This window comes from Streptopelia decaocto (genome assembly GCF_964273445.1).
Source record: "Streptopelia decaocto genome assembly, chromosome: 2".
NCBI classification, from domain to species: Eukaryota; Metazoa; Chordata; class Aves; order Columbiformes; family Columbidae; genus Streptopelia; species Streptopelia decaocto.
The window spans coordinates 42,206,420-42,278,508 of record NC_138655.1 but is presented as its reverse complement, the minus strand read 5'-3'; the positions used below and the strand labels follow the sequence as shown (position 1 = coordinate 42,278,508).

Genomic DNA, 72,089 nt, shown 5'->3' with positions numbered 1-72,089 from the left:
GTTGGTTTTGCTTCCCTCCTGCAGTAATTCCCCTACCCCATACATTTAATTTCCTTAGACCGTGGTGTCGTCTGGCAGTAGTTACACCTTTAGCAGCTGTTGCTGGATGTGCCAAACACAGATCCAGCCAGCACACTGTAGACTCATACCCTCTCAGAGGTCCGGTCATGTTGCTTGGATAATGCACATTCCCAAATGCTTGTTACTTCTCTCCTCTTTCCCTATCTCCCAACACTCCTCTGCTACATGTGATACAATGTACCACTAGAAAGCATTCTGTGAACTCAGTAATCTCTTCAGGGAAAATCATCCAGGTACATTTCTGCCTATTTTCTTCACCAAATTGGTGATTTTGTCAACATTACTACATAAAAGTTCTTCAAAGAAATGGGAGCACAATCTACTCCACCTAGCACACACATTAAAAAAAAATGAACAGCTACAACTCCAGTTTCTGTTTGAATTATTTTATCACTTAATTTATCTGCTCTTCAAATTATTAAATGAAAATGAACTAAAAATAATGTATATGGTCAATGTTAAATTACACATTGAATAATATTTTTATCTCAGAAATCTTAATAACTCCTTGTGATTAGAAAAATATTATTAACTTCAATTTTTATCACCTTTTCTATTGGATCTTCCAGAATTTTCTCTTTATTTCCTTGTAAGATCAGTTTTGATCAAACTTATTTTCTGATGATGACAAAGTATATTTTTTTCTCAATTTTTTAACCTAAGAACCTCTAGAACTCATTTAAGTGAAAATCATGTTTCAGCAGTTAGCTGAAAGTGAAAACATTTTATTCTTCTAGCAGGTATATTTCTGTATTCCATAAATTGTTCTCAATAGTTGGCAAATAGGAATTAGGAGGGGTATTCCCACAAAAACTCAAACAAATACAAACCGCTATGACTCAGTTTCCTTATGTGTCATTTGTAGTCTCAGTATGTCATCTTCTCTCATATAAAGTGCCTTTTTTAAAACAAATTCCTGCATCTTCTGCCTTGAAAAATCAAACTCTTTTGATAACAATTTAATAAATGTGAAAGAAATAAAAGGACAAATCCTGCAGTAATTTTTCGTATATCCATTTGTGGTATTCATTTTGACTCTTCCCTCTCTGCTAGCACACATCCACAACCACCTAGGAAAGAAAAAAGAAAAAAAGCTTCCAAGATTTAGTCTCCTTGGCTTTGTATGTGGATGAAAAAGATTACTTTGTTGGGAAAAGTAGTTTTAAACCTTCAGAAGAGGTCACATGGAGACAGTTGACTACAATATGTTTCAGGTATGTGTGTTAAGTGGCTTGTCTTGGGAGACTACTTGATGTAGTACTGCCAAGGAAGGAATGCTCAAACCAGTCTCCTGACAGAGTCCCTTGGGAGGCAGTCGTGAATGGCAAAGGTGTCTAGGAAGGCTGGACATTCTTCAAGAAGGAAATCTTAAAATTGCAGAACAGGCTGTGACAAAAGACAAGCTAGTGAGGAAGAAGACCGGCCTGGATGAACAGAGAGCTTTGGTTGGAACTCAAGAAGAACAGGAGAGTTTATGATCTTTGGAAGAAGGGGCAGACAACTCAGGAGGACTACAAGGATGTCATGAGGTAATGCAGGGAGAATATTAAAATGACCAAAGCCCAACTAGAACTTAATCTGGCTACTGCTGTAAAAGACAACGAAATACATTTCTATAGATACATTAACACTAGCAGGAAAGCTAATGAGAATCTCTACCCTTTATTGGTTGAAGAAGGAAACACAGTGACAAAGGATGAGGAAAAAGCTGAGGTACTTAATGCCTTCTTTGCCTCAGTTTTTAATAGTAATACCAGCTGGGGGATTTTAGCATGTAGAAAAGGAGGCTGATGTGACACCTTTTTGCTCTCTACAACTACCTGAAAGGAGGTTGTAGCAAGGTGGGTGCTGGTCTCTTCTTCCAAGTAGCAAGCCACAGGACAACAGGAAAAGGCCTCAAGTTGCACCAGGGGAGGTTTAGATTGGATATTAGGAACAATTTCTTCATGGAAAGGGTTGTCAGACATTGGAACAGGCTGCCCAAGGAAGTGGCTGAGCCACCATCCGTGGTGGTGTTTAAAAGACATGTAGATTTGATGCTTAGCGACATGGTTTAGCGGTGGACTTGGTAGCGTTCAGTTAATTGTTAGACCTGATTATTTTAAAGGTCTTTTCCAACAAAAATGGTTCTATGATTCTATGAATGAATCACTGAGTAAGATTTGAAATCTGGAAAACTCTGAATGCAACTCAGTGGAGTTAGAAAAGGTAGATAGAAGGTGACTTTGTTTTTAAAGTGATTCTAAATCACAGAATCACAGAATCACAGAATGGTTAGGGTTGGAAGGGACCTCTGGAGATCATCTAGTCCAACCCACCTGCTCAAGCAAGCTCACCTAGAGCAGATCACACAGGAATGTGTTCAGACAGGTCTTGAATGTCTCCAGAGAAGGAGACTCCACAACCTCTCTGGGCAGCCTGTTCCAGTGTTCTCCTCACATTCAGATGGAACCTCCTATGCTTCAGTCTGTGCCCATTGCCCCTCATCCTGTCATTGCGCACCACTGAAAGGACTCTGGTTCCATCCTCTTGACACCCACCCTTGAGATATTTATAAACACTGATGAGATCCCCTCTCAGCCTTCTCTTCTCCAGGCTGAACAGATCCAGCTCTCTCAGTCTCTCCTGATAAGAAAGATGCTCCAGATCCCTAATCATCTTCATAGTCCACTGCTGGACTCCCTCCTGTAATTTCTTATCCTTCTTAAACTGGGGAACCCAGAACTGAATGCTGTACTCCAGATGTGGCTTCACCAGGCCAGAGTAGAGGGGCAGGATAACCTCCCTCCACCTGCTGGTCACACTCTTCTTAATGCACCCCAGGATACCGTTGCCCTTCTTGGCCACAAGGGCACATTGTTGACTCATGGTCAACTTGTTGTCGACCAGAACTCCCAAGTCCTTCTCTGCAGTGCTGCTTTCAAGCAGGTTCACCCCTAGTCTGTACTGGTGCCTTGGGTTGCTCCTCCCCAGATGCAGGACCCTACACTTGCCCATGTTAACCTCCATCAGGTTCTTCTCTGCCCAGTCCTCCAGCCTGTCCAGGTCTCACTGAATGGAGAGGGTGCACTCGGTCTCTTCATCCAGGTCACTGATGAACAGGTTGAACAGTACTGGACTTAACAATGACCCCTGGGGAACACCACTAACTACAGGCCTCCAAACAGACTCTGCACTGTTGATCACAACTCTCTGAGCTCTGTCATCCAACCAGTTCATGACCCATCTCATCTTTCATTCATCCAGCCCACACTTCTTGAGCTTGCCTATGAGGAAGTTGTGAGGGACAGTGTCAAAAGCCTTGCTAAAGTCAAGGTAGAAAATGTTCACTGCTCTTCCCTCGTCTACCCAGACAGTCATACGATCATAGATGGCTATCAGGTTGGTTAAACACAATTTCCCTTTGGTGAAACCATATTGACTATTCCTGACATTCTTCTTTCCCTCCATTTGCTTGGAGATGACATCCAGAATGAGCTGTTCCATCATCTTTCCAGGGATGGAGGTGAGGCTGACTGGCCTGTAGTTTCCTGGGTTGTTCTTCTTGCCCTTTTTGAAGACTGAAGTGACGTTGGCTTTCCTCCAGTCCTCAGGCACCTCTCCTGTTCTCCAAGACAGTGAAGAGTGAAAAATACATAGCCTATGTAAAAATGTGAGGTGACTTTGATAAAAAATTAGGTTAGCTAGAGAAAAGAAGTCTCTCACATTTGCGAACTACACATATTTTTAATAAAATTGTATTTATTTAGAAACCATATCAAGACATGACATTCAAAAGCTTTTAAAACCTTTAACAAATACAAAAAAATATCAAATTCAGAATACAATTTCAGTGGAATTAACAGTATTAAGGGAGAGTTAGATATGTCTGAGAAACCAGAATACTTGTTAAGTGCATCTGATGAGGCTAATTATTGAAACCAAAGCCATAGAAATAAGCATAGAAAAATGCATGCACTAACAGTCAACAGAAGGCAAGCATATGGATAGTATACTTAAGACATGCAAAACCTCTAAACAATGCAATGTATCATGCCACATTGGAAGAATCTGCAAATATCAACAATGAACGTACAGATTCAAGAAAATATGATAATAAAGGCATTATTTTGGAGATGTTTCTCAGAGCAACAGGAAAAAGCTGTCTTTTTCCTGGTTTTATTTGTTTGGTTTTGATTTTGGTTTTGATTTTGGTTTTGTTTGTTTTGTTTGTTTGTTTGTTTAATCATATTGTCCAGTATCAGATACCCAAGTTTACAAACACCCTTCTCTTCCTGAAAGGTAACAGTTCCACAAGTACTGAACGATGCATAAAAAATTTGAAAAGAGACAGTCCTCCTGCCCTTACCCTCAAAAATCACTTTGTTTTCCTCTAACTTAGCAGTCCTTTTGACTAAGGAGAATCTTCTCGCCACAACACTGGCAGAACCAAACCAAGAGCTTAAAAGCAGATTGCAACAGTTTAGCGGAGAAGGGGTTGTTGGGTTATTGATTCTCCCAGATGTGGGTTGCCTGTCATTCAGGAATAATCGATACAACCTAATTAAGTTTACTCTGCTGCTTTTGAAATAGCACTGCATGTTGTCAGCTTACCAAGTTTTCTTTACTGTTCATCAATATATACAATAAAACAGTTTAGCCCTGCTGAATTTTGGACTTTGTTTCCAGTAATGGAAACAATTACAAAAGAAGAACACAAGGGAAGAAAAAACAATTCTCAACTATATTTATCAATTTGCAGCTATGGGAAGAGCCCAAGACAAGTTCATTTTGTACTCCCAAACTTAACTAATATTCCTATTGAGTTTACTTATCTTAGACCATTTTCCCTGCTTGTCTGCTGTCTCTATAACCAGTTAGTGAAGAACCATGGACTAGATGACCCCAAGGGTCCCTTCCAACTTAAGCTGTCCTGAAAACAACTATAAATTTCATGCCTTGAAAAACAGTCCTTATAATCATCTTATTAAACTCTAAGATATGGAAAAATGACATGGTTAATAAGTGCCTGTGTTACTTCTATGACACAGAAGTAGTTGAAATTAAAACTCTAAATAAAACAAGTATGGTAAGTGTATTGTTTGAATAATTACTGAACCTGCAAAGGGCTGTCTTACTATGCCAAATTTCACCTGTCCCCATGGACAACTACCTCTCCTCTCTAGTTTGTCTGAGGAAACAGAAAATAAAAGGTGGATTATGACTGAATCAAACCAGCTTACTCTTCTAGTTTGTCTGAGGAAACAGAAAATAAAAGGTGGATTATGACTGAATCAAACCAGCTTACTCTTCTATCCTTAGGAAAATACAGTCACACATTTCCTCTTTATATATGAACTTTGCAGCCAAGCAACACTTGACCCTTTGACAAAAAATTTCCCCTGTGTGAAGCATGGTGCTCCTGTTATCCTAGATTTTAGTAATACTATCTTTCCTGTATAACAATCGTGCAGCCAAATCGTATGCTCATAAAAAAAAATGTCCAAAAATACATGCAACTTCACACTTCGAGTAAATAGTAAAAGAATATTTTTCCTTCAGTATAGTTTATATTCTGGGTTTTTTTCACCATTAAAATCCATTTATTAACTGTTTATTCTCTCTAAACTTGCATATTCAGCTAAAGCTTTAATTTGTAGGTTCATAGTCTGATTGCACTATCTAGGACTACTGTGTTCATTTCACCTGTATGTGCATCCATTTCCCCTGGACTACAGCCTCAGAGTTTATAAAATTCACTTATAAATTGCAGCACTGAAACATGGTGTTTACTTGTACCTCACATCAAGAAGACACAGCTCAAGTTTACGTAAAGAAACATGGAAGCCTTCTTTCTATGGGTGGCTGGAATGTACCTAATACTATTTGTGTTGCTGAGGGTTGCAGACATGGAGCTTGAGCCAGATAACTTCTACTAACTACTAACTACTTTTCCTCTACTATTGATCAAACTTGCCAGGCAGACTTCATTCCAGCTCTTGCTTTACAACACAAATTTTAGAATGTAGCTTTTTGTGGTTCCAAAAATCAATATATTTTTCAAAAATCTGTTTTAATGAAATGTGCTGGCTGGAGCTCCTTGATCCTTCAAGAGCATGCAGCCACTACACACTATGAAAGAAAAGAAAAACTCACTTTCTTCTAACCAGTACTCTTCAAGTTCCTCTTGCAGATTTCCCGCTTTAACAGATGCTTAATTCACAATATATTTTATAAACACTGTGTGGTGGTCTTGCAGAGTCATGTCTGTTCAGCATAAATAGATGGCTGCCTCATGTCTAAAAAGCTATAAATGCATGTCACAGGAGAAAAGGGTTGCATAGATTTATGCCAGTGGAAAAAGAATTTTTAGATGAGCTGCCTAATGTGAAGCTATACCATTCTTTTTTAATAGCACTTCTCCTTCCTTCAGGTGGAAGTGTGCAACTAGGGGCAGATAAATACTTTTGTCTGAAATACATCTACATCACTTTGCAACAGTTCCTTAGACCTGTGGTCAAATGCACCTGAGAGCATTTCTCCTGTGAAACTATAGTTCTTTTTTTTTTTCTTTTTCCACACAAAAACAAATGGAAATATTTCTCAAATGGAAATATTTCTTTTACTCTGAGTACATTCAACGTTCACTGTTCTATTTAGGTCCAACCTGTTGTGTGTTTCAAAGGTGCATTTGAATCTTGTGAGTTAACCACACTGACATGTGAAGGACAGTTTCCTGATGGTGGGAAAGAGATTAAAAGAATTACAACTCTCAAGATTTAAGTGGTGCTTTGAGGTATTAAGTTCCTTGCAAGAGTCTGAACATGTCAGAAGTGTCAGGTACTTTATATTTATGGACATTTTCACAAAGGAGTTGATTGTGCTGCCCTTATATTGCAAAAGCCAATAGGAATGGCATGGTTACCAGTTTAAAGACTTTGTAGAATTGGGCCTGTCATGTTGGCTGCTAGGGAGCATTTTGTATTGAAGTGGTTTAAGGCAAACATTCTTGCAAGTATTTGCTATTAAATTGTTTAAAAAAGACCTCATCGAGCTTTTCGTCAAGCCCTTTAATGTTCTCAAAATACTGAAAATTTGCATGAAAGCCTTGGGGCAAAATGGTAAGCTGATATAAGTTAAAACATCTATTGCAGGATTTAACCCTGGGTAATTAACTAGAGTTGGCATAATGGAAAGAAACAGATTAACCACTCAGCTATATAAACCCGTGGCAGGGAAATAACTGCTGAAATTCTCTTCCTCTTAATATTTTTCCTAAAATCACATGCAGTATTTTGTTTCATTAAAATGAAAAGAAAGCTGGGTATCCTGTATAATAACAGACAAAATTACAGGTGAGTTTCTGGCATATTTTTCTTTTAAATTCCTGTTTGCAGCTCTTGCATGTCACATGAAGGCATGTGTGATTATTAAAAACTACAGATTTTTCCAGATTGGGGATTATTCCCTCTCTCTAAGTGAAGCTGCCCCACTTCGTGTGAAATACCTAACACAGAGCACCAGCAACTCTAGTTGCTACATTACTTAATAAGTCTGGATTTTCTCTGTGCAATTAGCCCACTCCTAAATGGGACACTTTCAAGCAAAAGAGCTGAGAGACCCTGTCAACATACAACTTTGCCCTCTAACTTGGCAATGAGGAGTATGAATCACTGCAAGAAATTAATGGATTTCAAACTGGGGCTTAGAATGATCAGAACTGACCTAAGACATTTTATTTTTTCCCCTGATGTGTTTTATTTGGAGAGAAGCATAATATATGTATCTAACAGAATGTGTCTCTTCTCCGCAAGGTCTGGAGAAACATGCATACATCTACCCCATCTATTTGTCTGAGACATCTGAGAATTCCTCTGCCAGCTCCCTGAGCTCACAGACACAAGCCAGCTGTGGTCTGGAAGCTATAGATCCATTTTAGCATGGCACAGTGCCCAAACTAAAACATCTTGCCTCAGCAGACCTGTGTTTATGCCCAGATTGCTTCTGGACTGCAGCTGGTAAACATGACCAGTTGCAGTATGGGCAGGACAAGATCACTTACCTGTGTTTTTTCTTTGAGACATACCTCTGTTTGCAAGTCCCTCAGCAATTTAGGCTAACAGAGTTTCCCAGTTCTGTCAAGATTTCAGCAGTGCTGTACATGCCAAGCAACAAATGAGTAGGCATCCCTGTGAATCACCTCTAACACCTAGAGAAATTTAATCTTCTCCAGGCATAGTAAAGATTTTGGGTTCCAGGTAACTGCTTAGGACAACAGGATCTTTGCATCCTTTGTGTGGCTAGTCCACAGTCTTATGAAGCAGCTGAACAAACTTAGATTTAAGGCACATTAATACATTATAACCTCCAATAGCATTTAGACTAAATATTTTGTTTATACAGTGTATAAGCTAGTGTATTCTGCTCAACGTAATTAGGTTATTAATGATGCAATTTTAGAGAAAATGTCAAATAGTTAGACAAAACTTTTATGTCCACCCAGTTTGTACAAAACTACTGCATATACTTCAGAGACTACATATGGTAGAAATGCTCTTGGTTTTCAGGATCTTCCCAGACAAGACAAGCTGGCATTTTCATTACACAGTCTGAAAAATTCTGATCAGTCAGTTTTGGGGGCAATTTATTTGCTTTTAATTTAAAGAAAAAATGTATGAAGACAGCACACTATCCTAGTCACATCACTGACCAGAATTAAGTTTAATTTTTCTGACTGGAACAATTATCCTGAGTATTTTGAGATTTTAATATCAGATTTAAATTTGTCAGTGACCAGATTAAGCAGCAGTTCATTTGTTCACAATTGGAGTAATGAAAACAAATATACCTGAATGACAGTGTAATTTCTTAGTGGATCACAAGCATTTAATATAGGCCTTAGATGGAATGGTATTTGCTTATATGGAGGTGTTGCAGCCCTGATATGTATTATGCATGTGATCAAACACTCTCATTTGGTATGTTATATTAACCAGATAGTAATGAAATAAATCACAGAAGTATATTATTTTATTTAGTAGCAACAGTGTAGCATGACTGAAGTTTGGATAGGTATCAGAAAATCTCATATGTCTGAGTAGACAGCACTACTAATCTAAGTTGTGCACATGCCATTCTTAGTGCTGTGCTTGAGGAAAATACCAAAACTAATTGCTATTACACCATGATTGATACATTAGATATTGCTGTCATTATCACTTTTCTATTTTGAATAACCTCTAAGGATGTCATTGCAAAGAATTCAGATGCTTGATATTTCATGTATGATGAGGCATGCAGATCAAACAGGTCAGAATGGTAATACTAATAATTTTAAAATGTCTACGCATACTCAAGCGCCACTTGAATAATACCATAAATGTCAGAAAATTCACTGATTAGGTTACTCAGTGGAGTTCACTGATCTTTTTTCATCATTTTTTATATTCCTATATCTAATAAATAGTCATATACACATAAGCATCATATCTGCACATACTACCTGGAAAAGGTACAACGTAAGTTTTCAACAGATGTTTATCTTTGATTTAGTCTGTTCTGTAAATGAAGATAGCTTTTTTCCTTCTAAGTCAGAAGAAAATGTTGCCCTTCATCCCTGAGGACAAAATGATTAAAAATACAAATCTAATGTAAACTTAAATGGAGAAACATGACTGGGCTGACAATGGCATTGACAATGGCCAAACATTTTGTGCAAAGGAATTTTTTTAGATTTTCAAACATACATATTTATTTTGCTGCTACTGAAAATCTATTATTTAATACTACAAAGGATCTTTCAGCCATAGCAATAAATGTAGATACCTGAGATTACAGTTCTTTATACAGAAAAAAATAATAAAAACATGAAACTCAGTACTACTCTACTAGTAACTGCCTAAAATATTAAATATTATTTCTGTTTATAAAATAATTTTTAGCAACTGTAAAATAAATTTTTTTTAGCTATGCAACATCATTTCATTAGAACTTGCCAAACTGCAATCAACATAGTGGACCAAAAGTGATTGTGGTTATGTGAAGAAAAATTCAAGTCATATCGCTAAACTAAATCTATATCAATGACTCAGATTTTGATCCAAACTTGGTACCACTAACTGTTTCAGCAATAGGAGTAGTAGCACTGTCTTAGTACTCTTTAGTGATATGCATTGGACTAGCAACTATGAGAGAGGACCTCTAAGTAACCTCATATTTCTTGATTTGGGACCAGGGAGCATAACAAAGCACATCTAGAATGATGTGAGATTCCTATCTCTAAGTCACCTTCTTCATGGTCTGGAAGAGGAATCATGTTTAAATACATGACTGTAGAAACCACTGTATCTCAGTATTGAAGAGATTGCTCCAAATACTTCAACTACATTGATTAAAAAAAAAAAAAAAAAAGAGCTAGTTAGAACAAGCCAGTTGCTTTTAAGTTACAACTGTAGGTTTGGTAAGATATGATTTGAAAAAAAAAAAAAAAGGACGAAATACAGACAAAATCTGTAGGAATTCTTCTTTACTTCAGCAGAGAAAAAAATTCACATAATCCCTCCAAGAGCTCTTTTTAAGCATTGTTATTTTCTTATTTCTTCATACATGGAAGTGCCCCTGATCATATGCATGAAAACACACTTCAATCAGGGACCTTCGGATCAGTTTGCAATTTAACGGAGTCTCTGTCACAAGCTCAACCCAGCTGTTAATTCTTATTTGGTTTTAATAATCCTTCATTACAGGTATGCTGCAAGTAATAAAAACCACATTATTCTGTGATTTTATCTGCTGCCAGCCTTCTAACCAACTGGTGTCCTTCCATCAGCATATACCCAAACATAATAATATACCTTAATTTCCACTGGCATTTTACCCACTGCTACTATACTGTCAAATTTCTCTCATACTAGTGGTCAGGTTTCTGGACTACAGATTTCTTTATTCTAGCCAAATAAGCTTAATACAATATAAACATTTGTGGATAGAAATAGAGTTCCAACATTTTATTAAGCTGGCCAAAAGCTACTCGCATATCTGTTTCCAGATATGTGACTTCTGGACTTTGAAATACTAAAATGATTGAGTTGATTGGCAGTCTAATAAGGTAAATATGACAATGACTTTGTAGGAGATCTATAGAAGTGAGATACAGCTGAAAATAAACTGCTACTCAGATACAGGAACATAGCCCTACATGAGGTGGTTTAGAGAGGAAAACAGACTATTGAGCAATTAATATCTTTAGGAAGAGTTTCCTACTGAACCACAGAAAACATTGCTCTCCTACTGTTTCTTATGTTGCCATGCTATTATGAGCTTTAAAAGACACATTTTGAAAGGTATAGAGATATTTTGTTTGTTCTACTGTTGAGCATTGTAGAGATGATGGTTGCGAGTCTGGAACAAAATCACTGATTACAACAATGGGCAAAACACAGGCCTTATTACAGAACAGAAGCCAAACACAGTGCTCCAAGGACTGAAACAAGATCCTGGAGCAGCCACCAGCAGTTTCTCCTTCCTGCCATTATTTTCTGAAATGCTTTTCTGGGTTTGAAGTTTGGACAGGGAAGAAAGCATGGCCAGGAAAACTTGGGAAAGTCCTGTGATCCTATCAGTCTGATCTGAGGTAAGGAAAGGCAAGTCCAATCACTCTTTATCTCAAATTTCTGCTGCAGATTGGGAAGAAGGACTGGAGGGGACAGGAGGAGGAACTGGGAAGAGGAATTGGGCCAGGAAAGAGAGTGGGGCACCTATCTCCAGACCTTTGTGGAGACAGCTGAGGAATGAATCCAGCATGCACAAAAACTTAACCTGATCCATCTTCGACAGGTCTTACATAATCAAACTGAGTTCTACAGTAGCATGTGCAATCCCGAATATCTTATTAACCAAAGTAAAGAGAAGCATTGCTTGTCAACTGTGTTTTTGCAATCTCCCTCCACTCAGCTCTACACCATCTGTCTATAAATCACAAATATACTAATAACATTTATCCTTTCAACTTCTAATCACCTAGGCTTGCAGATCTCTGTGTTATCTTTGAGTACTTTTTGATATCACATGTCACCCAACCATCAGCTGCTGTTGGACTATTGCACAGAAAATAAAGACATTTACATGAAGTTAATGCATAGTTCATCGGACCCCCTATAAACTCACATACAGACCTTTTTCTATATAACACATTGTGTTGATACCCCACTATTTTTAATAACCCTCAGACCACAGACTCATACCCAGCTCAAGTCAACTGCATAGATGAGGTGCAGCAAACAGACAAAAACTTTGCAGGCTTTTGTTGGTTATGAGAGCTTCTGAAAGCAGAATCTAATTTAGAAGCACTGACTTTTATGTCATGGTATCCATTTCTGAGAGCAAGGGTGTTCCCTACAATATATTTTTCTAACATTTCAATTAACATTTAAATATTTGAGCAGTAGACCTTCCACTGTATTTCCTGGGACAATATTCTGCAGAAATCTCTACAAAATTAAAATTTCAATGAACTCAGTTAATTATTTTCCTTTCGTTTTCCTGTTTTTCTTCATTCTCCAATTTGAAACAAAAGATGCTTGTACAAATGCTAAAAAATTCAGGAGGCAGCTGTACCACTCAATGGTTTTAACAACATATTGTTTTTAAAACACTTCACCCTCTATCATAGCTCCAAACCAGCTCTGAAGAGAGAAACAAAGCATGAAAAACAAGAGACTGAAGAATGCCAAACAGAGAAAATCCTCTTGTCCTCTTTATACCTTCCTGTCAATAGTTCTAGGGCCAGATTTAGCATGAGTCTTCCTAGAAAGTCTGCTTTCAACATGGTAATATTTCCTGTGCAGATACATCTGTAGGGATATACACATCTACAATTAGATGGTATTAATAGATATCCTAAAGCAGAAAGGATAAAGAACAAGCAGAGAAGCTGGGAAGCTGAAAAAATACTGAAATAAAAGGCCAGAAGAACGGTTGGCTTTAGCAGAATGTACTCTAGTATTGCTATTCACTCCGTATGGAAAAACAGACATGTTGTATCCTTCTTATTCACAGTGAAGCAAGTGTGTCTTGTTTTGAGTCCAGGTGCCCATGCACATGCAAAAATATAGCTACACAGGAACAGAAAAGGAAGAGTAAACTCAGTGTAATTTTCTCCCCACTCTTCAAACAATGCTCCTTTCACCTAGAAAGGCTGCAATTTCAGCTCTCTTCCCCAGTCCCTAAGCAAAACCAGCTTATTCTGCAAAGAGCACTACCAAAGCTGCTGACATGTATTCTTCCACTGTTCTTCATAGTTAGTATTTTCAAATTGTTTTAGAAATTCTCATAAGCAAAACCCACAGCAACCACATACAAAATGCCTATTTAGAAAATCCCGTTATATGAAATGGTGACACAATATTAAGTAAAACAAATGAAGAAAAACACTGATGGGTAAATATCCATAGAAGAGATTGCCTTGTATGTGTGATGATTTGCTCAGATTTACTGCATTTATTTTGAAATATATTTTAGGCCTTTTGAATGTTTTAAAAGGAGTACCTTTTATATGAAAGAAAATTCAAAAGTTTTTTTTTATTAGATTTTAAAATATTACTATTATCCTATTTTCACCTTAATAACTTATTCCATGCTCAAATGTTTATTGTGGTATAATTAATCCTCTGAGAAACAAGTAAAGCCTACAGTACTTAGGCAAATTTCAGATTTATATCCTTATCAAAATATTTATAACAATATTAATTCAAATCCTGGTTTCCATGCCTGAATTAGAAGATAACCAATGACTTGTGGTTCAAATCAGTTTTGTGATATCCACACTTTATTTTGTGTGAAAGTCTATATTGTTTTCCTCTGTTGAAAATTTTAAAATGTGTATTGATTTATTATTTTTTATGCTTAAATTTCCTTCTGAAAGCTATGGACCTGGATTCAAAATCAATTATCCTCAAAGTTAAAAACAAACAAGCAAAACCCCTCAATTTTAAACGTCCTTTCAGTATTGAAATTTTAACTGCTATTTTACAAACCTAAACTGCTTTTCAGTTTCAGCTTTTCCTGCTTTTAACAACTAATTAGGGCCTGGCTGATCAGGGACTCCCTGACCTGTCCAGAATAGACTTTCACATGGCTTTCAGGAAGGGTTTGTTTTAACACAGTCCTACACAAGGTCTGTGAAACTGCTGACCAAACACAATACTTTTTCCCTCACCAGAGATTATGCCAAACTTGACATTTGACATTCAGGTTTACACTGTCAGAGAAAACAGTCCTTCCACCAAAAATTAACCCTCTTTTAAAAGTTCATGGAAGACAAGAGTGCTTTGCAAACAAAGCTGTCATTACCAGCTCTGCAAATCTCTTTCCGTTACATAAAATGTTTATGACAATAGCACAATGTGTTTTCCTTCTATATAATACAGTTTGAATTTTTGACCTCTAAAGATTTCTCTTGAGATTTACCATATTGTCCACAACATTGAAAACAAATTCTATGTCAGTTCTAAAATATAAGGTAAATGGAGATGTTAAAGTTATGCAATTTCTTCTGCCTAGTGATGGAAACAAAGCCCAGATACCAGAAGCTCAAATAAAGCTCAAGTACCTGAAGTGGTAAACCAACATTTTTAGATAAGAATAGGGATTTCTAGTTCAGTGTAGAGATAAAAAATCACAGCCAATGGGAAAAAAAAAAAAAAAAAAAAAAAAAAGAAAAGAGAAAGGGCAGAAAAAAAAGGGGGGGTTGGGGAGGAGGCTTTCCTCGTGAAACAAAAAGTAGTACGTGTCCAAAACCAAACACATCAAAAAGCCTGAAGTGGACATGTTGTCAAGGGCAGTGTTTACCAATAATAGCTATGTTGTCTCTTCTTCCTCCTTTTCCTCCCTTGTGTCATGTGACATGGGGGATGGCTCAGTCATGTTAAATGAGCAATTCCATGGCTACCCAGCCACAAAGTGGCATCCTGTTCTGCAGGAAATCAGAACTTCAGACAGTCTCTGTCCTAGGAGCTGGAGTTCAAGTGTTTCATACCTCTATCTGAGCAGCATTCAGTCTCCATTCACTGTGAAGCATCATGATTTTCCTCCTCATTGACCCACTGAAATTCATAATAGAAAGACATATTTGCTTTAATAAATGTGTTTGGTTTATCCCTGAATTATTTAATCTACTTTTTTTTAAAATATATTTTTACAATAGGAGTTTCTAAACTCTCCCCAATATATATATTTTCAAAATGTTAGCCAAGTAAAAATAATTCAAGTAGTATGATTCATCCCTGCTCTGTAACAAATGTCCTGATGCTTCTCTAGTGAAGTCATTGAGACTCACAAGCATTTTATTTCATAACTTCAGGCAGAGAATGTAATAAGTCAGTCTTTACAGCAAATGGAGAGAAACTGTACTCTAAAACAACATTCAGTGGAACTTGTCTTTCTCACTGTACAACTAAGAGAACCTAAGGTAGGTATCAAAGGTTAGGAAGTAAAACAACTCCTCATAGACTTCCTACAAAACAGTGGTAAGGCTAAGGGCTGAAAACTGGATTATATTAAAAAACAAGCAAAAGCAAAAAAAAAAAAAAAAAACCAAACAGAAACTGCACACACACACATGCACACTGACAAGGGTGACTTAGGCACAATCCTGCAATTGCAGCTCAAAGCCACAAGCCCTTTCCTGGAATGAGATTTTTCTACCAGCCTATTCTTTTCCATTACAAAGCACAAGGTGGTAAGAAAAGGATGCAATTTTATCAAGGTAGATCAAAATAGATAAAAGTGCTTTACCTTTCCCCTCCCCGTCCCCCTCTGCCCCCCATCCCCCCCCAAATATATGTATTACAGCTTCACTTTTTTCACTTTTTCTTACTAGATTTGAATATATACCTATTGCTCACAGGGATCCTTCAGCATGGGTATCTTTCTCTCTATTTAAAGTTATTTTGCTACACAAGAAGCTAAAATAGATCATCACAATACAGAAAGGCAACTATGAGAATAAGTAATTGTCCAGACACTTACATTGGGTAGATATCAGAAGTTAGTCCTCCCATTAATGATAATATCATATATAAGGTACAGCAGAGCCTAGAGACAAAATCATGCTCCAGGGAGATGGAAGAAGTTGCTTCAAGTCTTTTTTCCAGATTAGCAACATGTTTGAACTACAGACATACAGAATTAATGGAGCAGTAGTATCATTGTAAGCCACAGGTATCATATTAGGATTTTGGCTTTTTCCAGGCTTAGCAGATTCATTATAAATGCTATGTGGTTTAGTTAACAGAACAAATGCTATAGGATCTTGGTGGAAATAATGTTAGGTGAGATTTTTTGTATCTCAGAAATATACTCATTTCCAGGGCTGGCAGCAGCAAAAAAAGTGACTTTGAGGAACGAAGGATCAGATATAGTCCACATTATATCTGCATTTCTATTTCTTAGAGGTGTAATACAGTTAACAAAGATTTTCTACCTCCAAAATTTAATTATGAGGATGAATAAATTAAAAACTGAGAAGTACTCTGACACCACAGTAAAAAATAAATGTTTCAATGTATTGCAAATAGATTAATTTTTGTTTTCTCCACCAAAATTGATTTGTAATGAGTAAGCTCCTTGAGTAAGAAATCTGGATTGTTCACATGAAAAATATTAACTGTGTTTCTGTGTGAGCAACTGAACTTTCTGCCAGGACAGCACAAAGTGATACCTGCAAGACAAAAACTGATATAGTGATGTACATATGAAAACATAAAAATCACAGAAATATTAGCTGGCAGGAACTTTTGTAGGTCTAGTCTAGTCTCTCTGATCTGGGCTATTGCCAACACTAGATCAGATTTGTAAATGTAGACATCATATCTAGACCACAGAGATATATATACATACATACATATTTTTACATTTATCTACAAGATTACCAATGGAGGAGTATGCAGAAAGCAAGTAAAGGAGAAAGGAGTATGATATGAGGGATGCTGAGGACACAAAGAAAATCTGCAGGCCTAGGTGATCTGAGAGGGCTGTTGCTGCAGTGAGATAGTATGATTATTTTTTCAGCTATTACCCGTGCACCTCCCATGCAGACAACGTGCTGGCCTGGCAAGGGTGAACATCCCTTGGTGTCATGCAGGAATGTTTCTGCAGCCCCTCATTTAGCTGAGACAGAATGGGCTGATGGGGCAGGACAGGTTGCTGGTGACCTTGACAGCTGTTGTCACCAACAGGTGCGCAGCACTGCCCTTGCTTTATCTGTAGGTTCAGCTAGCTCTGACATCACCCTACCACCACCACCTGTGAAAACCAGCCCTCCATCATGGCACCATGGGCAGCTTGTCCTGGTTTCTCACCTTGTTTGTCATGGCCAGTAGTTTCTCACGTCCTGTTCAACTGTCTTTGCTTCTAGCAATCTAGCCACTGCCCTGCAGCCCCAATACAGCAATTTGAAAAAAGTTGTAGTGATGTTCTGCTGGTTGAAAGAGATTCCAGAAACCAGCTACAGCAGTTTGCCATGATTTGAATAAAACCAAATGTGACTGAGGTGGTCTGCAGTGTTCTTATTTCAGACTCAAGAAAACTGGAAGGCCTTGCCTTCAAGAGACAGCAAATTCAATTTTATGGTTGAGGAAACCAAAACCAAACATCTCATTATATATATATTTAAATTAAGTTATAAAAAAAAGATGGAGACTAATGAATACTATGGCATAAAGAAATATTAAATTTCAGACAGCCACAAGAATAAAATTTGAGTCTTCTGATGGTAAAAATATGAATAAAAACCCCACAAACTGTATTTATTTCTAACCTACTCCATCCTTAAGGAAAAATTAACTTTCTGGCTTGGGCAGACTTACCCAGACCAGCTGGGCTTGGATATTCCAGGCTAAAATGGCATCAAGACATACCATGCAACATTTCCTGGCTGCTAGAAACAACAAATTCTGTGTAATTCTTTGAGCTTTACTTACCCACTTAGCCCTAGCAGACATCCGCTGTCATTTATTTCAGTTTTATCAGTTGATGTAGAACACATTGATTCTGTTAGTGCCAACTGTAATCTAGCAAAATGTTGTCTTTTGCCAATAACATTATGTGTCAGCAATGGATTTTTCACTTAGTAGTTAACAGTTTTCCCTGGCCACAGCTAGTGATTCCTTTCCTGAATTGTTCACCCAAAAGTATACATTGAGAGTGCCTCTTTGCCATTAATAAATAATATTTTGTCTTACAGGCTGGCCTCCCAGGTAGGTTCAGCAAGTTCTGAGGTCATGGTCCTCTGCTCCTCTTCTCCTCTCCTCCCCTAGTTTCATTCCTGTCCCAGTTTCCGCTTGCTCCATCTCCCATCCCACCGGCAATGCACTCTTTTGACACAGTCACACAGAATCACAGAATCACACAATGTAAAGGACTGGAAGGGACCCCAGAAGATCATCTAGTCCAATCCCACTGCTGGAGCAGGAACACCTAGATGAGGTTACACAGGAGTGTGTCCAGGTGGGTTTTGAGTATCTCCAGAGAAGGAGACTCCACAACCACCCTGGGCAGCCTGTTCCAGTGTTTTATCACCCTCACTGCAAAGAAGTTTCTTCTCATGTTTAAGTAGAACCTCCTTGTGTTCCAATTTGTACCCATTGTCCCTTGTGCTATCATTGGTTGTCACCGAGAAGAGCCTGGCTCCATCCTCGTGACACCCACCCTTTACATATTTATAAACATTAATGAGGTCACCCCTCAGTCTCCTCCAAGCTAAAGAGACCCAGCTCCCTCATCCTTTTCTTGTATGGGAAATGCTCCACTCCCTTCATCATCTTTGTGGCTCTGTGCTGGAATCTCTCCAGAAGTTCCTTGTCCTTGAACTGAGGGGCCCAGAACTGGACACAATATTCCAGGTGTGATCTCACCAGGGCAGAGTATAGGGGAAGGAGAACCTCTCTCAACCTACTAACCACCCCCCTTCCAATACACCCCAGGATGCCATTGGCCTTCCTGGCCACAAGGGCACAGTGCTGACTCATGGTCATCCTGCTGTCCACCAGGACGCCCAGGTCCCTTTCCCCTACACCGCTCTCCAACAGGTAGTTCCCCAACATATACTGGAACCTGGGGTTGTTCTTGCCCAGATGCAAGACTCTACACTTGCCCTTGTTATATTTCATTACATTTTTCTCCACCCAACTCTCCAGCCTGCCCAGGTCTCGATGGATGGCAGCACAGCCTTCTGGTGTGTCAGCCACTCCTCCCAGCTTGGTGTCATCAGCAAACTTCCTGATAGTACACTCTATTCCCTCATCCAAGTCATTGATGAATACATTGAATAGTACTGGTCCCAGTACTGACCCTTGAGGCACTCCACTAGATACAGGCCTCCAACTGGACTCTACCTCACTGACTGTGACTCGCTGGCTTCTTTCCTTCAGCCAGTTCACATTCAACCTTACTACCCAATCGTCCAGACCTCACTTCCTCAGTTTAGCTGCAAGGATGCTGTAGGAGACTGTGTCAAATGCTTTACTGAAATCAAGATAGACCACATCCACAGCTTTGCCATCATCTATCCACCACACTTCCTCACCTGCTTTTCTGTGCAAGACGCCCCTCAAAAAAAGAAGAAAATCAAACCAAAAACCCTCAAACAAACAACCAAACCGAACCAACAAAAAAAAAAAAAACAAACACCAAAACAAACAAAAAAACCCCAAACAAAACAACCAACCAACCAAAAATTCCCCAGCAACAACCGTGAATACTGAAATGGTGGAACATACCTTACAATCTCACATACACATCCACTGTATCAAATGGCACCGTGAATGTAACATTCTCCTTACAAATGGAAACAATTTGCTCCATTGTTCCATATTTTACAACTTTTGATGTTGTCCCCTACTTCCTTCACTTCAAAAGGAACAATTTCACATCAACCCACAAAATCCTTTATCCTCCTTCCTCCTCCTTTTTTGTATTCCTCATGATATCAGTAATTTTGCATCTCTTTTTCACACATCAACACCAGGATTAATCTATCCAGCTTAATCACTGAGAGAATACTGTTTTCATTGCAAACTTCTTACTTATCAATGGAAAGAGAAAGCTTTTCCAGTTTGATTGTAGATTTGGGGTTTAGACGCACTCATGGAATGTCTCCACTTCTTCCTCTTTTTTTCTTTCAACTATGTATCTCATGTTTTAGATGGGTTACATTCAATCCTAAACACATTACTAAATCCAATGAGTAAACTCAACATTATCCAGCAATGCTGCTACTTAGAGAATCAACATCTCAGTGTATAGTATTCGAAGCATTGTTTTTGAGGATAGAAATATAAACAAAAGAAGCATTGCTCAAATTATTTTACCAGCCTTGCTAACTGATTTTAGGCAAAACAGTAAGTCACAAAAGTAACTAAGTGCTATCAGAATTTACAACTTTCTCAAGAAGAGCAACAATTTGGGTGACACTACTGAAAGTTTAACCTAAACTATTTAGGGACTTTGGAAAAAGTAATTTTACTGCCTTACAAATAATAATGAATTATTCAACAAGTAACACAAATGAGAATAAGAAAATAAGAATAAGGAAAAGCACAGCAAAAATAAGTTGTGATTTCAAAGATTATCTATAGCCAGAGAACTATCAAACAGATAAAATAAAGTATACAGAGTAGTATAAATACAAGAAACAAATGTTATTACTTCTTTTTCACAAGAACACAAAGGATTTTCCAGAAAATCAGTTACAAAATAACTGGCTTCCTTTTGAGGACCCACAACATGGGCTACACTGGCAATAATTTCTAGGTACACCGGTAAGTTGAAGAAATTTTTGGACCATGTTCAGGTAGCTTTTGATACTGAATAGTACCTCTCCTATACAGACATAAGACTCAGCTCTCCTATGTTTAATTAGGGTTATCTGGAGATAAAGTATCAGGCTGTTAAGATCTGTCTATTGTACAAATTAATTTCCTAAACTTCCTTATCATTTTCAAATTAGACTCTAATTTTTCCATCTCTGCTAAAGACATAACAGGAATGTGCTCCAAGCTGCCCAGATAAATCCATATTACTTTGAAGGGCAATTGGTGCCTAACGACAGAATTTTGTTTGGAAATAACAGCTAGAACATTTAACATTGCCTGGTCATACTTGAACAAGGAAATCCTTCCTGCAATAGGCAATAGCTAAGCAAACACAGGACTTCAATTTAGGTACTATATATTCTTTCTAGCAGCTTACTAGCACTTCAGTGATCTATTCCAAGGAAGTAAATTTGCATCACATGAACTGTCAGTGGGAACAGGCCAGTGGTGATCCTTATATGAGAGTATCACTGTGCAGTGTGCTCAGATAGTTCTGGTTGACAATAGCACATAACAAGACAGAAGTACAACAGAAAGCACTAATTCTGCACAGCTTACCAGAAGACTTGTATGGAACTAGCCATATATCACACAAAAGGTTGTTTAATTATATGTTTAAATCCACACTATTCTATTGTTTTCTATTGTTTTCTACCTGTTCTTGTGGTTTCCTGACATGTCAGAATATAGAATCATAGAATCATAGAATCATATCGGTTGGAAGAGACCCTCAGGATCATCGGGTCCAACCATAACCCTACTCTAGCACTAACCCATGTCCCTAAGAACCTCGTCTAAATGCCTTTTAAACCCCTCCGGGGATGGTGACTCCAGCACTGCCCTGGGCAGCCTGTTCCAATGCCCGACAGCTCTTTGGGGAAGAAATTGTTCCCCAGATCCAACCTCAATCTCCCCTGGCGCAACTCAAGGCCATATAAGGCAACACAGTCAACCCTGATGATCCAGAGCACTGGAGTAATCTGTGTAACTGCAGTGATTGGTTTTGAAATCACATCAATGGCACAGAAGAGAACATTTACCTAAGCAATGATCTAATTCTGCATAAGATCAAAGGGTCAAGATACATGTGTTGCTGTTGCAGAATAGGTCTGGCACTGTGAACATTGTGGACAAGTGCTGCTGAGTCCCAGATGGCATAAACATAATGCTAATGTGATATGCTTGTTCTTCACAGAACCATAGCTTCACATTCTTTGAAGACACACACCACTGACATGAATTAGTGCAAATCTGCCCCCTGCAGTCACCAGGCTCTTGTGAACATATCCTTCATGTCTTCTCATGTTTTATATCAGCTGATCCTTGTTGTGATTCAGATATACAAAGGATATATGGCACAGATCTTTGGCATTCAAGGATTCAGATTTGGCAGGGAAGCAGGTCATGCAGGACACAGAGAGAAGGTTACTTTCATCACAAGCCAAGACTGTGGGAACTGTTCTAGACATTAGCAGACTTTTATGTAGAGTAAGTTCAGCATGGAATATGCATAGCCTATTCCATGACAGCCAAAGTAAATAGTGCTAGCATGACTCCCTTATTTCTCTATTTTTGTGCTAGACATCAGAAACATTTGCCCATGTGATGGTGACATTTATAAATTCAGTGCATAAAATATCACCTTGCTATTCATTGGCAATACTTACTGTTGCCAGTGATGCTCTTTGATAGTGACCAGTTAGGTCAAAAACTGTTATATTTCTTTTTAGGTATGTCATATTAGGGGAAGGCAGACAGAGAAAAGAAAACAAGACAGAACAAATCCATAAAACTCTTTTAAATATCAGGAGACTTCATTTGTTACAAAGTTATTGGATTGGCATTTTAAATCATAGCCTAGTTTTCATCCTCAGGCAACCAGATGTCATAGTACAGCAAGAATTCCTGGGTATTTTGTAGTTTGGATCACCGCAGAGAGCCTTTTCCATTTCTCTCTCCATAACAATTGTACAGGGCTCACATAGCTGCTCATAAACAGTCACAAAAGACACACAAGTATGGTATTAGAATAATGTTGGAAAAGTATGGAAATGTTTTAAATAAGAAAGAAACTTTCACTGTGTTCTGTCAACTTCTAGAAAAATTTAAGTCACATAGAACAGTTTTTCCTCTATCTGATGTCCCATCACATATACAGCCCCTAAAAGGGAAAGCCAAAACTTTATGATGTGTCATTATATATTAACTCAGTCATGTAAGAGGGATAATTGGCTTGTTGGTGTCTGTTCTGTGCCCAGAACAAAGTTGTCAGGAAACATCTTTAATTTTAATAGTCTAGGGAATAGGGGAGGAGGAATGTCAATCAAAATAGTTTTCATTCTTTACTGTGGAATAACATAGTGGTTCTCAATAGAAGTGTCTTTGGATATGAAATATCAGACACATCAAGGTTATTTGGATGGTAAAAGTACAGTATCAATAAAACTACGTTTTCTTGAAGAAAAGGGCAGGGCGATCATGTTGCACAGGAAGGACTACATAATTATAGAATAAATCTATTGCCAGTCTCCTCCTGGACCCCTATTTGGAAAGAAAAAAGCAGAGTGAAATGCACAGTGTTTAAGGCCAGAAAGGATTGCTAGATTATTTTACGTGTTGTAAGCCAAGACATCTTAATATGTTTAGCTACTTACTAAACCTAATAATTTATGAATTGACTCAGTACATTTTAAAAAAATCTCCATCTTTAATTCTTTTCAATGTTTTTAGAGATTCCAATGTACTTCAATACATTAATTTTTTGAACAGATGATTAGTGGTTTAGGGCCATTCCAAATTTTAATCTGCAGAACACCATCTTCCAGCTTTTCATCTTTATTGTACCTCTCCACAGAAATTTATGAAGTCCTTTTGTGCCTTTCCCTTGGGAAAGTAATTAAACATGGAAATCTATTCATTACTTGGTAGCTTTTAAAAATCAGACTGAACCCCTTGATTCTGTCATTCTAATATATACTTTCCAACTCCCAGACATTTGTATTCCTTCCCTGCTCTTTCTCTACTTATGCAACAAATTGACGTATGTTGGAGCGGGATGGTTAAGATACAGATACAGCTATAAAGGTAAGATAAACACTGTGATGCAAAATATTACAAAGGCAGTGCCAGTTTTATACCTCAGTAAAAAGCTTATTAACATACCTAATATGAACCTAGAACCTTCACAGAGTTTTCAGGATGTAATCCTTTATTCTGTATATATGGTCTGTATTCCATATTTCTAGATGTGTAGCCTTAGTTTTCCTATTAAAGTGATATTAAAGCAGGCCTGTCTTATAAATCAGCCTGGGCATCAAATAATTCATGTGATTACCACATGTTTGTGATTACTTAACATAGTTGTTACCATCAATAACTTCATACTTCCAAATCATAAATAAAAAATATCTAATAGGCTTAAAAACATTAATTTGTGTGTAGCCCCTTTTCAAAAACTCTCTTAATTAATAATGAGTTGTCATTGACAATTCTTTTAAAATGAGTCTGTTAGCTATTTGTAATCTGTCTAAATGTGCCTTTGCATTCTACACGGACAAAATATAGAATATATAGAACATAGAAGACAAAATATAAGCAACATTGTGGAAATGATATACTTTATTAGAATGAGAAAAGTGCACATACTGTCTCTTCAAGAACAGCTGCTTGAATTCACTCAGTCTAGCACATACAACTCATATGGATAAATATGTCTGGACTTTGGAGGGGAAAAACAGTCCTTACTGGATGTTGTGCCCCTAATACAGTTGTTGTCAGTTAGGATCTCATAAACTATGAGGCAATGAAGTGAATAAGCATGCTCTCCTCCCACTTCTAATCCTCTGTTTTTCTGGACTGGCAGCCTATTAAAAGAAACTACACTTTTTTCTTTATTCACATACCTGAGTTTGCATTGGGAGGCTGCAAAAAGGTAGAGAGCATATCTCTTTTAGCAAAGACAACAGCCACAGAAACACAGTGCAGGCCTATACCAGAATGCATTTTCCAAAACATGTAATGGGATTGGAATATCTTGGTTAAAAGCTGTGATGTTACTGATTTTGTTGTGCCTAGGCAAGTCTCATCTGAAAGACCCTCTTTTCTCCCCATTCTCCAAGTCCCTTCTTTCCTACAATTAGATGCCAGAAAATAATATAAAATAATCTAACTTTTATCAGTGAGGAAGAGTGTTAAATCTTGAAGAGGGTAAGTCAAGGCTCAAGGTCACCTCCAAGTCTTTTTGTTACCGTTGTCTTTTCTTTAGTTAACAGGTGTCAGGAATTCTATTTAGGAATGACAGATTTAGCACACAAACAGCTTCTTCTAGTGGAAGTTTTGACGAGGTCTCATCTTCCTTGAGATATTTTGCAAATATCATGTTGCAAGTTATTATTAGACCTTATGTTGATTTAAAAATAAAAATTCCACATGACAAAAATATTATCGTACGTGTGCCTCCTCTGGCTCAAAGCTAGCAATCATCATGATGGAGTAGACGTAAGTTATGAGATTTCCATGGAGGAAAGAACACTGGTCCAGTGAGAGAATGTTATAATCCAGCTGTAGCAATAATTCCAAGTAGCTTTCAGACGGCAAAGTCTTAATAAACTTAAACACTCGTGTGAGCCAGATTTATTGAAGCAACTTCACATATTGTGGCTCCGGTTTAGGGTTTTTTATTCTGGGCAGAACCCCAGCTGGAAAGATGCCTTCAAATATGCACTCCCTAGTCCACCAGAGAGTCATCATGTACAGAGAAAACATCACATACCTTTTCCTCTGCTCTTCCCTGTCACCCCACTGCATGTATTACCAATGTTAAATAATAATATAGTTCACTATTTTGTGCTGGAAAAGTTAAAACAAACCGAAAGGACTGTGTTTTATTCACTGAAAGAGTACTCATGTTACTGAGCCTACATCTGAGACAGCAGGTTTCCTTCAGCTCCCATTTGGGCTTGCCTTGAATATCCAGAAATATTTTACAGTCCTGTTTATTTCCTTTTTATTTTTTTTTTAATTAGGAAAAATATATATATGCTTTAAATTTTGTATCTGCATACTTCATGATAATTTTTTTCACTAATTAATGCCATCTTGGACTCACCTCTTTTTGGTCTAATGTATTTTTCCCTATATTTCTCCCTCCGTAGCTCTAGCATGTATTTTATTTAGGTTTTACATTTCAGCCATCTGCAGGAGCTTTTGTCATTTCCATGATCATTTGTTTTGTCAAGAATATAGGTTTCTTTCCTCATCCCTGACTTATTCAGAGAAGTTTTTCCATTGGTATCTGCATTTCATTTCTGTTTACAAATTTAAAGGCATATAATTTAATTTTGGGAGTTCCAAGCACCATTCCCTCCTTTCAAACATAAACCAGTCTGGAGTTCATCTCTATTCTTTCCAGTAATAATTTACACATATGAAAACAAAGCTTACTTCTCTTTCAAAGCACATTAGTCTTCACCGTACTGTGAGGTCCCCAGGATCTCTGGAGTCTAGGGAGATTCTAGCTCAGTTCTAGTCTAATAAGCTAGAAGCCATGTGTGAAATACATAGCTTTGTCTTATGCTAATAAGACCCCATGTTCCTTGCTTCTCCAAAAACCGCTATTGCGATGAAAAGATAAAGAGTGTGACTCAGTGCTTCCTGTTATTATTCAAAGTGGATGATAATTGAAATTGAAAACTGAAAAGAAAGTTCTCTCAGATAGTTATTATTAGTGCTGCCTTCAAGTCATAATGAAAAATGACTGGAAAAATCTTTCAATCCAAAGCCTCTTTAAGCAGGGCAGTGACATTTACTTTGCCACTGTCCATTAAATTTGCATTAGGCCTGAAGAACGTTATTCATCCTGGCCCGACGATATCAAACAGTGGGGAACAAGCTAGTTCCCTCAGAAGACTGGCACTCAGTTTGGTGTCACACTTCAGCCCTGAGCCTGTGTATGGATTAACTGCAAGAATTCAAGCAATATCATGGTTACACTTATTTTGTTTGGGAAAATACCATACAACTCTGTAAACTGATGAAATCCAGTCCCATTCAGAACAGTTTGGCACCATATAAAATTAAAAACACATTCTTGTTATTCAGATGGTGACTAAATATAAGCTGGTGACTTATGAGCTGTGCCAGTCTGTTATGTACCCTGGGTCTGTGCATGACTGGGCATGTTTAAACTTCAGTGATAAGAAAGAGTGTTCTTATCTTTTGTGACTGGTTATCACTTGTAAATACACTATGACTGCTTAATGTGCCCTGGCATCTGCACGATTCATGTAAGAGAGGTAAAAGTTAATCTCAGGATGTGTAAACATGAAGGAACTCTTCAAGAGCAGGTGAAATATAAGATCTTTTCCTCCCATCTTGCAAGCCTCAGTCTCTGATGTCTGTACTTTCATTTTTTGCCTTTTTTTCCGGCATAGGAATGGGAGAGACTTCTTGAGACATAGAATTTAGGTATTATAGGAAGGCATCTTGTAATATTTTAATTCATAATCTTATTGAGACCCGTCATAAAAATGTTAAAAACTACCATTAGAAGGCTTTTTTAGAATCTGACAGTTAATTTCATTAGGGCCTTAGACTTTCTAAACATCATCCTGAAGTTTCTCCATAGCCAAAATAATGATAAGTAGGTCACTGACAGAGAAATAAAGTTATCCATCTCACTGTTCAGCCACAAGGATTTCCCATATGCTACTCTACCTTCAGTATGGATACTGCCTCCAACATGGACTAGAATGAGGCTTGAAAACTTTGCTCTTACCGAAAGAACATGATGGCAAAAAGTTTGAAAAGCAATCATGTTAAGAATAAATACAAATGGCCCAGGACAGCAACCTTCTAGACAGGAGAAAAGAGGGAGCAACTACTTCAACACCTGTGACTAAGGAGCTCGTTACAAACAGCTGCTGTGATATATTGTTGCCCAGACATAACATGATAGTACCTGCAGAAGCTGTGGGCCCGATTGACTGCTGCAGCATGAGAAACTGCACAATTTTGGTGCTGAAACACACTGAACAATGTAGAAAGAAGAAACAAAACATATAGCTGTTAGCTATTTGACAACGAATCCCAGGGCAGACTTGGCCTGCTATTCTGTAGAGGGAAAAGCACTGGCCATGGAAGTTAAAGGGCTCATGAAGCTGACACTGAGGGAAAGGATAGAGCAACATCTAATTTGAGGAGTTTAGTTTGAACAGTCAGTTAATCACGAGAATTGCAATTTGGGCACAGTAATCAATGTGTGTTCTCAATTGCTCTAGGCCTGACCATAAAAGCCTCATTTCATACTAGGTTCTTTGTAAAGCAATCATATAAGCTTGCAATAAAAGACCTGAGACAAATGGGTAGCAAATGTTATCATCTCAATTTGATTTTAAATAAGAAAGATGAAGTAATTGTGCTTTGGGTTCTTGCCAAATAGTTAAACTTGATGTGTCACCAGCCAAATTCATTCATTATACCCCTTGGTTTTATGATATGCTTTAAAGTATTTTCTTTTCTACTGGGCTATGTTATTACTTTCTCTTCATCCTCACAGAAGGTTTCTGTTGTTCTCAGTGGGTGGGTGATGCATTTTTGCACCTGAAAAAAAAATTTACCACTTGAAAATGAAATACTCTAAAAAGCTAAATGCACAAGTTTCAAGTTCCCAATAGAAAATTATTTCAAGTTCAACAGGAAAATTAAATGTATATGTTAAATAAGTAACCTCTTCATAAATTTAAATAACTCCTCCTGAAAAATAGTTTATTTTTTATGTTCTTTATTCCACCAAAACTGCATTGCAGTTTTCCAGTCTTTATATTTACATTATTTGCAATTCTTTCCATAAGTGCCAGTACAAATGTAACTGATGAAAATCCAGAATAGTCATACAAATGTTCCTGAAAGCAAGGTGCATTTCTGAGCAATTTTTTCTGATGTGCAATAATATATATGCATATATTAACAAAGCTTCATAATATAAAATATCTTCCATGGCAAGTAAAACTTCCTCACTTACAGCTTATTCAGGTTTCAGTTACACAGACTTCTGCATTTCAAGTTAGTGCAAATAATGAAAGTAAGAGCCTGAGCAGAATGATGTAAATACAATGGAACAAGAGAAACAGCATAATTTCACCAACTCCCTGCATATGGTTATTACATTTAATCAGTACATCATTAGTATTCTGTATATACAATGTCTTTAAATAATTGGCTTGTCTGAACTATAGGCAACAAATTTACAAATTAAAATAAAATAATGTTTCACACAAATATGGAATGTCTGACAAATATATGAAAATAAAATGCATCTAGTAACAAAATGTTGTAAATCAAAAAGGTAAAAGATGTCTTCTCTGTCTTGGAAGATTTCAAGGCACTTTCTTGGCAAATCAGAATTCTCTCCTTAATAGAAAGTCTGCAAGAGAAAAGGACATGCCATTTTATAACTAGTTTCAAAACACAGAGGCAGACCACTTAGTGTAATTCTGTTTATAAATCATGATTCCCTGTGGGCTGCATAAATCTTAAGATTAACTCCAGAACGCCAGTGGGTCTTGCCCTCCTGTGAACACTAATGAGTTTTGCCATGGCAAATCCTCATCACCGATGCTAAGAGGTTTAAGTGGTCCATGCTGCTGCATCTTACAAGAAAAGTTTCCTGTGTATGTAGTCACGTGAATTTCTAAATTCTGGGTTTCATCAAATGCTTAACTTTCATTTGCAAGAATCTGAATTGCAAAACCAAAACCAAACCAACCCAAACCAAAGCAAACCAAACCAAAACGAAAAGGCTAAGAGCCGTGGCAGCCGGGAAGGGTTGAGCTTTGAACCCTTGTCCCGGAGCCGCGCCGTCGCCTGCCCGATTGTCTCGGCAGCGCCCCGGGCCGCGGCGCGGGTCCCCGCGGCGGCCCTTCTCCATGGTGCTGAAACCGGCCGCACCGCTCCCCTTCCACCGCCCACCCCTGTGGGAAGATCGGATTTTCCAAGACAAAACTTAACTTCTAACAGGAATAGACCACGTTTCCTTTTTGTGCCCGTGCACTTACAGGAGGGGGTGGAAAATATTTGCATAATAGCATTGCAGTTCTTTTTTTTTTTTTTTTTTTTTTTTTTTTTTTTTGAGGAGAATGCAGCCTATTTTAGTACATGCAAGAGAAATGTTTAAAAGTAGTTGTCAGTTCTTTGAGTGGGAGAGCCTCCTTCTTCAAGGCAATGGAGAATCTCCAAGACTCTCTCAGATGTTAAAGCAAAGGCAAATTCCCTTACAGTAAGCAGGAACTATGACCCTGTCTTCTCTAAGCTAGTGTGAGGGTGGTGAGAAAAACAGATCCTTTTGTGCCAAAAGGTGGAGTAGAAGCAAACACAGAATCATGCCAGAAATGCAGTGTTATGGAGGGATGAACATATATAACTCCTGTGCTGTCTTGTGTATTTGGAGGGGAGAGCAACTCCTGCTACTCTTCATCTTTCTCAGGAAGATGTTTTCATTCCAATAAGATGTTGGATATGAGCAAACATGAAGATCTGAACCTGGTTTATCTCTAGTGGAAACAACACTCTACTTGTTGGAGCAACAGGGTGAGGGAGCACAGAGGCAGCTGGGAAACACTCAGATCACAGCTCTACTTTTTAATTTAATGGTTTATCTATTTTTAACAAAGTAAAGAGAAAGTCAGCCTAGATACAACTTGAAGTGAACACAGTGCACATGAGTTGGTAACATTGCTTACCATTTAAACCCTCTCTTCCCCACATGTCATCTCTTTGAATGTATTTTTGGCAGGCAAATTGGAACACCTGGATTTGCAAATTGCAGCAAATTCTGATCCTTTTTATTTAAAGATGGAAATAGGAAGAGATAGATGCTTCTGTACTGTGACTATAGAGGCAGATCTTTTGACTCATCCTCTTGAAAGAAAAGGCAGAAAAGTATTGGAACACTCAGACACTTTTCTGGTAGCTCTGAGCCATCAACCAAGAGATGTAAAGGGATACAGATGAGGGAAAAACACACACTAAATAGGTGACAGTGCAGAAAATGAGAGAGTGCTGGGATGTTTTAGAAAGCTGAGATTTGAAAGAGAACACTAAGAAACAAAGAGGAATTTAGGCTCCTCAAAACAACAACAACAACAAAAAATATAAAGAAAAGGGCATTCAGAAAATACCCTTAGTCATGAAAATGAGATCCTGGAAAATTGATGAGATCCATAGTCAGGTCTCTGGTTATATTCAGTCTCTGATATATTCAAAACCGCCTGCAAGACCTGGAAAGCAAGGACCCCAACAGACCGAAAATAGTTAAAAAAATAAAATAAGAAGATAAATAAATGAGGTCATTTTTTTGTCAGCACTGGAATATCACCATATTCTTCAAAGCATTTTCTCACAGCCACCAGAATGAATCCCACCTCCACTTGGAAATCAAATCAGCTAACACTGACTCATATCCTGCTCTTCCTTTCTTATTCTTGATTAGTATGAATTGGAGTCTTGAAGCAAGAAGAAGTGACATACTCAGCTTCCTCAAACTCCAAGTTTACAGTATTTGTCAGGAGGAGGTGGTGAAAGGAAACCATCTTTGAAGAATTTTAAATAAATTAAATTCACTAATTTTATATATTTTATTGGTCAATAATAACCAGTGCAGTTTTTCAAATTGCTGTTGGAAGTGTAACCATCTCACTGATACTCAGATAAATGGAGAAAACAACTCACTTGAAGATGTTCCCTTTATCAGTGATAATGCTGTTTAATTAACACATTTAATATGCATTTCATAAACAAGGATGGACTGGTTCCTTCCACAGCCTGCTTCTTGAAGCTTTCAGATTTGTCATGTCTTTATGTTCAGTTTACTTCCACCACCATAAAGTGTTATTAACTTTAGAGAAATTGTCAGGAGACAATTTGGAAATGAAAAGTGGTCCCAAAGATGAATAAAGTGATACATTATCTATGAAGATTGCATTGGCAGACCCGAGACCAAGATATTCTGCTTCTTCCACGGATTAACAACAAAGCCCTCTTATGGAAAGGCCTGAAATAAATGTTGATGAAGTCCCCATGCATTTTTCTCTTTCACCAACCAGGCTCCTTTTCAAAATTTTGAACAGTAAAAGGCGACCCAGAGCATAATTATGGACTATGATGTCACAAGTGACTGGTAGGACATTATAGTGGGACTTATTTCTGAGGTGTCTGTGCTTCTATGTATTTCCATGAGGACCCAGTTGGTCCTTAGAGCAATGCCAGACCTGAATTAAGATGCATTCCACTCTGTTAATACCACATTACTATGTGCACACCTGATAACATGGTACAAGTGTGAAGTAAATCACTAGACGATTCAACAAATAAGAAAATGAGTGGGAAAAATGATACTTACATAGCAAACATCTTAGGACTGTGTACACAAAGGGCTCATTGCTAATCTCGTTAGCAACCTTGCACACCTTTTATAATCTATAAAACAAAATTACCCACAGCAATAATGAATCCTAGTTGCCAGATACCCTAAAAAATGCACAAAATTAAGTGTAGAATATGTACTACAATTTCAGACACTCTATGCATTGAAATCGTTCTCTGATGGAAAATAATGAAATTATGTGTGCAAGATGTAAAATTAGATTGAACCTTATTCTAGACAGAGATCTAGAGGAAATATAAGTGATGGCAGCAATTATTTTTCCACCAGATCATTTTCTTCTAAGCTGTAGAAGCCCAGTTTCAACCCCCAACTTTATCTTAAGGAATTTAACTCACAAACTGGGAGGCTATTCTCACCAGTAGACTATGAAGCAGTTTGAGGTCAGACTCTTTCAAAATTTTAATTGTACCATTTAGTATTAACATTGACAGAAATACATATTTTCCATAGTCAAGTAAATGTCTTAATCATCAGACTGGAGATACTAGTGTCCTACTTGCTATCTCACTGGTGTCCTTGGTTCAAATGGTCACCCTTTCTGATGCAAAGATCTAGTTCTTTGGTAACAAGGAACGCTTAGGTGCCATTTTCTTCCCTTACTTGATAAGTATTTTAATAAAACTTAATAGAAATTGTGACAAACAGCAAGAGACTGAATGCTAACCTGGATTCGGTGCTTCAGGGAATCTTTGTACAGAATATAATTGTGTTAGTAGGAGAAGAAGTAGCTCATCTAGAAAACCTATGGTGGCTAAGGTGTCCCCGAAAGAAAATATCAAACCCCTCTGAAGGGGTTGGAAAAGATCCTGGCTATCATCAGCCTTGATAGCTGTTCTAAACCCTGAGTGCTGTATAAAGTGAAGACAATTCTGAGGATTTAATTCTTCTTTTCAGATCAACAGAACATTTCAGGTTGAATGAAAATCATTGCTGTGAGTTTGGCTGAAAAAATGGATTTAAAACCCCCTGCTTCGCTTTTAATTGCATTTTTTTGTTGTATGTTTTTGTCTTGCTAGTTGATCTTAAAAATCAGTTCTTCACACAGTCCTAACCACAAGTTTGGTTTTAATTTTAGAAAAAAGTTATTTAATTAGAAGAGAAATATTGTGCCTGTGTTTCTTCATAAATAAATGAAGTACTTAGGCAACACAGGAAAATCCAAATAAAACCTATACAATGTGGATCCATGTATTCAAGGTATGCAATATGCAAAATGCACAGTATTTTTGTTATGCAGCGTGTAATATATATATGTCTAACCTACTCATATGTCTACTTACAAAATTATATGTATGTCTTTTGAGGATCAGCCATGGATTTCTACATTCCAACTTCTGATCAGTGTAAGGGTGGACAGAGACAAGAGCTGCTCCATCCCCTTTTAAAGGTCAGACCCTTTGAGGTGCTGAGCTTTGGTGAAAGAGCAGCTCAGCTGCTCACAAAAAGTGCTTACCATCTTTCTAAGTGATGCAGACAAGAAGTGTCATTATTTTTTCATGTTAAATCCTGGAAAATTTCTAAAGCACCTCAGTCCATAGTGTGCACTTACACATCACCAGTGTTTCTAATTAAATTGTATTACTTCTTTTCCACTCACTTTATTTGAATTGTCCATTGTCCTTTCTAGGACAATTTCCAAGCAAAATGGAAATCTCTTAAAGAATAAGTTACTTTAGGAAACACTGAAGTAACTTATTTTTAAGGGATTTCCATTTTGCTTGGATTTTTTTTTGTTTGTTTCAGGGGGTTTTGTTTGTTTTATCCATTTAATAACATCTTAGGACACTTTTATTTTTCAGTCTTTCTGATAAAATTACATTCAGGCTGTGTTAAAGCAAAACTTCTGTGACTCTTTTACTGGAATATTGTTTGATAAGAACTGCATGTATCAATAACAGACATGATGAAATAATTGATTTTTTTTTTTTGTTCTTTAAGAGTGAGCATATATTAGAAAATTAACAACACAAATTGAAAAATGCTAAAAATCAGGCTATAACCATACTATTGAGGGTTAAGAGAAGGTAGGGAGTTGTTCAGGTTTTACCTTATTGCCTGAGTTACTAAGTAGAGCTAAAGGGAGTAGGAAGGAGAATATGGCTTCATATCTGCCCTCTGCATAGCCTGTTTTTTCAGAGTGCAGTTTTAATTTCATTTATGTTCGACTCACTTTGAAGGAACTCCATTATATGAAGCTGGCTGCAAATGCATAGATAGGAAATCTTTGTATATTAGAAGACCTTGGATATATCCTGTACTATAGTGTTAAAGAGTAACAGTTACAAAAGGACCAGCATATCAAACACTTAGCAGGAAAAGCAAGTTTCTTTAAAACAAGTATCTCAGCTGGCATTTCAAGGTATGTTAATTACTACTTACAAGCTGGTGTTGAGCAGTCCCTTGTGTTGTGATACAGTCGATGAAAGTGCTTGCTACACTCTGCTGAAAATGTGACTGGCCCTGTTTGAGAGTAAGCAGGAGTTAACCACAAGCTTTCAACATCACTGCTCTGCAGCTTCAATGAATGATATCAACGCATAGAATTTCCATGTGTTTTGACAAATGTACATTTAGTCTTTTATTACACTGTAAACAATTATGATGCAATACAATAATAATAATGCTACTGAAATAACAGAAAGAAATACTATTGCTACGCTATTATGCTCATGGTCTGAATAACAAAAAAAAAATGGAAATGATGGACTGGATTAGCCTTGAAATTCCACTAATTCAATATTAACAATAACATTTCTTATATGGTGAAAAATAGAATGGTGCCACTACAAAAGAATTCTGTTTGCTCAGTAGTCAGTATTCAAATTTAGACGGAATTAAAATTTTATTTCTAAAGATAAATAAAAGCAACATTTTATCAAATATGAGTTTCTAAGTCCTGGAAAGATGAAGTAACTTCACTTAGTAATTCTTCTAGTTTGCACATAGATGGTATATGAAGTTCTTAACATGCAACATGGGTGTTGAGGTAGAAAAATGACAGCTGAATATCATCTAGGAACCTGATTTCTTAAAGTAGTCCTAGCAAGAAAGTGCAGACATGCAGAGGGCAGTACGTGTTTCAATGTTTGGGTGAGGCAAATCCATGTGTGCCCCGGGGGTAGCGTGCTGCGTGTCTGTTTTCTCAGCCTGTGCTCCCTTCTCTGGACATCAGTGTCATCTGTTTGCATTATTATTTGATATGAGTATATAGCCATTGGTCTCCAAAACATGGCTCAAAGGTAACCAGTTGTGAAAGAGCCCTTCCATGATTGCTGATGGCCCAGGGAAGGTATTACTGATGGCATCTGAATTCAAAAGCAGAGCAAAAATGCATTATTTGCATCATGTATCCTGCTTAGCAACATAACCGCTTGACAGCTAGGGACAAGTTTCCTGTGATTTGGAGAGAAAACACTGACATAAATTGACAGTGACTGAACCAAATAAATTTAACTTGCATCCCCTAAATTCAGCACAAATAGGAACCCTCGGCAAGAATAGATTTTTTTCAACAATGCTACAAAATGATCCATAGGAAGCAGGCTGTGTTGACTACACTGTCAGAGGAAGATAGCAAACATTTCAGGGCAAAACTTATTTATTTTGTCACTTGAAAGGTGGATTATCAGCCTGGTAAAACATACTAAGACAATTATCTCTGGATAGTGGAGCCAAACCATCACAAGCTTGAGAGAAGATTCCTCTCTATGTTAGTGAACACACTTGGACATTAGATACAGTATATAGTAATATGTGGATTTAATGAGATTTTTCAGCCATAAATAGGCTTTTAAACAAACTCACAAAGCAGTCCTTGCAACTTTGAACAAGGAGATTGTTGTCTTTTTTTATCTGAGTGATTAGGCTCAAGAGAAAGTATGTAATTTGAAATTATCCAAGATACATGGAGATAAAATCAGCTTTTGTCATTAAATAAATTCCTTGTCCCTTCAGATAATATATGGTTTTCTAGCTTTCTTCCCTGCCATCTAAAATAGTCTGTTAATTTTACTTGTGCTTTACAGAGCACACTGTGTCAGCTGGCTTTTCAAGCTGAATTGATAGATAACTTTATGACTTACAAGATTATTTATGATTTTTCCTATAGTTGAGGACTGTTACATGTGGTTCTTATTTGGTTTTAAAATGTGTCTACTATTCTTGGCATACTAAAAGTGTACAATAATTTTCTTAACCCTGATACTGTAAAGATAATGGACTGTAAAGATAATGTTGATTTCTCCTTCTCTTTTATTTTTCACAACTTTATTAGTTTAGGATGTCTTAACTCTTGAACATATCTGAACTATATCGGAACAGTTTACCTAACTGAGATTGATAGAAAAAAGATTTTGATTTGAACAGAATCAAGAAAGTTAGGCTGTATTCTAAGGAAACGTCCACAGATTACAGGACCAAAAAAAGCTATAGAAAACAACAACAACAACAACAACAACAACAACAACACCAACAACAACCAGGCATAAAAATCGATCACTGGAGAACTTAAGAGCATAATTAAAAAAAAAAAAAAAAAAAAAAAAAGGTAGGCAGAAAATCTAAACCAACAAAGAATAAACTTCAATGATTTTGGAATGAACTTGTTTTCCTTATTCACTCCAGCTAATTCTAGTCAAATAATTTCAGCAATTTTGATTATAGATGCTCAAGTAGAAAAGGACTATTAATTTAATGAATGGCTCCAGAAACAGGCCTTCAAGTCTTTTTTGCTCTTTTTCTTTTCTATGATTTAGTAGTCTCGAAATACCTTCTGTAAAACTCATGGTTGTTTTTCATTGTTGTTTTCGAGTAATAAAACTTGTTCTGTATGCATTATTTAGCTTCTCCAGATTCTTATGTTGAGCTTTATATGGTAGCTGAGCAGTATCCAAAGTTAAAAATGAAAAGGAAATGGACTGAGTATTAACATAACCAAATCTTTCTTGCCTGTCTTCCCAAGCGAGGAATTTTCAGTATTCCTGTGATACATAGGATAGCACAGTTAGAATCCATATGTTCATTTCCTTCTCATATAGACTGAAAATTGTAAGGTTCCTAATTACTCTTGTTTACTGTAAGAGTCAAGGGCCAGCTGGTGTGGTGTGTTTCCTGTAGATGCTGTTAGGTGGCAGTTAGCAGTTGGCAGAAAGTTGCTTAAGGTTGTGCTTGTCCTAAAGGATTGAGGACACCTTCCCCAGGTGAAAGACACAACAGATTTTTTCCTTTCTTGAGAAGGACTGCCTGAAATCTACAGCAAGGGGAAATGTATTTTCCAAATCTCTTTTTCATGCTCCTTCTGCCAACTATTTTTCTAGTTTTTATTTTACTAATCCCAGTAACATTTAAAATCACCTACAGATTTGCAGTGTCATACTCTGAAACCTTCACTTTTCTGAATTCCAGAACATTTGAAACTGGAGAGAAAAGAATCAGCGCAAGGATCTTGCTGTTGGCAAATCTTTTTGTTTATATTCACAGGGTACAATATTTTTCCAGTTACAAAATAAAGTCCCAAAAGTAAATGCATTATAAAACTCCATCTCAGTTTTCAAGTATGAGTACTTGAGTGTAATCATACTAAGCTTTCATATATGAAATAACAAATTATTTTTCTTATTCATTTGTACTGTTTAATCCTTCCTTGTTTTATTTGATTGCTTTATTAAAATGAGCATCCACATGTGTACATCTTGAGACAGAAGACAAAAATTGTTTCCCTGATACAGTGAAAACTTAAGCATTCACATAGTTCTGTTTCTGAAAGATACATGCAGTCCAATGGGGAGCTTTACAATTAGTGATCTCAAAAATAAATACAGTAGGACTGACAAAAATTATGCAAAAATTACATATATCTAACATTAAAAATGTACTGAATTCTCTTATTAAAATATTACTTGGCAGAGATAGCAGAAAGGTGCTCACACATACCACATTTTTAACACCATACCACAAATTGTTTGCACGTAGATATACAATGCAGTATCTATGACATACAGACATATACATTCAGTACCTAAAACTATTGAACTTGTAGTGTAGGTGCGAATCAACATGCAATAATAGGATGAGAGAAATGAAACCATAGATTTTAAATCATGAATGTTTTAACTTACCTTGTTTTGAAAGATATTTTAGTCTATTCAAAGAGAGACTCAAACACAATTAGAGTCTGGAAAAAAGTTCTAGTCCTAAAAAATGCAAATTTAACTTTACAAATGTTAAACTCAGTGCAGAACCTCAAAAAAAGTTTATGTTGTGACTCTTATGGCTACTTAGAATATGCATATGTAGGTAAATTCAGAGCAAGCAGCTGCCTTACCTGTAAAATGTTTTATGAATTTGTCTTTTAGACTGGAATCTCTTGGCAAAATCTCTAAGGAGAGAAGAAAAAATGTATGTAATATAGGAATTACAAAAAAAGCTCTGAAAGCATAATATACCACGATGTCTGCTGTAAAGAGACCCAGTAGCTTCCTAAATTAACTATGAAATTGACTTTCATTGTTTGTTTGTTTTGTTTTTATCCTAATGTGTGTAAACAACATTGTGAGACATTTCAGGTAATTCACAGCTGAATACCAAATGGTCATGCTACAATACACTCTATCAGATTTTCTGACAATCATTTCTATACATCTTAGGTCTGATTTGAGCTATATTTTATAAAGATTTCTATAAATAATAAATTAATTATCATAATATGACAAGCGTTTCACTACCTGAGCAAATTATGTAAAATACCTAGATAAATATGAACTAAATACCATACTTTGGGCTTTGAAATAACAGGTAACTGAGGAGAATTCTCTTTCAGATCATCTAAGATAGATATGAGTGATCCATATTTCCATTGCACTGTTAGTCAAAAATCAGCACTCCTCTCCTAGGAAAACTGCTGTGGATTTTAAAATATTCCCTTTCCCTACATAGTAGTTTTCCAAAAAGTATAAGAGAAAATACAAGTCTCAGAACAGCCAAAGGAATCAGGCAGAACAGAAATTGGAGCTAACACAAAAACTATAATAACTATTCTTTTTTTACAGTGTGATGCTGTCTCTGGCTTATCACGGAAACTTTTGATGCAAGTAAATATTCTCAGAATTAGTACATTTTCCCTCTATGTCATGGATTTTCCACTGAAAAACTGTATCAAAAAATATCTTGCATGACTGCAGTGATTATTGCAGACAGTGACTGTATATAACAGTTGTCTGTCACGTTAAATTCAAAAGAAATGCCTTTCTTAGCACTAACACAAGGAACATGATTAACTTGACACATTAGGACCTGCAGCTAAAGTTATTCACTAAAAATATTTCCTTACCACTAATATAATTGAATTGTCCTACTTCTTCTTTTTTTTTTTTTTCCTCAATTCCTCATCTGAATTAACATTTAGCTTAGAAGAGAGCAAGTTTCCTTTTCATGCTACAGGAAGGTGTTGGTTATCTGACAAAATAATTTTTTACTGTTTTAGGCAGTTTTTCAGAGGTTACATGAGTGTATTTTTAGGCTAGTATTTTAAGCTAAAATGCTGAAGTCTCTACTGCAACTCAGCAAGGTTAGTGGACCCAATTTATCTAAGATTTTTTTTGAAATCTCAGTTTTAACTTGTTTTGTTATTGCAAATGAAATATTACCTCTTACTAATCAAACTTAGAGTTTTAGTGACATGAAATGTCAGGTAGTTTACAAACCCATGAAATGAAGCATACAAAAAGGCAAAATAGTGAAGCAATCTATACGAGTTTTGAATGAGATGCCTCAAGTGGACCAGTACTGACAAATAACCAAAGCCTTGTGAAGGCTGGGCTAAGAACGGGCCGTTCTTCCTCTGACAGAGAACATTTAGAGCCAGGTCCTTTCAAAGTCTGTAGAATTTGCTGTAGGAACAGTAGCTGCCTTTTGCCCCGTAAAATTTTTTAGGAAAAGTCTATAATACAGTATACAGCCAAAACCCCACCCCTAAATGCACGTAAGGTAAAACAGGATACAGATTTGATGCTCAGGCAAGGAGCTAGGCATTGCAAGCATAAAATTGCAGCTGTAGCTGTGTCAGTAAGCCTGAGAAGGAGTGCTGCAGGCTCTGCTTCCCACGAGTAACCTACATTGTCCCAAGGTTCATGCCAGCCGGCTACGCTTGCCCCAATAGGGAAAACTGGGTCAGTTGTGTGTTGGTGAGTGGCTGAATGATACTGACTGTGTGCCTGTCCCTCCCCTGCTGCGGCTGCCATCCCTCCAGGCAATAACCAGCTTTTCAACATGTGCCCACGGTTCAGCTGTCTTCAAGCGTTCGTTTTTCTTCATAGTATACAGCATTTGCTTGGTAAAACACAATCAGTGAGCCCCTAGCCCTCCACAAAGACAACCCAAGTTCATTTGTATAAAAATCACAGGCAGCACAGATTACTGGAACACTTCTGTCCACTGGCTTTAATGGCAGGGACAACTCTGCCTCTACTATGAGTTGCCCAACACAAACAGTATTTTTCTTCATCTTGCAGCAGCATAGCCAAGTCTTCCTATCTGTAAATAACTGTGAGGCTGAGTTCTCAAAGTACTTAGTGTTTCAATCAAACTAATGAACATCTTTTTGGAACAGAATATGTATCACTGACTCCTGACCATATCACGCTGCAGCCAGGAGCAAGATCCCAAGTCTGCACAGGATGCTTTTATAAGGCAGTGAAAAATTATCAGGACAAAACCTCTAGGCCAGCTTTTCCTGTCTTCTAACAAACTCTTAGTTGCTCCAATCACATTTCATGTGGGATCTATCATCTATTAGGAGAGTTTAATATCAATTCTCACAATTTACAATCACATCCCCACAATGCATTTAAATTCCTTTGACATATTAATTTCACAAGTGAAAAGCAAAAACATGGATATAATAAGATAGACTGGCAAAGCATTACTAAAATAAAAACACTTGGAAGTCACACTGGGCAAAAACACAAAAGAAACAGGAAAATAAAATAATAAAATATTTTATGTGTGAAACCCACATGAACAGGAAATATTAAGTGGAGTGGGTATATTAAACGCATTCTTGCCTCAAGACCATGTTACACAAACTAATAAAATGCAGCAAGTATATACCCCATGGGATAAAGTAACTGTTTTTAATCAGCTGAGAGAATATTTGGACTGTGTCATTCTTGTGCCCAGGCTTACAAAATCTGTACTGCTCACCAGAGAGAGTAAATCTGAGTTAAAAGGCACGTTTGCTATTGACTCTGGGTTCATCCTGGGTATAATCTCAGTTTATAATAATAAATAATCTTAGTTTAAGGATTAGTTTCTTATTTACATCAGGCAAGACACACATTAGATACACACTTCTATGTGTGTCTTTAGAAAATTACTCATTTGGGGCAAAATGCTGCCCATACTACACCCCTTCCACAGACAGCAATGGTCATGGACAACTATCATATGGTGGTAGGACAGATCTTTTACTGGATCTTCTGTCTAAAATGCTAGCAATATTTATGGCAAAAATCTAGGGACAAAGCAAATTTAGAGGATTTTCCAGCCCTGTTTCACAGAACAGAATGGTGAAGTTTATACTGCAAATTTGTTTCTAATTCATTCATATAGTTAATTTTCTCAAGTTGTGACACTACACAGAAGGTCTCATGCCTTTGGGTAAAAGATGACAGGATCTACTTGGGTTTTATACCATGCTGGGATAAAAGAGATGATTGGGAGAGCTAGCAAGGTCTGAGCTAAGCAGCAGTGAGCAACAGCTGCTCCAGTTCCCCACTCTTTCATTTTGTTGTAAACTTTCCAAACCTGATTTAAATCACTTTTGTTAAGCTAATTCCCTAGAAAATTATTCTGTGCACTTTTCAGTTGTTATTCAGCACCTGGTAGCTGACATGAATGTTTAATTTTTCACTAATTTGGACATGATTAAGAGAGGTAGAAGACTAAATAGGCCAGAGCTCTGGGCTCAGGCATATGCTCAACCTGCAGTATAAGACATTGTTCACTCATGTTGGATGAGGCTTTTTACTTTTCTGTGCCTTCAGTCTCTCTGTTTTTTGTCTGATCAGACTGCAAAGTTGTGACAGCATATCCTTCTGTAGCATAAATACGACCTGCGCTTGTGGCACTGAAATAAGGTAAATCCATACAACAGTTTGTTGGCTTGGGACATGAAAATTCCACATCCCCAGGTGATATCACCTTGGCAGAAAAAAATCAAGATCTCAATTTCTTTATGCTCCCAACAGGCAGCCTTTGCTTATTTTTAACTTATTCAGGGAAACAGTGTAAATCAGCCAGCAAAAATTACTCCTGCTCTTGGCCTAGTGCAGGCCTATACACAACATCTTACTGCAGGCTGTACTGTAGGCAAGGGTAGAAAATGTGAAGTAGCAGAGTTCAGGCTCTGCTTTAGTGGCCAAGCTCCTTAATCTTTCTATGGAAGAAAAAAAAGTCTTCATCAAGAATCACAATATTCTCTTTTTGAAAGAATATTCATGCAACAGAAAACAAAACCAACAACAAATAACAACAACAACAAAAACACACATCAAAAAAACAAAAAACCAAAAACAACACCAAAATCAAACAAAAAAATAAACCAAACAAAAAGAAACAACAATCCAAAGGTTCCTCAATTACTAACAAAACAAACAAACAAACAAACAAAAGTAAAATATCAACTCTTAAACTATGAATGGAAAAAAACTTCTCCACAGTAAATGTTCCAGGAAAATGTAAGTTTATCCAACAGAACATAAAAGCACAAATGACATTACTTATCACTATAGCTTTGTCTGCCACATAAATATTTCTCAGATTTACATGCAGCTGCTAAAGTGCTCTCCACAACATGTTTAAAGCTTAGCATTTTTAGGCTGGTTTAATAATTATCTGTTTTATGGAATATCCAATGTTAATTCAGAATATCCACATATCTTAATTCAGAATTACATAGTACAACATTCCTTGAAGCATCATGTTACATGATGGAATAACAGGCTTTTCTTGATTTTATGTTGTTCTGCATTTCAATAACTTAACAAAATTAGGAAGTTCAGATTATTATAATCTCACAGAAATTTGTTTCCAATATAATGCTTAGTCCAAGATACAGTAAATAGCAATGACAATATATCTTATATCTTACAATGGTAATATGGTCCTGATCTGTTTTTTCATTCACTGTGGTAAAGCCATTTTGAGTTAATGTAACTGTCTATTCTTTAGAAAGGGCCACTCTCTAGAACTACACTTCTTACTTTGCTTTTTATTCTTCTCATTCATATTTTTTCTTATTTCATAATCCTTTTCAAGCTGAATTAATATTAATACAAGGCAATATATTTCAGCAGGTCTTGCATTACCAAACTTATAAACAATTTTTCCAAGGCTAGTATAGATTTATCTAAATTTTACACAACTGTCACACGCATAATCTCATGAAAATCTTAATTTCCTTATATTGTGTTTAAAGATATTTTATAACTATGGCATTTAGAAAACAAATGTATTGTTGTGTATTTTCTTCTTTCTATCTGTAAAATAGCAGAAGAAAACTGTCAGCAGTAAGATGCAGCTGACTCTTGTGTTCTAAACCTGAATGTAGGCTTCTAAAAATGTTGTTTTGGCATGAAAATAACGTGGTGTGTTTTTGTTTTTTTTTTAATGGTGATTTCATGTCATGAAACTGCTTACAACACAGTATATGTTAATAAAGTTTTAAATAAAAGTGAAATTTTGAAGGACAAAATTATCCAAAGCTTCAACCTAAAGAAAGGCTATATTTGTTCATAGTGTAGGAATAAATCTTGCAGTGGTAGAAATATCATGCTTCTACAAATATTGGAACACTGCCAGCAAAACTGTCTCGAGCACCTATATAGACGAGTCCCATTTATTTGGATGGAGCTTATCTTTACTAGAAACACTCCACAGTGCCTAAACAGGACAACTCTTGTCTATTCTGACAATATTACAAGGTGAAACACTATTAGTAGTAGGTTTGCATACATCTGGCCATGTCAAGAAGGATTCAGTTTATGTAAAAATAAAATGTATGGTGATAAAAGGGATAGTAAAATCTTTCAAATGTAAATACATAAAGAAACTGACAAATTATCAAAAGGACTTAGGCAACAGACATGAAACTAGATCAGAACAAGATAAAAATACCTAAGTAAAGTGATATACTAGAAAGATGAGCGAATGGAATGACATTGCGGTGCCAGGATGAAAGTACCCTCAATATGATAGTCTTAAAAATCCATAAAATCTTTACAAAAGCAGTGTATTAAATATATATACACATTTGGAAACCTTAATGACCCAAACCATCTTTCCTCTAAATGTCTTAATTTATATATGTAATAATTTCCACAAATGTTAGGAAGAGATGTACAGACTCAGATTAAAAAAAACAAAACAAATACAAAAAACAAGTTTTGCTCAAAATCAACAATTACAATAGAAAACTGTGCAAACATAAGACACCCTAGCAGAGAAAAAAAAATTGTAATATTCACTTTGATAAGTGTATCATATGGTGTTGAATAAAGCGTAAGCTTTTGACTAGAATCTCACACATGGGAATCATACAGTAAAACATCCTGTGAATGAATGGAGCATCAAGCACGCAGTTTCTTCAGTACCCTGGGCCAATTAAAAGCTCTTAGTTTCCTACTTTTACTGTCATACTTCAGCTGTGACCAGATTGCATGAAACTCTTACTTCTAGGCCCATGGCTAGAAAAGGTTCTCAACTTCAAAGCTGAGGGTTTCCAGCAGCTTTGACTGTGCTGGAAATGCTATTTTTTTAATGCTGTTATTTCATTGCTACAAGAAAGGTATTACTTTTTGTTCCACAAACAATAGTCATATTAATATACATGGTAATATTTCTCTGGTTTCTCACGTGGTGTCTGATACAGAAGAGACACAGAATATGCAGTTCTTTATTGAAAATATGTGACATTTGCACTCCCTACTTGGGACCACCAGTTGATTCTGGGGTCTGTCCAAGAGTGCTGGAAGTCCTTAGGAGAAATTTGTGGTTCTGTTACAACTCAGTTCAGACTGATATATTTAATGTTTTTTCTATTGCAGTTTCCCATAGGGAGGCAAGAAAAAACATTGCTTTGTGGAACAGAGAGCAACCCCTTTCATCATTAAAATCATACATCATTAAACATTTTATAGTATTTGTTTTTTAAATACCTGCCAGATGACAAAATATCTAATTAAATGACGTAATTTAATTGTCTTAGGCTCTTCATCTGTGGTTTCTACCACATAAACTGTATTTCAGCTTTTATTTTCTTATTTTTCTTCCTGTTTTCCATAATTAAAAGCTTTATAATAATTTCTGATTGATTGTCTTAACAATTTGTCTGCTTATACACACACCACCCCTGCTTTCCCCCAATAGATCTGCAATTCATTCCTTTAGACAAGGGAAAATATCTATTTCTGTGTGCCGTACCCTGAGATGTCAGTGTATTATTACCTCTGTTAAGTAAGACACACAGTTCCCACTTACTGAATACTTTTATTTTGAGACTGCAATGTGTACATACTAAGTTCCACAAGGCATAGATGGAAAATGAGTCAATGCTCCAGGCAGATACATTCCTTCCTGTATGTAACACCACTGCTTGAAATACAAAATTTACTCTTCCAAGTACTGTGTAATGAAGATTACAATAAATTAGCAAAATTTTTTGCATTTTCTACCACTGTCTGCCCTAGCAGTTGAAAAATTATCTGGTATCTTAGTATTTTCTGAAAAAAGCACCTCAAATATATCTCCAAATCAACACTGCTTGGATTCACAGAGATGAAACCGTTTGCTCAAGAGACAATCCTGAATTAATCTGCAACTGCATACCACTGCCATCTGCTGAATGTGGACTATGCTGAATGTACTCATGAATACCTTTCTGCTTTGTGACTGGAGTTTACTAGGCTTCCCATTTACTCCATCTAATGTTCTTGCAATACGAAGTGTACTCTAGAGCTTAAGGGTTACAGTAGAGTGCAATCAAGAATTTATAATTAATGACTTGGTCAATTTATCTTCTGCTTCTCCAAGACTAAACATAAACCGTATTCTAATCTCTTTGGATTTATTTGCTCTCCATAAAACCTTTGTTCACTACTTTGACGTTATTTATAGAGAATATTTGGAATTCATACTGCGATATGTGACTGTACCTCATTAGTCAAGTCCTAAAATGCTAGTTCTGCTCCCATATTAAATAAATGCTTCCATACTTATTTCCTTGTCCAGATCTGAAACAGTGCTTCTAAGGATACTGAAACTAGTGACTGTTTATTTTCCCTGATATTCATTCCAGTAATATTTTTCTTATATGAGCATGGCAAATAATACTCCTTTTAAATGCTGAGTAATTGATATATCCTCAAGTTCTCCCAACTTTAGTTATGAATACAATATCTGGTGTTACATACGTAAACTTGAGAGTCTGTATTCTGTAACATTCATCAGGAACTTGAGCAATAAATTGGACGGTGACATCAATCAGTTTAGAAATACTCCAAAGCAAAATCCTAACAGGGTCTGCTTTCATTATGGCTGATAAAGTTTAGCATGTCAGTCCCCACTGGCAAGTGGCAGAGTAATTCCTAAATGTGCTAAAGATGGGCATAAAAGGAAGCACCAGCTTCTAAAGCTCAGCCAGGCATGCAGTCACAATTTATATTTTTTTCCCCTCTTCCCTCTGCCAATACATCACATGTAGTGCCAACCACTCATTCTTATCCCAGAGTCTCTATTCACCTATGTCACATCTCTCTTACTCATCCTTATCTGCATCAGTTGCTCCCTTAAACCCAGGGAGATTAATATTCACATTGCATTCACAGGAGAGTAACTATTATGTTCTATCAAAATTGCAGCATTGCAAACACTGAACATGTTAAAAATGCACATTGTATTGTACAAAGGGCTTCCTAAAACTGATGATAAAAACAGATAGGAATATTTTCTACAAACCATAGTGAAGTGAGAAAATTAACACATTAAACAGTATTTAAAGAGTAAAGGCATACTGCTTTCCTGATTCAGCATGCCTTACTTTTGTCTGTAGAGCTATATGTGTCCTCATAATATTTGTCTGATGGATTGACATCTGTGCACCAGAGTTTGGAGCAGATTTAAAGTATTTCGTATTTCTAGTTCTTCATCCTTTGTATGGAATGGAACACTTTTTTTTTTTTTTTTTTAAGATTTCTAAAAATAGTCTTGAAATAGTTAAAGTGCTGCATTTTTACAGTGACTGGGGTCAAATTCCACTCTCACTGATGCCTGTGTGGTCCCCCTCACTCATCAACACCCCATTAATGTAATTGCAAGGGAATTATAGAAGAGATTTTGGACACAAATATGTTTCAGCTGTATTGTTATTACAGAGACCCTCAGGTGAGTACCAAAAAAACAGATGACTAACTTTAGATATTTGATTTCAATTAGATATATAGCCTTTATTTGAGTGATGGGGCAGTAAGCTTTAGCAACACTAAGATTCTGTACATACTATAGTATAATATAATATAAATAGTAACACAAAAAAGCAAGGGTAATGTGACTTGAACCTTTATTCAAGAAGAAAGTATTATTTTTTATCTCTGCTAACTGATAAACGGGCAAGACAAGTCTTACATTTAGCTAGGCACATTCCAGTTCTTTGAAAAGGTTATGAACAAGATTGTAGGACTTGTTGCCTGAAATAGCAGATGGCTGGATTTAATAAATCAAATAGGTTCCAGCCATATTTCTAACTCTGAAATACTAGCTTTAATTCAACAAAAACTGAGTTCTGTTCTATGTGCTCTTATCCCCATTGGATCATGGCCTATGAGCACCTAAGAGAGAGGAATTTCTCCTGGAATCCCTACTGCTCATGCCCCTATGGAGTCCTTTTGATTAAATGTTAAGTGTTACCTAAACACTATGCAAACTTGTAAATATATGACAATGAGCCATGCAAAAAGTGCTCTTTTACCCTGAGAAGAAATACGTTTGTTTGCTATAGTATCTTATGGCTAACTTCCTCATTCTTTGTTTATTGCAAATCATTAAATGGAGTTAGTTTGGGAATTAATTCAATTTATTCATTACTACATTACAAAGGAGTACATGGGATTAGAAATTAAATGTCTCAAGCTCCTTGCCTCATTTCTAACACAGAGTAAATCCATAAGTAACATCCTATTGATTCAGCTAGCTTTTATGAAAATAATGTCCATTATCTAGCTCCTTTTTGGATGTTTCAGATTGTAAACCACTGATGTTTTCAGGAAAAGTAACTAAACATTGGTGTACATCATAAGACAGATAATTTTAAAACAGCTCACTTTTTTTGATCTTTTCAAAACTCCAGAACTACAATTGTGATGCTGCCTTAGAAGGCATTATGTGCTCATTTGTATTCTAACTTTGTGCTCATTTGTATTCTACATTTTCTCCAGTGCTGCAGTTTTCTCTCCATTCATCTGTGGTAGGAAATGAATGAAACTGAAGTTTGTCCTCTTTTTCATTGAAGTGAGACCTTTAGTCCCACAACCCTTGTACCTTTCTATTTCATCTCACAGGACATAATCAAAGTAGAGTGTTCAGGTCAAAGCTCCTGTGCCATTACAGCTAGTATCATGTTACTCTTGCCAACACAGTCCCTTCCCAAGCACAACCTGTGGGAAGTCTACCTTCTTTCATGCAAGTGAAGTGAAGTGACACAAAGTACTCTGAGACAAACTTTTGTCTCTAGACTTTTTTGTGCTTCAGGTGAAAGAAATCCTTCAAAAAGACTTTCACAAAATCAAAACAGTGAGAGGAAATGAAGCAAATACATAATAATTTTACTTGAGTTTGCTCTTTTTCATTTTACTATGCTGCTACTTGGGAAGGATACAGAAGTTCTTTCCTTTATAACACAACTTTCTGACTTGAACTGTACTGTGAGGACCATCTTTGAGACACCACAACTGTTCATCTTGTCTCGGTTTCCCACTCCTTGTGATCCACATTACTGTATTGTACAAAAGTGAAAGAATGTGTGACAGTACCAGGGAGGAGGCTGGAAAACACATCTGGAAGCAAGAGAACGAAAGTAGGAGAAAGAGGCATGGAAACATTCTAGACATGAGGAAGGTATTTTTTACAATGAGGGTGCCCAGAGAGATGGTAGACACCTCATCCTTGGAAACATTCCAGGCCAGGCTAGACAGGGTTCTGAGCAACCAGGTCTACTTGAAGATGCCCCTGCTCATTAGAGTGGGGATGGACTAGATGACCTTTGAAGGTTCCTTCCAACCCAAACTATTCTATGACTCTATGATTTGGTGTTCATCTTGTATCACTTGTAACACCTACGCAGGATACAAGGCACGGGAGAAGGACATACACTTATCATTCCTACCTTCACACATCCCTAGGTGATTTCTTCACAAGCTATGGAGGAAAACTATTTTTAACTAAGTCCCTCCAGTAGTATTAGAAGCAGAAAAGGTCACAGAATCACAGTCACAGAATCACATAATCACAGAATGTTAAGGATTGGAAGGGACCTCAAAAGATCATCTCATCCAATCCCCCTGCCGGAACAGGAACACCTAGATGAGGTTACACAGGAGTGTGTCCAGGCAGGTTTTGAATGTCTCCAAAGAAGGAGACTCCGCAACCTCCCTGGGCAGCCTCTTTCAGTGTTCTGTCACCCTCACTGTGAAGAAGTTTCTTCTCAAATTTAAGCGGAACCTCTTGTGTTCCAGTTTTAACCCATTACCCCTTACCCATTTCCATTATCCTATTATCCCTTGTCTACCATTGTCCCAGTCATGGGAGGGTAATAAAGACCTGTTCATATCCACAGGAAGGACCCAACCAGCTGCTGCCCCTGCTCGTCCTTGCCCATGCCCTGCTCTTGCCCAGCCATTGCACTTCACCTTCTCCCCTCCCTTGTCCTCCACTTGGCCTCCTCGCCTTGGCTGGTCACCGCTGAGCTGTGAGTGGGAACTGAGAGTGACAGGAATAGTTAGCAGTGATCGTTGCTATGAAGACAACTAACGGCATGAACAGTAATGCCAGGGAGGCCTTTCTACCTCAGCAGAGCAATGACTATTTACAGCCTAAAAGGAGTTGCCAGCCTCCAGTTCAACACCCTCTTAAGGGCAACAGATTACCCCTAGAGTTGGCTCCTCTGAGCCTGGGCACTGAACTGTGGGAAGGACATAACCTGAGACTGGAGGGGGCTAACTCACTTGAGCTACAGAAAGAGCATTTAATCATGCCTGAAGTGTCAGGATAGGCAGACAGGGAATGGGGAGGGTAGCTTTGCCTATGGTAAACTATTCAGGGTTTTCAACACTGGTAATATTATATTCCTCTTCTGTTCCTCAAACTTTGATTTTTCTTTGCTTAACTCATAATTTCTGAAGGGAAAGTAATTGCTCACTAAGTGCTCAGACACTACTTTCATTTATTAGAAAAAGAAATCTCACCTTGTTGCTGGTTGACGGACTGCAGTAATGGTATTATTATCATCATGGGTTTGAAGAGTCTGAACCCTGGCTGGCCATAGGACAGAGATGTTTGCCACCCTCTGATGCCCTCTGTGGTGTGAATGCAGAAAACAGCACATAAAAACTGCCCTATCTAAATCAGAATATCAGTACCTTCCAAGTATGTCCAGAAATATGATACTAAGTTGTTTCTCTGTGCTCCGTTCATTTATAATGTCATCAGTTCCATGCTGTATCAACAGTCATTCATCATCCGGCCAGAATCTGTAGAAATACATGTCAGTCTCCAAATTGGCTGTAGATCTTTCCAAACATTTTCCTTTCTGTCACTTGCCTACCAATATTTCACTCTGTCAGCAGAACTACTTGAAGGCTCTTAGCCAGGTAATGGAAATGTACTTTAAATTGCACAGTTGAAGCCTTCTCCAAAAATCTTTCCTGATGCATGTCAGATTGTCAGTCAGCTCCAGGTAATTTAATTTTGTTTATAGCTAAACCATCCTTTCAAGTTTTCAACTGATGCTGCCTTTCTTCTGATAGTTTCCTCAGCCCTGCAAAGCCTTCATGATTAAAGTTTTTTAAAATTTATTTAATTGAAAATTTTAAAATGCTAAAGGAAACATGCAATAATGTAATGATAAAGGAAAAATGTTTTAATTTATTCATACAGGTAACAAACATCTCTTCTATGTTCATTAAGGAAGAAATAAATAATTTTTTCTATAAAGTTCTAAAGCTTTCAGAAACACAGTTTTTCAAGGGGATATTTTTAAGCTCATATCTTTGAGATGGAGCACAAGTCTAATTCTGAGATTGTCAGAGCTGTAATCTGAGACTACATTAAAAGGAGGAAAATATATGTACATCTCAGTATATGTCTCTGAAATTGGCTACTGTCAGAAACCAATATCTAAACCCAGAGTTCCAGTTTCCATGCTTAGAGTCACAGCAGCCATTGTTTCAATGTCAAATTTTGAAATAAAAATCAACAGCAACTAAGAAAATGCATTCTGTTTAGAGTCTTAGTTTATGTCTACAGTAAAACATAAAGCAGTTGAGTACAAGCAGCTCTCTGGATTCCCGTCTGGTACAAGAAATTATTCTAGGAACTGTCAGACACTCAAATAATATAATTTTGAGAGCTGAAAGACACTGGAAGGAGAGTATGGCCTGATTCTGTTCTCCTTGGTTTCAATAGAAGCAAAAACAGGTCCTCAATCTGTGTGTAATTCACATGATCTACTTAGCTAAACAATTAAGTCACAGCTCTGACATCTGATATTTATTTTAAGTTCTCTGAGCCAGATTCTCTTCACTGAGCCAACCCTTTTTTTCTATTCTGGTGGCACAAAGGCTATAAGAACTGTGGATTTTCCCAGCTGGAGATTCTCCCAGCATGAGTAAGTCTCTACCTGTCTGGCAAAACCAACTTTCATGTTATTTCCTCCTCTTTTCCACCCTGAACCTTTGCCATCTTCTTATACAAAAGAGGCTTAGTTAGAACCCTCATTACCATGCTTCAAATATTCTTAGCCTTAACTCTTCAAATTAAACTTAAATTAACTAAACTTAACTCTTTAAATACTTAACTCTTCAAATTAAAGCTATCTGATTAATTTTAGTCCAGAGGCTGTTGTAACTAAGGTGAAAACGTAGTCTGCTATGATGCTCCTTCTGTGGTATTTCAGAGGACACACAGTTGAGGACCTGTCCAAGGCATGTTACCAATGAGACACCTCAAATGCTCTGAACCCTGATAGGTCAATCCTATCTGTGAAGGCCATGCTTAAGAATTTAACCATATTGCAAGGTCATCCTTAAAGTAAAGACCCTCAATTCAAGCCAGACATCTTTTTAAACCCTCCTCTCCACCCCAAGAGAGCAGAGGCTGTGTTAAGGGGTACATCAAAGACATGTTCAAGTAAAAACAAACAAACAAACAAACAAAACAAACAAACAAGTTTGATTAGCATATTCGTTGACCATTACCTGAGTGGGGAACCTTGTGATTAATGGCTGATGCTTTTACATCATTTTAGGTGATGTACCCAATGATGAAATCTTTAAATGACACTAGTTTAATGGAGATTAAAAACATGCGATGTAGATTATTGCTGCTCTTATTTGAGTTTACTTTAGGCAACATTGCAGAGTGGAACTGATCTGCTAGAAAATGTGAATCGCGGTGGAACAACACTAAACCACTGTGAAGATAACACCAATTACTCATACTCCATCCACCCCTTTGAATATGTTTACTTCCTTAAGGAATTGGTGAAGGATTTGACTCTAGTCTTGAGATGGACTCACATCCTAATCCCTTATGCCTGTGCTCATGTTTCACTACCTAAAATCTGGAGCTCTCTGGAACGGAAAGCTCCTCTTCTAAGGTCTGAGCTTCAGTGAAGACTTACAATGTTCAGTAAATAACTACCTAGCACATTTGACTTCCAGACACGCACCATGATACAATGGCCCAGCAAAGCAGGTCCACAGCTGTGTATTAAGATTTCTGGCCAGGGAAATTACTCAACCTGGGAGGTAAACAACATCAAAGAGTGTAACATTCAGAATGCAGTGGCCCCTTCTGATTCAATGCTTTCTAATCAGCCATTTTCCAATAATTCATTAAGACTGGAACAAAGAGGTTGAAACATTGGCTTCTCCTAAGGCTTCAGCCAACCGTAATGAAATCATAACAGGATATATTTACAAGGTTGAATATCTTGAACTCAGCTATAATAATGTTTATTACTAATTCTTCAATAGCTGCTCAGAAAGCATATTTGTATTAGTTAATCCTTGCCTGTGGAGACCTTTATATTTGTTTTGCAAAAGAACACTAAGAAGCATGGCTTTCTTTTTGTTTCCTCTCTGTAAATCCCTGTTTCCATCAGAATATGCTGTGGGATCGAGGAATAAGCCAAATGTAGTATATATGATTACTTTTCTGCTATTATTATTAGTGGGCACTCTAGAAAACTGTTAGAACTGGAATGCATGTAGATCTAGATTCACATATTCTGACAAGTGTTACATTTGAAAAAGAAATATAAAAAAGCATTTAGCAACTATGCTTTGCATGGCGAGCCTCTTGAACAGCACCACACACATGTATAATTCAAAAGCACCCTTTTTCTTCTTTCCTCTGTCAGATGTGAACATGGAAAACACTGAAATACATATCTATTTTGAAAAACAAAATAACAATTACAGACCTGATGCATGAATTTATGCAAAAGAGCTCTTTTTTTTTCTAAGAGATTCTAATAAGCACGTTAGGTTATCCCTTGAGCAATTCAAATAGGAAAATGTATGGCATTATGAAACCCTCGTTATTTTGAATACTAAGCTGTGAATATGTACTTAACTCTTTCCAAGAGGAAAGATGTATTACAATACTAATTGTTCATCAAACTACAAAAATATAATTCACTGAAAATAATGAGAGATATAGGTGAGACTGAACAAACTATTCAAGGCATTATTTACTGAAACTATCTTTTCCTGTTCATAGGTTTTTGTTTTGGTTTTGGTTTTGTTTTTTTTGTTTTTTTTTTTTTTTTTTCTGTAACAGATAACAATTTCCATTCATTCATCTATCAGCTATTTGAAATCATTAAACTATCAAGGCAGATATTTCATCTGAATCCAGAAACTCCAAATTACGCCTGGAAAGTTATTGGAGAGCTCTTGACTGAAGGCAGAACCACTCTTAGAATGAGATATAGAGACTACACACTGATAAATCTGAAGAGGAAATTCACTTCTTGCAATTCTGCAGCTCTGTATGCAAGTATTCTGTTTTAGCTATCATGGCTGCTAATAAATGTAGATTCTAGAATATTTGCATAAATTAAACACAAGAACAGCTGCAATATATCAAAAGCAATATATGAAATTGTCAAATCATTTGAATGAAACTGATGACATGTGCTTGACTGCATACAAGCCAAACTCAGCAGTGACAAACATAGGCAAACTCTATCGAAGTGAAAGGAAATAGAACTGAGTTTGCCAGAGCTTAATTAGACCCTGCTCTTTTTGAAATATGAATAGGCTCCAGGTTGATTGCTGTGCAAATGGTAATGTTTAATTGTGCTTTACATTTCCTGTACTTATTTTAGAAATGTTTCTATTTCTTTCCAAATTAGAACAGATTCAGAACTATCATAATAGATTAATAATACACGGTTTCTCCCTTATAAGTACTTTATTCTAAACTGCCATCTTAAAGGTGTTCCCAGTGAACATATGCAATGTTTATACTCAGGCTAAGGTCACTTTACCCTCTCACAGTTACATAAGGAGACATTTTATCAATGATAATGGGGATCAAAATGTTTTATTTGAGTGTGACATATAAATGCGTTAAAGATAGTGAGCTATTTAGACATAACTGATACTGGAGAGCTTATATTTGAGGATCAAAACCAAGTGTAAAATACATGCAAACCATACATTTCAGTGGGCCAAAATGGGTTGAGCAGAAAGTGTTGGCCTTAAATAAAAACCAGAAAACACTTTCCATATCCTGGGAGAAAGCAAATTCAATGTTTTTCTGTTTTTCACTACTACTCTCCCTGTTATAGTATTCTGGTACTTGGAGAGTGTAACTGCAGAGAAAATGAACTGTTACCCTCAATATTCAAGAGGATTTCTGTCTATTTTAAGATAACATTTATCCTGTTCGTATTATTTAATCTCCATATTTACTCCTTGTTTCACTCCTTGCTCTGACAAGAAAAGAATAATTATCCCAGACAGAAGTAAAAAAGCAGCAGCAAAACTTCTCTGAAGGTTCTGCTCATTTCTGGGTCAGTGGACTTCAGTATAAATGTGCAATATGGATCTTCTCTAAGGATTTTGAAAGGCCTGACTGCAGCTTAGATAAGGGGTCCTCTATATTCCCGTGCAGCTGAATCATGTATGTACACATGGCAAAACACCACCATGCAAGTGATGCAGTTACCTTGTTCATAAGCAATACATCTAAGTGTTAAATTTGCTGTGCCTTTGAAGGTCTTATCCAACACAAATTATTTATTTTGTAGTAATCACTTTTCTGAAAGTCTGAAAATTGCCTGACATCTGGAAAACTGTCTTTTTGCTGAATAAAAGGAGGAAATCTGTGTATATTAACTACATGCAAACTTGGGGATTTATGATCTAATAATGGGAAGCACAAATCCTATGGGGCATCTTGCTAAATTAGTACCGACCAACAGGTCCATTCAGACATGAGGCCCACAGCATAAAATGGAAGTGATTAGCCTGCTCTAGATTTTCTTCCAATCCAGAAGATTTCTCGGGACACCACAACCAATCCTCATATTGATATGTTTTAGCCATGAGTCTTTGTCCACCTTGTAAAAGTTCTAAAAATGTTTTTCCTAAGTTTCCTTTGTTGAATAGCCCAGTTTTTCTGTGGACCTGACTGAGAAGGATAAGGATGTGAATCTGAAAACTCTTTTCTTTCATCTCTAAAAGATCTTAATGTTAAATTTGGAAAGAAGACTTTCTCATAATATTACAAAATATTCCTACTTTGTGTGAAGAGATTACACTTTTTCTCTTATTTTTTTCTCTTCTTTTTTATATTCATTTTTTTCTCTTCTTTTTTCTCTTCTTTTTTTTCTCTTCTTTTTTTTTCTCCATAAACTGAACCTTGTCTCTTGTAGGACAGTACCCCACACAGAAATCAAGATAGCTGTCTGAGACAGAAACATTCTAGATGTCAGTACCCTAAGGACACTGAATTAGATAATAATAAAGACGAGATAAGTTCTATGATTAAATATGTCACAAGACATTCTCTTTCTACTCCAGACACAATTTGCTAGGGCTCTAGAGTAGCTGACACCTCTCTGCATCTTGATAGGATCAATATTGTGAGATAGATACACTCTATTTTTAATGTTTTATTGCTTGATTCTGGGAATTCTGACAGAAGCATCCAGAAGCTCATGTAGACCATTACAGTTCCAAGACAGCAAATAATCTGTACATGGCAGCTGAGAAACAGTCAGAGATGATACAAAACCTAAACTGAAAGCCAGCATAAACTGATGCCTACAGCAGTCTGCATGAGGTGCTGTGGGTCATCATTTCTATGGTAATTAAGGGACTGGCTCCATCACTTAGCTACAACACTGTTGCTGTTGTGCCTTTATCAAGAGATAAGAGAACCACCAGTTATACTAGTGCTGGATGGTGACAAAATTAAAAATTATTCATAAAAGTATTTTTCTGAAATAATTCCCAAGCATAGCATAAAAGAACAAAGTTTATTTTTTTGCAAAGTTAGAAGATTATTATGATGTTCATAGACGTGTATGTAGATGCAAACAGTCTTGTGTATGATTAAAACTGCATAGTAAATTATTAAAATGTCAGTGACAAGTCTCTCACATTAGGCATGCTATGTCATTAACAAAGAAGAAGTAATTACTCTGTCACGATTATAGTAATAACATCACAGCTATCCCTTCAGCTATTTTAATCCAATGGGATTTAAGGGTTTTGCTAATCTAGTGCATATATCCAGTACTGCCACATATACTGATAAGGATGCATTTCCTAATGCTTCATTTCAAAGGTTCCTTCTACAGAAACACATCATATATAGCTTGACATCACATAGAGTAAGGGTTAAGGAAAAAATGGTGCCTAACTGCTTTCCAGTAGGCTTTATTTTGCTTCTCACTTTTATTTTACAGTCTCAAATTAAAAGGAAAACATAAATAGAAAAACCTTCATTAGATTTGCATCATGTTACTCCTGAAATTTTATAAAATCTGCAAGGAACATGACAATAAATGCTTTCCTCATGCAACTTGAAATATATTTTTCTTCAAGCCAAACAGTCAGATTCTGAATTATGTAGTAAAAGAAAATGTACTAAAATGTAATCTAATAAATTTACTTGAATTGACAAAGAAAGATTACCAAAAAAAGTTTAAATATTCTTAGTATGTAAAGTTGTGCCTTACCATATGTGCTTTCTGATTTTGTAACCATTTTAATTGTATTTTTAGAAACAAAATATTAGGATTAAAATGTAGCCACAATTTGTAGCTCCAAACAGTATTTTCCATTGATGTTGAAGTCTGTATTAAACAAACACATTTTTATGTGCTGTTTTAATAAAATCAGTAGAGCATTGCACATCAATGTTTTTTTGCCCAGCAGACATAATAAAACATAGGAGAATATAAAAATGATCACTAACCAATCAAACCTTTGGATGCTTCATGTGTTAAATCTTGTTTATACCCTAGAGATAAAGAATTGCACCCTCAGTACCTAATCAATAGTTAATCTATTCTCTCACTGGAGCAACTGTTTTCCAATTAACTGACATTAAAAATGCCCCAAACACAAATGAATAGCCTGTAGGACTTCCACTGAAGTGGTAATGTCTAATCCACAAGTGACAAAATATAGCATGCATCCTTAAATTGAATAGAAAAGCCTAACCATCAGCTGAGGCTAACACAGGAGATTGGCTACACTTTTTCCAGCAAAATCTTTCCATCATGTCTTCACCTGATTTCTGGTCATTTTGCAAGTTTCGTTTTGAAGTGTTTTCTTCCCCAGAGCTAAGTTTCGGTTGTGGTCTCATAGTCAGAGAGTATATGCAATGGATTAAGTGTCAAAACAAACAAAATGTCCCGGAGGATGTATATTTTTCCAACTAAAAAAAATTGTATCTCACTCTGTGTAATACTGCTCACGTGTGCATACATTCACAAACCACTACATTATTTTCTAACAGTCTGCTTTAATAATATTTAATTTAATTTATTTAATATTCTCCCTCATCATCAAAATCAAATGTATGCAACAAATCATCAAAAAATATGTATTTGTCAGTACAACATCAGCTGATTGCTTTTTCTGAAAGAGACGGTATTTACAATGGCTATTAGAGTTCACTTACTTGGTATGTTGTAAAACAAGTCTTACAAAACATTAGCATAAAATTTGCTCACCTTTCAGTATTTTTTTTTTAACCTCAATGAAAAGTACTAGGTGAATACCACTGAAAATTTTAGTTCTCTAGGAAACAGATAAGTGTTAATAAGGGGGATATTTTCCCCCTCCTACAAACTACTTTCTGGTCACTTGAAGAGATCTTCTGTAAAAATAAAATTACTCCAATTCAGACAGTGACACTACATGTGCTTTAAATGTGGAACGAGGCTCTCCTTTGCAACCTTCCAGTGGTGGTTTTCCTAGATGCTGTCTCTTCCCCAGGTCCCTCACTGATTATGATGTTTTGTTTATAGCTTTGCACAGTTATTACTACTATGCAATATTTTTTATGCTGTTTTAAGCACTTTGGAAAATACAGTCTACATTTACATACCATTTTTTGGACTTTCAAATCATGTGTAGGTCCAAAGCACCACATTGTTCTCCCTCAAATTGCCCCCCAAACCAACCAATTAGAAGATGAGTGTGTGTACCTATATATATATATGTATATATATGGATAATTACACTTCTCATCTTTTTAAATCTTTCTCCCTGTATATGTACATATTTAAAAATCAAAATCATCTCCAGACATGAAACAGTGTGTTCTCAAGATTAAAGCCTGTTTCCCAAAAAATAAATGTACTACAAAGCCTTACACCTGTGCACTACCATTCTCCCACCTCTCAGAGACCTTCCCTAGCATACTTACACTTGAAATAACAAACCAGTAAAACACAGACACCTACCATTCTTTTTTGTTTGAACAATCAAATTGTGTCTACACTAAAGAAAAAAATATGAAACATATCAACTCTTTGGTTTGCTCACAGCTAGACTAATTAAAAATGCAAGCTATATTTCCCGAGTTACAGACTGTTATGCACATGGATCTACTTCGTCATGAAACTTTTTATTTACTCCCCTGTATATGGAGGAGTCCTGGTGTACTTCAGGTCCAATTGTGGTGTAATTCAGCAAAAATTCCGACATTCACTTTTCTGGGACTGGAACTGTGCATATTAGTAATTGTGTCTTTCGTAATGCTAAATACACTTTTTATAAAAATATGATATACAACTAAAACAAAACCCAAAAGATCTCCTCATACTGGATAAAGAAAACATCGTTGACTTTTCGTATACAATAGCTCAACAACAAAAAAAAACTTTTCTGTATGCTGATCTCCTATCTTACTCCCAGCATGGCATACTGCCATCCAAAATGTTTGCTGTCCAGCATCCTCCACTTCCATAAGGTTTTTCCCTTCATGTGCCACAAGAACACAAAGTGTCAGGTCAATACTGTAAGGTATCAAGCACCCTCAGTTCGCATTGTGATTAATGGAAATGAGAGAAGAGCCCCATTTTATTTGAAAGACTCCTCTGATGAACTTCTTTATATTTTAACCCTCCATGCAAGTAACATGTATTATAGGTAAGATGTAGGTTGTCTTTGCTCACTCACTCATTAGCTGTCAGGGTTGGTGCATGGGCTTTATATTCTCCATTGTGGAAGATTTCTGGCTCATCCTAGATTTCAGATGCCTTCTGTTCAGTGGCCTAGCTCTACTGCCTGACAGTTGTGTTTGCCAAACACACAATATTGCTATTACAAGGCACATCACATGATACGCTTAAAAACCCAAGCATTCAAGGAAAGAAATATAGCAGCAGGGTTATAGGTCATGAAGGCATTACAAGCATGAAGGAGTTGGACACAACTTGCACGGAACCGAGGGTTGAAGGAATATACACTCTGCAGCATTTGGGAAATTATTACATTAGGAACTAAGAAAATCAGTACTCAAACTAGAAGCACTGAGATCATGGACATCTTCCAGTTTGGGGAACACAAAAGTAACACTTTCTGGAAGGAAATGCTAGTGATAAGCAACAGCTGGTCTGAATGAAAGGCAGTAAATCAAGGCTCATTGTCTGCACTTGTCAGAATTAAACATATTGATGTCTGGAACTATGTATTTTTTACAGGAGACTGTAAGTAACAGGTCATTAAAAAGTAGCCAATATCAGCTCGTTTAGGAGAAATTAACATGGAAAATTTAAGGATGGCTTTGAGATCAAATTACTATTGATACATTTAATAAAAAGTAATTTTTCTTCCTCACCCAAATGAAGTACTATATAACAAAAACCTATCCTGCCTACTTGTAATTTAGGGGTAGAACTGACACCTAACCTTGGTACCAGCAGAGATCATCATTATTTTCACAGAACTCATTGGGACTGTTCATATTTCTACATCATGGTGTTCTGAGAGCCTTTCAGCCCCTCCGATCCTGCCTCAGTAACCATTAGCTCAGGCAGCATGGTGCCCTGTCGCAACTAAACTGGTTCCAGTACCCAAACTAGTTGCACTCTCCCATGGAGACTGCCATATAGATGTTCTGCTGAGAGGAGCAATGTCTGATGATCCATTAAGTTTGTTAATTTATGAGAATATATTTTCTTTTAACTACTAGACTCTTGAATATGCAGAGTGATAATTTATTTGCCTATTATGTCTATCACAATAAAAATAAAGAAAAATAAGTCCTTTAGCCATTTGGAATATAGATTATATTAAGCCTCTGAAAGCAAAATATATTTGCCTGGTTCTATTCCAGAAAAGCCTACCCAGTAACTTCACTGTAAAAATAATTTATTCAAAAACTTTCAGATGTGGAATCAGGAATAATTACTATAAGCCAACAAAACTTATTTCCATTTTCTAATATAACAGTTATTCTTATTTTAAATCAATTTTATCCACTATTTTGCTACTTTCTAAGGTAATGTGTGTTTTGATTAATATGTGATTTTGGAGAATATAATCTTTATTAACTCTCATCTTCTTTTAAGCCTCCTGAATGCCCAGCAATTCCTCTTCACACATTATACTAAAATAAATAAATAAATTAATAAATAAATAAATAAATAAATTAAACACCCCCTATTTTATTAGTAGGAATAATAACCTGACAAAACATAACTATTACAGAGAACTCTGTGTTATGCTGTACTAAATATTTCAATTTTCTAGAGACCAGGTTTACATTCCTCAGTGGTCTCCTTTTTTATTCCAGATCTGTAATTACATTCACTGAAGTAGTTTAGTATTAGGCACAGTATGTCTTGCAGAATTAGGGACTTCCAGGTGTAACTATCACTACACTCACGGGAGATTTTCTAATTGAGTAAAAGGAACAAAACTTTTCTTATGCATTACATAAGGTTACAAGTTTTTGATTCAACTGTAAACTAAAATAAACCTCAAACATATCTTTCAAATCTAACTAATTATGAATAATGGTTAAATTAGTACCATGTCATGGGACAACTTATGGTTTTCTTCTGCTGATTTGTAAGAAATTTTGGCATAAAACTGATCTCTTAACTCTAACCTCAAAGTTCAAATAGTTTGCAAGCCAAATTCTCTTCTCAGATATGTTATTCTAAACCTGAAGTAGGTAGGCTCAGGAGGCTCATTTGAACATACTGGTAAATCGAGAGCAATATTTATCTTCGTTCTTTCATGCTTGAAAAATAACTAATCAATATGTTTTTAAATGTCTTGCTGGTCCCCCAGCACAAAGACAAATTCTAGCCCCTTACCCCCTGTAAGTTTAGATAGCCCATTTCTCCACTGTTGTGTGGAATATGTAAGGGAAGAACAGTTAATGCAGACTTATTTATTTCCTAATACTTATTTAGATCTAATTACATAAAAGCCATTTTCATTCTTCATAAAGTGTTTGGATAAAGGTAACAAAGAAAATCTGAGAAGAATGACAAACTATTCTAGTTGCCCCAATGTAACGTTCAAGAATAACCTGATATTGAATCCTCTCTTTGTGAAAAATCCATATTTGGATTCTTCATCAAAAAAATTGCCACACGCATCAGAAATAGAAGATAATTATAAAAAGATTGCCCATTGAGGAGCTTTCATAAGTAAGCTTAAAAACTTTATGAGACTCTTCTCAGTGGAAAACAAAACAAAACAAAACAAAAACCAAAACAAACAAATAAAAACCACAAACAACAAAACACCACACTCAAGCACAGAAACTTCATGGAAATCAGGCAAGTAAAGGATGTGGTTGTGACAGAAAATTTAATCCCACTAGATACACTAGAAACAATAATTCAAAGGAACAACTTGTATTTTTAGTGACATCCTACCAGAAATCCTACCAAAGATGAAGATTGCTTTTGGTTAGTTAGAATACATTATTTCTTCTGAATACACCCTTCAGAGTAAATGCTCAGTCTCATTAATCAGGTCACCAAGAAAAACAGGGACAGATCTGTGTGAGATAAGACTTTTGAACATGGAGGGATAAGAGGGATAAGAAGTTAAGACTGATAAAGTGATGGTGAAACTGGCATCTTTATTGCATATGTGAATGTTTGTCTGGGTCCTACAAGATACATGACAGAAACCTTCATATGGCCAAGAAGCACACGACACAAAAGATACCCCTGATTATTAAGGGAAAAAAAGAGAGAGTTGTTTCCAAGCAGGTCACAGAAGCTCATTGCCCAAAAACAACAGGATGGGTTTGTGTGTCCATCCTATTTCAGTGCTCTCGTGTCCCTTTGCCCCACAGTGAAAACTACATGAAGTAGAGTGCAGCTGTTATTCCCATGACACAGCTCTAGCACAGGACCTGTCCTTGAACTGCCTGCATGCCACATTCACAAGGGGCATCACAGACCAGCCACTCTTGCTTTTACATCTTATTTATGTATCTATAACTGAGTGGTACATGTAGGATGTCTGACAATTAGTCTCTCACCTTTCCTTTTCCAGCCTCATTGAAGACACCTTATGATGCCATTATGGCCTGGGCTAAATAAGCAGGTCCCCATTGCAGTAAGGAGAGAGGTCCCATCCCCTCTCAAACCTCTCCCCTAGTCATGTGTTGCAGCCACTTGCCCTGTGCTGCTCCTAAAATTCACTCGGTGGCTCTCTAGGCCATCTCTCCTCACTATGCAAACAGCTAATTAAGCCCCTACAATGAAATAAAACAAAATAAATGTGTATGGGGAGGTGTGGCTCAGTGAGTTGAATTAGCTCATCATGTGGTTAGTCTAAAGCTGAAACTGGTCTTGAGAGAAAGAACAGGATGGGACACATATTTCAGCCCTCTTGTATTCAGCTCATTGATAATACAGAATAGCATCCTCAGAAAAAAAGATAAAACACACAGAAATTATGCTTCTTGCATGCTGTTTTGTATACAGCACTGTTCTGGGTGCTTTTTGTTTCAAACAGAAGCAATTGAGCTGCTCAGCTTTCTTTTAAATCAGACACTTGGGTTTGATTTTCAGCAACAGACAACTCAGATACATAACTCCAGTTTTAAATGCTTGGCTGAGTACTCTGCTTAATATAATGCCTTTCATGACCAATGGGAAGATGAGCCATTCTCCTTGGCTGACACTCGGGTAGGCACTACCAGCCAGGGTAAAAAGTCGCTGTTAATTCGTTGGTGACTGGCGTTATATGAAAAGAGTTGCTGACTTGTAAGAAAAGCTTTGTTACAGTTCTCTGCCTCAAAAAACAAACTCACACCATCACAACTGGTACTAATTCGTAACCTTCCTCTACCTTATAAAAAATTGAATTAATATGAAAACTTGGCTGTTACTTAAACTGCAGATGTGCCCTTTCCAGGCTGGAGAGAAAGCTACCTTTGTGGCTGCCCGTTGGATACTGTACCTACACCAGGGACAACTGGAGAACTTCTCTAAGTGTGTCCAGCAGTTTCACTCATTTTGCACAGAATGTAGTTACTAAAACTAACAATTAATAGAAAACAAAGCCTTATTATGTGTAGCACTGATGAATTCAAGAAAATTTCATTTCAAAGTTATATAAATATTATGAAATATTTATACTTTCTATTTCAGAGCTCAATACAATCATTAGTTAGGAGTAAACATCTCAAATGGGAGATACTGTTGTCCACAATAGACTTTTTCCTGAAGACACCTGATACTAGTAACTGTTGCTCTCAGGTTTATACTTTTATTCTCTTGAAAAGGCTTCATGTATTCTGCCTTGAAAAGACCCTTTTACATTTTTTTCATGGAAAAGTGTACACTGAGGGTTTGCTCACAGCACACAAAGAATTCAAGCCATAGTAAGTAACCACTCATGACCAGTCATGTTGATAACCAGAAGCATCTTTTCCAGTCAGAAGACAAATCTGTAGCAATCTGGTTTGGGGTAGCTTTCCCTTTACTACCAGAGACTTAATGCTTTTGAAAAAGCAGGAATATCTGGAAGTTCATTGGGACACCACAACCCCTTACTCGGTACTTGGGGGAGATCACACTCAGCAGAAGCTTCCAAAGCCAGAACATTAACTACCTTTTTGCTTGATTTGTCTTTTTTTCAGTCCAGTTTCCTTAGACTGTGCAGCAATCTCACTGTACAAGTGCCTGCCATACCAATCAGTTACTCACCTACTAACTTCTGAACTTGTCAGCTGGCTTCAAGTTTTTCCAAAATGAGGTTTAATTTCCTTTAAATTAGACCACTGGACAGAGAAAAGCATGTCTACCAGTGTGACCTAGGAGAGTTGCATCTCAATTTCACCTGTTACCAGCCATCAGCCACAAGGGACACAGCCCTCCAGGGACTCAGATCCCTAAGAAACCAAACTTCCCTAATTTCCCTCTACAGCCAAAAGACAGTCACTATAATCTCCTTCTTGCTGAACTGGCCAATTCTAACCCACACAAGGCCCTCAGGCAGCTCCACTCTAGTAGGAAATGTTTTGCATGGCTCTGCATCAAAATTAGTTGCAGCAGAGGTGACCCGCAGCATGGTCTCCTGACCAAGCACAGTCTGTGAATATCATCTGCTTGTCACAGCCAGGCCTGACCTGTGCCAGTGCTCCCTACCCTATCCTGAGCATCCTCTGGAAGGTGAAACAAGCCCCCATGCCCAGCACAGCCCAGGTCTCCTGCACCTGTCCCAGCAACACTAGAAAAATGCATCAGATGGGAATCAGTCAAGTTGAAGAGGAAGTTAAAAGGAATAAGTCCAGGCATCTATCTCTCAGATTACTCATTTTTCCTCTTTATTCAAATCAGAGGAGCAGTCCTAAGTTTGGGGAGAAACGGGGCTCCTTCAGTGCTGGTTGCGTTGCAACATAGGGAACTCGGGAGGTTTGCCTCAGAGGGACTGTCGATCAACCGCAGCCACAACTGACCTCCCAGCAGGTGCTGAAGCCCAAGTGACCCTCTCCTGCCCCGTGTCTCGCATACTCCCATAGCTGAACTGCCGGGGAGTGGAGCTGGGCTGTGCTGCCCTCAGTGGGGCTCGACCCCAGCAAAGGCAGAAACTTCCCCGGGGACTGCCGCCTCGGACGTGGGGAGCGCACCTCCTCTCACCCCTTCCTGCCTGCAGCGGGCTGGCGCAATGGAGGAGCCGTCGGGCTTGGCCCTCAGAGGAGGCGGCCGGGACAGGACCCGGAGGGGACTGCATCCCTGGGCTCCCTGCGCGGGGCAGCGCGGTAGCTCTTACCTCCGTGGCGAGCGGCGACGAAGAGCCGCGGGGGCGGTGGGGCAGCGGCGACAGCCGGGGGCGGCCGGGGGGCGGCGGCGGCGGCGACGGGGATAGTGCGCGAGTCGGGCGGCGGGGAGCCTCCTCCGCTGTACCGCCGGGAGATCACCCGGTCCCGCCGCGGCGGGCGGGGCGGCAGCGGGCGGCCGTCGTCGCCCAGGGCTTGGAGGAGGAGGTCGAGGAGCGCCCCCCGCTCTCCTCCGGCCGCGGGCACGTCCCGACCCTCGGCTCCCAGCGACGGCGGGGCCGAGGCCAGCAGCAGGAGCACGATGGCAGGCAGCGCCTGGTGGTTCTTCGCCCCTCGCATCTCTGCGTCGCTGGGAGGAGGCAGAAAGCGAAGGCGGTCAGCGCCGGGCCCGGCCCGCATCCCGCCCGCCCGCCCCCCATGCCGAGCCCGGTGGCACCCCCGCGGGTGCGGAGGCGATGGGATCCCGCCCGCTGCTCCCGCACGGCCTGGTCGGGCGAAGCCCCACGGAGAGGCAGCGGAGGCGGCGACCCGACGGGCCGCCTCCGTCTGGCCCCGCTGCACCTCCTCGCCAGCCCCCGACCTGCCCCGCCGCGTTCGCCCGGCGACCCGGAGGGCGCATTTACAGACTCGGATTAGGGGAAGGGTATTAAACCCGCCGCACATATTTGCGGTCCGGGGCTTTGTAAGGGATTTGCTCGGGTCCCTTTGCCTCCGGCGTTCCCGCGCCTGCCGTCACCTCCTTCCTCCGCCGGCGGAGCGAGGCGGCGGGGGAGCCCCCGCGGGGCAGCCTACCCGCTCGCCAGAGCCCGGGCAGTGCCACAGGGCGGTTTTCGGGCGAGAGCCTATGGACGGACAACTGGATGGAGTTCCGTTGGGGGTTACACGGGGAACTGCTGCAAATCAGGGTGTAAAGGGCAAAAACAATTACAACAGACTGAGGCTTCGAGAGCAGTGCTTAATGCCCCTAAGTAAGCTACTCTAATTATAGCAAACGGTTAGGATTAAGGGGGAGGGAGGAAAATTCTGTTATTTGCAAACTGTTTTATACTTGGGCTCCCTTGCAAATCCGCTCGGGCGAAGGAGTTAATAGGACCCGCAAGGGAACCGGCTCTCCCCGACGGCTCCTGGATCTCCCTCCCTCCGCCGTCTCCGGGGCGCACGGCAAACCCGGGGAGACACCGGGGAGCGACTCGGGCTTCGCTGTAGTGGGGCAGCGACACCCCCTCACTCCACGCCAAAGGTCCCCTCGGAAGGGCCAGCGGGCGGCTGCTCACCTTCAAGCGGAGGCAGGTCTCGCTGAGTGCCTGCGGACTGGGGAGAGACGTCCTCTGCCGTCGCCGGAGAGCCCGTGTCCCCGCAGAGGCTCCGCCGGGCACGGAGCGGGGATGTCGGTGCTGCGCCCGGAGAGGGGAGATGCGCTCTCCAGGGCCATGCGCTTCTCTTATATAGTCCGCACCGGTGTACTCATTTGAGTACTATCGACTTTAGGTGGGTGGCAGTCGATGGAGACACCTCTGGTAATCACTCTTGGGCTCAGAGAAGGTCTTTTCTGACAAACTTCCTCCTCCCCGTTTGTCCCCCGGTGGATGGCAACTGAAAGCTGCGTTTGAAGTGGCTCTGATCTATTTGTGAAATTAGATTTCCCTGAGGACTGGGAAACGCTTACTAATAAAGCTGCCGGCTCAAGAGATTAAGATGTGCTTTAACTTAGTGAGATTCCCTTGGGAATACAGCAAGAGAACTATTTTCCCTCCTTTTCTTATTGAACAAAGAAGCTGTGAGGGAAGCCTAAAGTGTGTATAAATTTGTTTCTGTTTTGTTGGCAAGGAAAGTTGTAGACTGTCTTTGGTGGGTGAATTCACAAACTAGGGACCTTGTAAAAGTCTGTTTCTCCAAAACTTGCCTCCAAAAGCCATAAAAGTGTAAGCAAATATTTAGTAAATGAGATCTTGACTTTCAGAGAGCAGTGCATACCAGTGATCTGGGTGTAGATTGAAAAGCAATACAAATTTGAAAATTATACCAGGCTATATTTCACATTTTAACAGAATTTGCGAGTGTAACTCTTTGTCAGAAAGTCTTATTAAGATATTTACTTAATAAGAGTGGGAGAAAAATGAAAAGTATTTGAGACATCCCCGAATATGTGAAAATGAGGAGTTTGGATTTGAAAGGGTTTTAAACTATTCTGCATGTCTGACATATGACATTTTCCTATAAACTCTGTTTCCAGCACACACGCAGGTCTGTATCTCACATGGGCTGTGTCATTGGTGGTGATGGGAAGTCAGCTTCTTCCCCACATCCTCCTACTCTTGTGCCATCCTCACTCAACTTTTCAGAATGTGATACCACAGAGATCAGGGCTAAAACAAAAATTTACTTAATGAAGTGTTACAAAGGCTTTTATCACAGAGGTTGTTTTAGAGGTCAGTGTACAGCACTAGTTAAACTGGTTTGACCTCTGGATTCCCAGAGTAACAGAAGTGAATCATAGAATGGTTTGGGTTGGAAGGGACCTTAAAGATCGCCTAATTCTAACCCACTTGCCATGGGCAAGGATGCCTTCCACGAGATCAGGTTCCTCAAAGCCCCATTCAGCCTGGCCTTGAACACTCCCAGGGATGGGGCATCCACAGCTTCTCTGGGAAGCCTGTTCCAGTGCCTCAGCACCCTCATGATGAAGAATTTCTTCCTTGTACCTAATCTGAATCTACCCTCTTTCAGTTTAAAGCCATTTCCCCTTGTCCTATCACCACATGCTCTTGTAAAAATCCCCTCTCCAGCTTTCTTGTAGGTCCCTTTTAGGTAGTAGATGGCTGTTATCAGGTCTGCTCGGAGTATTCTCTTCTCCAGGCTGAACAACCCCAGCTCTCTCAGTCTGTCTTCATAGGAGAGATACTCCAGCCCTCTGATCATCTTCATGGCCCTCCTCTGGACTTGGACAGGTCCATGTCCCTCATATGCTGGGGTATCTAGAGCTGGATTCAGTACTCCAGGTGGGTTCTCACCAGGGTGGAGTAAAGAGAGGAATCACTTCCCTCAACCTTCTGGCCATGTTTCTTTTGATGCAGTCCAGGATACGGTTGGCTTTCTGGGCTTCATTGTCAGCTCATGTTAAGCTTTTCATCAACCAACACCCCCAAGTCCTTCTCCTCAGGGGTGTTCTCAATCCACTCTCCACCCAATCTGTATTTGTATTGCCCATCCGACGTGCAGGACCATACAATGTCAACCTCTTTCTCACTACATGACTTCCTGCTTTTACCTCTTTATTGGGAGCATATAAGGAGTTTTATCTGGTCAAGCTGATGGTTAGGTTGAGTGAAGAGGAAAAGAGAGAGCAGCAATAAGCTGCGAAATAAGGCAGCATGTTAATTTATCCACTCCAAAACAAATCAGAAGCTTCTCAGCATTTCCTTTTTGTTTGTTTGCTTTTATTTTGTCCTCAGAAACACATATTGCCACCACAGAATAGGACTGATTTCTCCTCTAGAAATAACCAAAATATTACCTTGACTCCAGCACCTCTGCCCACCTTCATAACTAGTCATAGATTTGGTTTGCATCTTCTTTAAGACCTGGGTGCAGGTCACAAAGGAAGGGAATCTATGTAGCACTGTTGACAGAATATTTTTTCTGCTCATGAAAAATCAAAGTCTTTATTGGGTGTCTGTTTGAGGCAGGTAGCAGAATTCTTACAAGAATTGAGAGCAATATTGGAAAAGTCAAGCAAACATGTCCACTTCTGTCCCCTACATCCCCCCAAAAGATCTAAGAGGTCTGCAGACTGCTGTAACAGACTATCCAATCTTGATTTACAACATCCTGGAGCTGCTAGTTTGGGAAAGTTTGTGACTCCTTGAGCAAAGATAGTCAAATATGTCACCCACATGCAGTGGATTTCTAAGATACAAATACTAAGGACATTACACTTTGCTTTTTATCTTACATGATGAGGATTTAGAGTTTTAAAGCATCATATTGGAACGGAACTAGGCCCTTTACCATTGTGAGACACCCAATTCTACCCTTCTTTACCTACACTGTCATTTACTTCACTCCTTCAGAATAGTTGCATCCTTCTTTCCTTGAATTGACATTATACCCATCCAGAGGGCAATAAACTGTTTCTTAGTTACTGTTTTAAATTAAACCAAACTGATAGGTTGTTTGCTTCATTTGTTACCAGGACTTTTTTTTACTCTTTTTTTTTTATGTTCTTGTCTATTTGCAAAAGAATGAATAAGAAGTCAAGGAAACAAGAGGGTGGGTGTCCCTGCAGAGTAGCTTGAGAGGCAGATCTTTCAGGCCCTGAAGTTACTGCAGTGATTCTCATTCACTGCTGTGAGAGTTGGAGCAAGCCTTAAAATGAAAAGAACCAATTAGAACCACAGCACATCTAAATAATGAGTTTTAAGTAGCTTTTTCAGATTCTCTCTATGCCCTTGTATGCCCAAGAGCCTTAAAGACTGATTTAAAAAAAAATGTTTTTTATGATTGTGCAAAGCCTTGTCTCTTTTTAAATTGTTTTGGTATTTGCATTCTTCAGAGAGCATTTGAGAGAATGGCAACTAGAGAGCAACCAGAGGAAGATGATTGTTTTACTAATCCCAGGCAATCCTGGCAGGTTGAAAACCCATTCCCAGGTCGTAGTTACATTTTTGTTAGTTGCTCTGATGGGCCTCCTCATGACTATATGGAGAAAGAACCTCAGCATGAGGTTCACATCAAAGAGAGCATCTTAAGACCGCACTCAGTATCTAATTCAGGAACTGAAAACCTGTCCATAGTGAGCCTAAGTAAGTTGGGTTATTTGCTTCTTGTAGCCAATGGATTTAAAGAATTACATCACTTTTTTTTTTTTTCCTTTTTTTTCCTGTGGCAGGTTCTTTTTATATTCTGATCTGTTTTAGCCAGAAGTCTATGTCTGACTGAAGTTAAAAGCAAACTAGTTAAATCAAAGTATCATAGGGCTGACAGGGAGTTGGAGAGATGATCTAGTGCTTTCCATTGCCCAAGGCAGAGCCTACTGTACCTATGTCATCAGGGCTCAGTAAGAAACCTAACTTTTAATTTTTCCTGTCAAGCTCAACACTTCAACTCAAATCCGTTAAATGAACAATTGGTAAATGCTGGTTTAGTGGTGACATTTTACCTCAGGATTTACACTGAAGTATAAAAATTATCTAAATGTATTCCCAAGGTACACACTCAAATAAAAGACAGGCTAAAGCAAAGATTTAAAATTTAGAGTTCTCACTGTTTCTAAATAAATCTGTCAGCCAAAGATTTCCATGGCCACTCAGTTAAACCAAGAAGAAAAACAGAGAGAGAGCCTGATTCTGCTGAAGTCCATGGGAATTTTCCTGTTGACTTGGTTGGGCTGGGATTTAATGCAGGGTTATTAGTAAAGGAGAGGTGAGGAAGTGAAAAATTACCTCAAAAATATGAATGTATTAGCCAAAGCAATAATTTATAGATGGCTGCTGTAATTTCTGATACGTAATAGAGGATTCCAGCTGGTTTTCAGATCACACGGTTTCCTTAAAATCAGAATTTTAAAACTGTCCCATATATATATATATATATATATATATATATATATATATATATATATATATATATATCTGTTGAGGCTGATATACTGGATTCTGCCT

At 37.9% G+C, this 72,089-nt stretch overlaps 1 protein-coding gene across 2 annotated transcripts; it reads right to left on the bottom strand.

The window, feature by feature from the left end:
* Positions 1-28,683: 28,683 nt before the first annotated feature.
* On the bottom strand, positions 28,684-67,984 carry ALKAL1 (ALK and LTK ligand 1). 2 transcript variants are annotated; one of them, XM_082045163.1, is made up of 6 exons: positions 67,704-67,984; positions 66,423-66,778; positions 38,693-38,746; positions 34,750-34,830; positions 32,326-32,402; positions 28,684-29,352 (listed from the first exon to the last, which is right to left on the bottom strand). In XM_082045163.1, the coding sequence occupies exons 2-5, from the start codon at positions 66,766-66,768 to the stop codon at positions 32,338-32,340; spliced, it is 546 nt and encodes a 181-aa protein (XP_081901289.1). In that variant the 5' UTR covers positions 66,769-66,778; positions 67,704-67,984; the 3' UTR covers positions 28,684-29,352; positions 32,326-32,337. The 2 variants fall into 2 exon arrangements, with proteins under 2 accessions (XP_081901289.1, XP_081901290.1); XM_082045164.1 differs by lacking the exon at positions 32,326-32,402.
* Positions 67,985-72,089: the final 4,105 nt, after the last annotated feature.

Bases quoted from the DNA above. Each gene is read 5' to 3' on its own strand.
- ALKAL1 (XM_082045163.1), bottom strand. From the start codon at position 66,768: ATGCGAGGGGCGAAGAACCACCAGGCGCTGCCTGCCATCGTGCTCCTG. The intron at 34,831-38,692 runs GTAAGGCAGCTG...ACTCTCAAACAG, and splicing joins ATTCATAAAACATTTTACAG to GGCCAGTCACATTTTCAGCA. The intron at 32,403-34,749 runs GTAAGTAGTAAT...TTTGTTTTATAG, and splicing joins GGACTGCTCAACACCAGCTT to ATTATAAAAGGTGTGCAAGG.